This window comes from Mytilus edulis, chromosome 4, assembly GCF_963676685.1.
Source record: "Mytilus edulis chromosome 4, xbMytEdul2.2, whole genome shotgun sequence".
Taxonomy (NCBI): Eukaryota; Metazoa; Mollusca; class Bivalvia; order Mytilida; family Mytilidae; genus Mytilus; species Mytilus edulis.
In genome coordinates, this window is record NC_092347.1 from 64,075,525 (window position 1) to 64,143,681 (window position 68,157).

At 31.1% G+C, this 68,157-nt stretch overlaps 1 protein-coding gene and 1 long non-coding RNA gene across 2 annotated transcripts; one reads left to right on the forward strand and one right to left on the reverse strand.

The window, feature by feature from the left end:
* Nucleotides 1-3,069: 3,069 nt before the first annotated feature.
* LOC139520228 (uncharacterized) lies at nt 3,070-34,415 on the forward strand. Its single transcript, XM_071312712.1, has 10 exons — nt 3,070-3,246; nt 9,667-9,800; nt 10,204-10,333; nt 15,799-15,852; nt 21,738-22,715; nt 25,632-26,046; nt 27,374-28,236; nt 30,982-31,080; nt 33,573-33,662; nt 34,124-34,415. The coding sequence occupies exons 3-10, from the start codon at nt 10,246-10,248 to the stop codon at nt 34,291-34,293; spliced, it is 2,757 nt and encodes a 918-aa protein (XP_071168813.1). The 5' UTR covers nt 3,070-3,246; nt 9,667-9,800; nt 10,204-10,245; the 3' UTR covers nt 34,294-34,415.
* On the reverse strand, nt 19,074-20,319 carry LOC139520229 (uncharacterized). Its single transcript, XR_011663840.1, has 2 exons — nt 20,138-20,319; nt 19,074-19,436 (listed from the first exon to the last, which is right to left on the reverse strand). It is a non-coding gene; the product is annotated as an uncharacterized lncRNA (long non-coding RNA).
* Nucleotides 34,416-68,157: the final 33,742 nt, after the last annotated feature.

Below are 68,157 nucleotides of genomic sequence, written 5' to 3' on the forward strand. Positions count from 1 at the left end.
GGCAAATCATTACATCAGAGCAAAGACGTATGTTTATATGTCTCTGATCAGATCTATTTAAGAACAGCAGCAAAATGACCATCTAAGCTTTCTTTTCAGAAACACACTACTTCGATCAGCTTCTCATTGTAATTTCTATACCTAGCAAATATAACCAACATTTTAGAAGCAAAATGATCATCTTAGCTTTCTTTGCAGAAACACACTACTTTGATCAGCTTCTCATTGTAATTTCTATACCTAGCAAATATAACCAACATTTTAAAATAAAGTCTAGAAACAGACATCATCAAATTCCATTACATTGACAACGATGTGTGAACAAAACAAACAGACATGCATAATAGGTAAAAATGTCAAAAATAGGGGTTCATTAGACATCATTGGGTTATAATCTCAATCGCCATAAAACTAAGAAATATGTAACAAAGAAGCACAAAAAGGCATATACATGTAGACAAAACACATTAGCGAAAAATTACAATAGCAAAATAACATAATGACGGGATGTATCAGAACAGAGTCACTTCATATGTATCAAAGAAACACAAAAAAGGTATTTAGACAAAGCACATTAGCAAGCACATTAAGATTACAATACTTTATCGTTTGTACGTGTTGTGGTGTTGAATTTTTTTTTTGTTACACTTCAACTAATACCGATTGACTCGTCTCTTACTCCTTGTCTGAAATTACTCTATAAAAGGAAAAAATTTCAAGCACTTAAACAGCAAAGCACCTGCATATGTATGTAATCTATTATCTTTACTGCAAATGTTGATTTTAGTGTACCATAACTTATGAACAGAATAAAACGTAGAAGCCATTAATCCATCATACAATCAGAGACTATAAATAAATATAAAACAAAGTTATAGAGAATGGAAAAATTGCTCGCGCCTTTATATTGTTTTAAACCCAAAATAGATATTGGAAGATGTGGTATGAGTGCCAATGAGACAACTCTCCGTCCAAATAACAATTTATAAAAGTAAACCATTATAGGTCAATGTACGGCCTTCAACACGGGGCTTTGGCTCACACCAAACAACAAGCTATAAAGGGCCCAAAAATTACTATTGTCAAACCATTCAAACGGGAAAACCAACGGTCTAATCTATATAAATAAACGAAAAACGAGAAACATGTATAAATTACATAAACAAATGACAACTACTGTACATCAGATTCCTGACTTAGGACAGGTGCAAACATTTGCAGCGGGATTAAACGTATTAATGGTACCAATCCATTCCCTTTTTCTGAAACAATAATATAACATCACAACATAGAAAAACACATATAACAAAATAACGTTTTACGAAGGAAAAACGTGTTTTCTATGATATCGAACAAAAACCTTGTTAACATTTGTAAAAGTTCTGATACATTTTGGAACATAGAAAGAAACTACAAAAAAGTGGGAAATGATATAATTATTTTAAACTAAAATATGAAAATAAGGAGATGTGGTATGGTTACCAATAAGATACCTAGTATGATATCTACCAAAATTTCAAATGTAGTAGATGTAAGCAAATATTTTGGCAACCGTATGAATGGCCATCATTTATAATAAATCACCATACCGCATAGTTACGCAATTTACGAATTTAAAAAACAAATTTGACATACATGGACCAACAAGAACCACTGAGATACACGCTCTTGACGTTTTCGTAGGCACTTAAATAATGTGACGGTGTTAAACATGTTTGCCTATAACATAGGCCAGTGATGTAACTGTACAACGCAAGAATAAAGTATAAGAATCACTCATCACATCGATACAAAGCAGAAAAAAAAACATCCAACAAAAACACAAACTGGACGTGGCAGGGAATTTATACATTCCTTACAATGGAAAAATACACTTAAACTTACTAAAGAAATTGATCCTGCCTGTATCTATCTCTAAGTCATAAAACAATGGTTCACAGTCAGGACCTTAAAGGGGCGCTAGCTGTCAAATTCATGTACACCAATTTGACTCAAATTCTCATACTTGTGTTATAACAATGTAAAACATTTATCCTATTTATAAAAAGTCTAAAATAACAATTCACATGCCATTGGCTCGATAATATGTAGCAGCTTCGTTAAAATTTCGTGTCAAATGATATTTTAGTCTAGACGCCATTTAATTAACTGTCGAGTTGACCTCCCGAAAGCCACCGATGCCCATATAAGCCATATAAAGATAAATATAGATATAAATAGATATCGATTCGAATCTCGTGCATCTGGATTCTTCGAATGTAGGACAGAAAGTCACAGGACAAAAAGTCACAGACAAAAAGTCACAATTCAATTTTTCTGAATATTTTCTTTGAATAAAAAAACACTTATTTTTACAAGAATAATTTTGTATTTTATTTAACTATTGTATATAAACTAACATTGTAAACAAAATTTATCCAAAAAATATCAAAGATGATCAAATAGTTATTAAAAAAACAAAATGTCAACGTGGCTTTGCACTTAAATGGCTTCATGGTGCCAAGAAATATACCCTTTGCATGATTAAATTAAATAAATCTACATTTTTCAAGTATAATGACACATTTCCTACACTTTAATACGAATATATGTATTAAAAAGTAAATATTTCAAGATATTTTTCTTATATATTCAAATAATTGTCAACAGATTATTTGTGACTTTTTGTCCTGTGACTTTTTGTCCTACCAAATTTGTGACTTTATGTCCTGTGACTTTTTGTCCTGTGACTTTCTGTCCGTTTACCGATTCTTCTATGTCTATTTAATTTCAATATCCGTCTTATTGTACACTTTTCTAGGCTTTCTATCTAAGACTTCTATGGTGGTTTTTTTTCTATTTATACAGTCAGCTAGCCAGTCTCAGTTTTCGACTATCATATGGATCTAAATATTAAAAAGGGGCAAAATCCATATAAAATTGCCATTGATAGAATTAAAAAAATGATGGATCAAATGAAAAACTCTGTTAGAATCTCAGTCTGGACCATACATGACATACATATATATTGAGTGCCAATCGTTCAGTCGGAACCAACCAAAATTTATTTTTCGGAAAGTGATAGTCTGTCCGTTCTTGTTCCTAATTTTACACATTGCGGAAGTCCCCGAAATAGCAAAAATAGTCACAGGAGTTTTGAGGAACAACCAAAACATTTAATTACACAAAACAATGGATTTATACCTTTAAACAACTGTTTTTGAACGAAGATCGGCTTGAAAATATTGTTTGATAATCAAACACAAGGTAAAAAAGACTGACAAGTTTGAAAATTTAATACATCATTGACAAATTGACTCCGTAGTTTTTAAGTTTTGGAACTTTCTTTTTGTCATTCGAATCAGTCTTAAACAAAAAGGACGGGGGTCATCTTTTAGTCGTTTAGAAGTTAATAAAATGGTCATCCTACCAGTTTTACAAAATGTGGTTAGAATTGTCATAACTCAAGATGCTTAGTCATGTTAGTTTTTTTTATAAATATGAGGCAGGCATAATTTAATTACCTTCTTGTTCTTCTTGTCTCCGTATAAGCATCCTTTATAAGGATCACCACCATGAGTTATGGCGTATAAAGGAAGCATCTGGAGCCAGTATCGGTACAGATTAATGTGAGCATTTGCCTACCCAATTCCCCAGCCAGGTGACTGGTCTTATTACCAGAAAGTTGACCTTCCCTAAACAATACAATATAACGAAATAAAACATACCAACTCACACACTCACCTGATTCGCTCAGTCCTCAAAGTATAAAAAGTGTATTTTTTCTATGTATCAAATATCCTTTTTTAAATATCTGTTTGTTTTACCTGTAAATGGGGACGAAGTCTGTATGAATTATTTTTTTGTAACTGAAATATTTGTTAAAAAAAAAAGAGACGAAAATACTGTAACGTTTCTGATTTTGGTTCTGTTGTTAGGGATTTTAGTTGTAACGTTATTTAAGTTATGACGTCATATGCAATGTAAACAAAGAAACGCTATCATGCAGGTAACGTTTTTTCATATCAAGGAATTTTTAAAAATGAAATTGGTATTGCATTCCTTCCTATTTTATACTAGACTGATAAATATATATATATTACTCAAAGTTTCATACAAACGAGACCGGAAAAAGGAAGTACATTGTAGATTTCTACGCAGATGCAGGAATTCTAAACATATGACATCAAAAAAATTGAACGATTTTGAGTTCATTAGTACAATGAAAATTTTGGAACCTATTTTTTTTTTTATTTATTTTTTTTTATTGATTTTTCTTCTGTTATTGGGGACTTCGTTCCAATATAAATCTCAGCTTTTAACAGGTTGGGGAAAATACTTATATAAACTAAAAGAGTGCTATCTCCCATATATTATACCCAAAATCGGGTTTCAATTTATTAGATAAAATGATTGATGTTGTACATGTTGTATTTTATCATGATAGCTGTCATGCTGTCATGGTGCAGCATATAGATAAATGCATGTCAGTTGTCTCGCTAGCCCAAAATAGAAGGACACAGCGCCCTGGGTGCCCTCAGCCGCGCCCTGGGTGCCTTCATCCGCGCCCTTCTGCCCTGACGTCTTTTTCCAAAATTATCTTGTGCCGTTTTGGTAAAATTTTGTTTCATCGATTTCTGATCTCCAAGTTAATTACATATATGACACCTGTGTGATTGCCCCCAGGTTAATCATGTCATTACAATCAATTACAATGATAAAGACTTCAAAGGTGTTAATAACTAGGTAATTTAATTAGGACAATGTATCTTTTTGTCATACTTTTGATGAATGTGTCAGCGAGTGAGTTTAGCTTGGGTCGGCATTTTCGATCTCCAAGTCACAATGGAAGAGCGTATATAAATGAAGACTTTCATGACTTTAGAATTGAATTTAAGTCATCAAAATAAAACTATGCCTTTACAGAAATGCCTTCCATCTCAACTTGTTAGCGACAAGCACAGTTTTTAATTTACCCAAACGTGGTGGAAATTGATTTTGGAGTTACTTCCCCTGTTTTAGCTTATTACAAATTTGTGCTCTAAAAATATTATCTAGTACCAAAAAAAGGAATAAATGACCAATTGAATATATAATAACATAATAATCAGATAATGTTACCTCATCGCTTGGCAAAAAAGCGGTCAATACTAGTATTGACCATGCCAGTGGTAAATACCGGTAAATACCGGGAAATACTGGGAAATACCGGCAAATACTCAGGTCGATTGAATTTTGAGTGGTCATTACTATAAAAAACCACTATCTACTTGGTCATTTATAATTACTATTAATAACTAATTTATAAGGAAAGTGTTCAAATCATTTTAAATGCTTTTATTTCTAATTCTATTGTAAATTCAAACAGGAATATACATTGATTAATGTGTACATAATATTATAGTAAAAGAAAGCCTTTTTGTCCCGGGTGTGTCTAAACACTGCTAAGGAGTCCTTAGTGCACTAAGGACTGATAACATGCCACTAAGAACTAGATGGAGAGCTGTTACATGCAATTTCTTTTCATATTACGGTAGAAATTGATATTTAATGCATAAATTTCAAATTTTATAGAAAAATAATAATAAATTAAGGAGATATTCAACATTATTTAGACACGTGCCTGTTTTTCTTTGATATGCCGAAAATCCATGAACCGTTTGACACGTGTCAAATTACATATTAATTGATTACACGGGAATCCTTTTGGTAAAGTTGGATACTAATAAATGAATTGTTGTTGAAATTTTATTAACAAAAAAATCTGAATGAAGAAGTATTTTCTCAAGTGTATATATTTCTTGTAAATAATAAATTTGTCACCAGAGAAATATATCTAATGTCGGATTTTTATTTGATGTTCATATTAATAAGTGACTGAAATACAAATTTTTATAGATATTTAATTCACATTTATATATATTTTTTTTTAAAGTACGTGTTGAATTTTGGATAACCGGCAGATGCTTGTTGCGTTTTCATTAAATTCATCTTGTTATTGGGCTGTGATAAGCCCGGTAGTACCGAAAAATTAATCTAATATTTCGTAGCGTTCTTTGTCTCTTGAACCAATTTTATTTTTCAGGTGGTCGGACACATTATCTATAATGTGTTTTGTACCCGTATCTCTATTCTGTTTATTTTTTCTTGCAAGCGTGCTTTAATGTGGTGACAGGCGACGACGGACATGCGTTTGAACAATAGACTGGTTTGGAGCTGGAGCACTTTAGTTTGCACTGTTCAAAATTTATTTTCATATATGAAGACATTTTAAGAAATGTATAACTGGACAAAACGAAACCAATAAGATAATGCATTTATACTACATGCAACACACTAAGATCATATATGACCCGTTTGAGTAATATATTTCGGGCCTTCAACAGTGAGTAAAGCGCATAGCACATAGTCATTATTTCATAAATTATTTCGTACGATATGTTAAGCAGACAATTTGTTAAAAACAATACAAATCGGATTTCCTTCTGACATACTTGCCACAGGCATTTGTCTCAGAAAAAAAAATCCTATATACCTTTTCTGAGACAAGTGCCTGTGATACTTGTTCTTCTTTAAGAAAAGTAGATTTAAAGAAATTATAGTTGAAAATATTTCTGTCGGCTTTTTCTTTTTTTCGCGTGATATATTTAGGTTTAAATATTCTGATTATATTGCATTACAAACAAATAATTATTTACACATCATGTGGTAAAGGCATATTTTCAAGGCATTCATACGAAGCATTCTCTTTCTCTGTCAGAATTATATCTTTAGCTCTAAATTTACACATACTGAAAAAAAATTCGTGAATACTGTACTAAAAACTGTGGAACATTTTTAAAACATTTGTCTCTTTTATATATTTGAAAATGAAACTTAATCTGACTTAAAATCGGGAAATGATTTTTTTAACTTCTTTTACTTTTAGAAGAATAATAAAATGTCGAAATATACAAACAAATAAGTACCGTATGAAGCCTTTGTAAACAAATATCAAGCTGGTTGAAAACTAGTGGTTTGGATAAACCCCAAGAACGACACATAATTTTCTCTCTCTCAATTCCATCGTGTTGTTTTAGTGAAACCATTTGTATATATACACGCATCTTTGTCGAAATTAAAATAAAAACAAAACACTTATCAATATATATATTTATTTTGTCTTCATATCTCTTACATAACAAGCTGACCACACTCTAACTTATTAGTCATTTCGTAGGCGCACATCAAAGTCGTGCACCTGTGGCAAATAACTTTGTCGGGAAAGAAGTAAAACAAAAACAAAATTATTTGTTCTGTAATCATTTTTCATAAGAACAACACATTTAATTATAAATATTAAGCATACATTTGTTTAGATACAATTGTTTATTACCTAAAATAAAAAGATTATGATTGTTTAATGAATTGTTTTGTCATTTGGCACGTGTCAACGGTTCATTGATTTTCGGCATATCAAAGAAAAACGGGCACGTGCCTAAATAATGTTGAATATCTTGTTTATTTATGATTATTTTTCTATAAAATTTGAAATTTATGCATGAAATATCAATCTCTAACATAATATGTAAAAATAATACACACAACAGCACTCCTTCTAGTCCTTAGTGGCATTGTATAGTCCTTAGTGCACTAAGGAGTCCTTAGCAGTGTTTAGACGTACCGTTTTGTCCCTTCTTCAAATTTCCATTTCCTGCATGAAGAAGGTTTTTATCTCACAGTTAAATAGACAGGAAATAATTTATTGTTTAAGGGAGTCTTCATATATCAATTTTATTACTTTCAACCCATGCACTGTCAACTTTTATTGGAGGCTGTTGTTTTAGTAATTAAATTTTCACACCTAGCAATGCCAGGTGATAGGTAAAAAGACCCATGTAACTTCATTTACCTGTAGTTTAATTTACCTTTAATTTTAATTACCTGTAAAATCATACATTTTGAATAAAAATATATAAATTTAAAAATGTTGAAATAAAATGTAAATTTGTATATATCTTAAGTATGCAATATCATAATTCATAATAACTAAATTTTAAATCAGTAAGAATAAGTGTTATAAATGAATAAAACATATCCAATTCATTAATTTTATAAGCTGACACATGCTTAAAGATTAAAGTTTAAGTATGATTGACTTTTTATCAAGTTTTTACTTTAATTAATAGTAGAAACAACCATGAAAATTTCAATTGACCAGTATTTGCCAGTATTAACCACTTGGGGAGTATTGTCCGGGGCGGTAAATACCGGTAAATACCACTGGTAAATACCGGGGGTGGTATTTACCGCCCAACCATGCAGTCCACTGGCACCCTGCCCCTTTTGATTTCTAGCTAGAGCACTGCATGTAGCAACATATTCCTCTTTAAGCCTATAGTTCAAATGAGAACTTAAAAAACAGATAATGGCCTCCCAAAATTTTACTTTTAAAGGATTTAACTTTTCTCCAGATGATCATTATGTCTTTAGGTAAAATGTTGGCTTTTGCCTGAATATTTCAACTATAATAATTATAATAATTCTTTATTTAAAGAGGGTTACACAGTTAGCTATAAAGCTAATCTTCCCTGAGGCCCTCATGAAATACAATGAAATATAACAAACAATTACAAAATATCAAACAGACACACATACATGAATAATGAAATAAAAAATTGTTATGAAATATACAATTTTCAAAACAGGTAAAAGTTTCCAGGGATGAAAATTGAACGATGGAGGAACTTTCAGCATCATAAACCGTATCTACGCCGTACAGTGTAGCGCGATTGAAAGTATTTCGCACCTCCACATAAGGATAGGTGAACATGCTAATTCATTGCTTATTATATTTATTTGAATTTTCATTATAAATACTATATAGAAGTATATATACATGTATTTTCAATAATTGCCGTGTGTAACCCTTCAAAGGCCAAGCCCACATGCCCACTCACTTTCCCTCAGTCGAGAATGACCAATAGCTATCATGAAGGTCCCCATGTAGTTTTCTTGCTATTTTTGGTAATTCTTATGGGGGTTTAAAATCATGTGGAGCTTGTTTTTCACACAGTCAGAAGTCATGAACCCATTACCTGGCTGGTTTGCCATCTTTTTGCCATGGCTCTTGGAACTTGTAAATTTTTGCAAGAGGCATTTCTCAAACAATATCGGTTTATTTCTGGCATTTCTTTAAATTTTTCAGTGAGATATACAGGGGCTTCATTTTTAAGGCATTTATGCATGTGGTATGAGATTCTGTTCTCTACTGTCATCCATCCAAGCTGTTTTGCCTATAGGCAAAAGGACAACCTTTAACAGTGAGAGAAAAAAATATCGTATACAATTGAAGTTACATTTTGTAGCTATAAACATGATATAAGGTCCTGACATAAAAAATGTGAAACAATTCAATTTAAAAAACTATAGGCAAAAATACAACTTGTTGTTGTCTCTTTGACACATTCCCCATTTCCATTCTCAATTTAATTTTAACCTTAAACAATGAGAAAAAAAATATTGTATACAGTTGAAGACAGCTATAAACAAATGATAAAAGGTCCTGACAGAAATAAAGTGGAACAATTCTATTGAGAAAATAAATGGCCTACATGTAATATTCATAATTCACTAATGCATTTATTCAAAGTGTCCATTTTTTTTTATTCTTACATGTACACATATATTATTTCTTATATTTTTCAGATATTAAAGAATTCACCACAGAAACATTAGAATTACATGAATTAGAGATGTAGTGGAATTTTAATCTGTTATCATTTGAACCAAAGTGGTGAAAATTAAAACTACAATTACTGCATCATCAAGGTTTAACTTTGGTAAGGTATACAAGGTATTCATACTTTCCATGTGAATAGGAACAAGTAAACTTCTTATTTTACGATACATTACATGTATAAATGTTAGCAAATTCAACTTCAGAATTCATTGATTGTCTTGTCTGCAAATGAGTCGCAGAACTGAATCAAAACTAAGGGGTTCTGTATCCTGCGACATTGATATCTGCTGCATCATCAATTTGTTATATTTATGCCATAACTGTAGCGGAGTACTGAAATCACAGTATGTATTATAATGATGATATTATTTTAGTGATATTAGTAGTTTAAAATGTTAATCTGCTAATCATGCTAATTATTTTTATTGTATCTGCTTTCCCTTCAATATTAAAAATTTTAATATAATGTTCGATGTTAAAACATAATTGTCTTTAACTTTCAGAGCAATACAATTTATTATCATAGTTGGAAAAGAGAAACATGAATGATGGATAGTGATAGATTCACGTCACAAATATCAACTGATGCAGAAGCATGGACAGAAAACCCACAAGAAAACTCACAGGAATCTGGTTTGTTTTACTGTTTATCCACTACTGTAAATTCAGAAATTATTGCCACATTATTATATTTTTTTTTATGCCCCACCTACGATAGTAGAGGGGCATTATGTTTTCTGGTCTGTGCGTCCGTTCGTTTGTCCATTCGTTCGTCCGTCCGTCTGTCTGTCCCGTTTCAGGTTAAAGTTTTTGGTCAAGGTAGTTTTTGATGAATTTGAAGTCCAATAAACTTGAAACTTAGTACACATGCTCAATATGATAGGATCTTTCTAATTTTAATGCTAAATTAGAGTTTTTACCCAAATTTCATGGTCCACTGAACAAAGAAAATGATAGTGGGAGTGGGGCATCCGTGTACTGGGGACACATTCTTGTTTTCTTTAAAAAAAATTTTAGTAACATATTTATATTTGTTAATAGATACATCAAATACCTATCCATTATTCATTATTGTTATTACGGAAAAAGCGATAGAGTTATAATCGAAATAATTTAAACTCGCATTTTGATTTTTTTTTATATGAATTAAACAGGATTTTTCTCAATGTTGCAAAAAATAATATCGCCAGGGCTCACACTACTTCAGAATTATAGGGAGAAGTGACTTCTCTTTTTGAAACTGATAGGGAGAAGTGGTGAGATTTGAAAGAGAAGTGCTCATTCGCGCGGGTGCGCTACAATGTTTGGATTTTAAAATAGTATAAAGGGCCATATGTAAATAATGTTCTTTTTATGTTGTTCAATTCATATGAGTAAAAAATTACAATTAAAGTAACATTTGAAATTAAAAGTTGTTTAAGTTTTACTAAGGTTCTTGTGAGAAACTACCAACTAAATATCTAGCACTAAAAAAATAAATTTTATTTTAAAAAATGTAAAGAAATTATATCAATTACAATTTAATTAAAAATTATCTTGTGTATGAAATTCAGTGTTTCTCATAAAAAAAATATAAAAGTTATTAAGCTGGGCCATAATATATTGATATTAGTATAATAGTCTCAGAGTTAAGCAACTTTAATCAATAGTTTGAAACATTCATAAAAAATATAGGGAATTATATACACCAATCAATTAGATGTAACCAAAAGTCTCTTAATGCGTGTGGGATGCGTAATTTTTCCCTTTGGGATCAATATTCTTCTGTCAGCTGTTCCATCCGTGCGTCCGTAGTAATTATTGTAAAAGTACGGATTTCGGTCATAGCTGGTCCGGTACAGATTTGTAGTTTAGAAATCGGTCAATGGCGGACGAATGCAAGAAAATTTACAAAAATAAACGATGTTTGACAAGTTATTTGGAAAGGAACATGACGGTTTTAATGCAATAAATGGATTAAACATTTACTGGAGGCAACTTTTATCACGTTTAAATGAAGTTACAAACTTATTTTGCCGCCGAAATTTAGGTTGATGTTCGTTTTCGAGTAACAAGCACCGGAACTTGCGAAAATGCACGAAGTGATAAAGTTTTTTTTATCAAATAACCTGATACACACTGCGAAGACAATGCTTCAACCTCTTTTCTAAAGATAATGAATAGTTTATGTCTGAATTTCTTTAATTATCAGTAAAAAATTGATGTTTCATCAACTTGGTAAAAATTGAAAATGTCTGATGACGGAAGCGACTGAAAGCAACTTTCGTCAAGAACAGGGCGACTTGTTTTCGCTTTTGGGGGTCGGGGAAAGCGAAGTGACGGTCCGGAGGGCGACTTCTTCGCCCAAGTCGCCTGGTAGCGTGAGCCCTGATCGCATGTTAGTCTAAAATCTCAAAATCGCAATATTAAATGCACCCAATAACATCTGAATTTACAGTAATTATTGCAAGCGATTCACGTTTTTAACAACATTTGGCAAGTAGAAATATGATACGAATATAAATTCAAAATACTGATTGAATTCATATGTTTTTATTATACATCATTACAGTTATGTTTTTGTTTCTGAGATACTTCTTCGGAAAATATAAAAATAAGAAGAAAAACATTTTACAAGTAGAAATGTAACATGAATATAAATTCCAAATACTGATTGAATTCATATGTATTTACAGTGAGTTGCTTATAGGTGTTACTGTAAAAGTTTACCTATAGCTCAACCTGTTTTTAAAATTGACAATACAATAGGGACATTTAAATTGACCAGTTGGTATTGTTAGATTTAAATCTACCTTGATGCTACCTAACCCAAAGTTTCAGCATGCTTTTTTCCTGAACTTTTTCTTACCTAGGATTATTCTATTGAGAGATTTTTATTTTACTGTCATTCAAAATATTAGGAGTTATCAAGCCAAACAAGAATGACTATATCATATATGTTATTTTCTTGCAGTTTATTTAAAATTGCATGGCCTAAAATGCACTACATTTCATCTTAATGTTTGCATAGCCACTACTAGCAGTGTTTAATACCCTAAATAATCCAGTCGTAATATTTCACTCACTTTATGAAACATCAAAATCATATTTGAATAAACAATTTCATTTATTTTTTTTCACTGATATTTGACATCTCATCCAGAATTCCAAAGTTTTTAAATAATTCCCAATTTTATTCATTTTTCACTACTTCACTAGATTTTTTTCTAAATCCATAGTATAAATTCTGATTAACTTTCCATGATATACATCCTAATTTAACAGGTGCAGAATCTATACATAATTCAGAATCTTGTAATTTTTTTTTATCATTTCCATTACTATATTCCAAATAGTTATCCTCACTTTACAAATATTTTGTTATATTTTATTTATATTTTTACTATATATCACTTGATTTTTCTATATCCACAGTAAACATTTTATTTCATTTCCTATTATAAATTTCCAAATCAAACAATATTTGATCCAGAATTTTATAATGACTATTTCCAATTTCACATTCACTTAAAACATTTCCCCACGTTAGGAATATTTTAGAATATTTTACTTTCATTTTTCACTTTATCACTAGATTAGACTATATCCACTGCATTAATTCAATATTTTATTTCATTTCCAAGATCCCATTTAAATGGTAAATCATCTTAAGTTTGTAATAGATCCCAAATTAATAATGAATGTTTTTAAAATCACATTTAAAGCCACAGAAACATGTTGGATGAACTCACACTATATCTCCTACTTGAATTCCAGTTTTGAAATTTTTTAATCTTTAACATAACCAAATCCCATCGTATGAACATTTGAATTTCCTTGAGCGAACACAGCATTTTATGCACAAAAGTCCCACTAATATTATAATAGATTTCAAAGAAAAAACACAGCAAGGTATACTCCAAACTTATTTTCGAATTTTACATGTACAACATGTAAGCCCCACAAAACAGTTTGAATGAATTATTTCCTCCTTGATGTCCTTCATGACAATAAAATCTTGAAAAAAACACATCACATTTTAAGAAGCAAAATTGCTATAGAAAATCTAAGAAGTGAATTCAAATAAAATAAATCCAATATTGTATGCACAATGACACCAAAGGATTTCAAACATTGCAAATAATAATCCAAAATGAGAATCTTGAAGGGACATGTGAAGAAATGAACAACATATACATCTGAAAATTTAAACTGTAAACACCTGAACAGCTATTTCTTGTTTCACTGGCAGCTGGACAATACTATATATATAAGGGTTAGAATTTTAAAGAAGCATTTAGTGTGTAAAAACAGTTTAATTTTCAAACATAGTAATACATATTTAATTTAATCTTTTACTGATTTAGAATTTTAGGTAAAAAATAGATAAATTATATATATCAGGGATTTAAAACAATGAAAACCAAAACTATTTTCTTCCCTATCAATTTTTTACAGTGAGTTGACTGTTAGTGTTGCTCTCCACCAATTGCAATTCATTCAAAATTTTGACCAAATTGCAATTTGTTTTATAAAATCAAATTGTTCAACTGGTCAGAAATTTTAAACCAACTGCTGTAGAAAACCACAGCCAAGTCATGAAAGTGCAAGGTGATAAAATAAAACATACTTACAATCCTATAAGACTTTTACTCCACTTTAATGATGTTGTGACAAAATTAGTTTATCAGTTTGTATAGTTATATTATATTCATTTCCATGCTGAAGGGGAACTGTTTATTTTGAATTGCTATTAAATTGTCCAAACTAAGCTTTCATATAGTTTTTCTTTCTAAAAGTATTCTATATTTATAAGAATCAGATATCATTTTAAATAAAACATCATATATTCAGTAAAATATGTGTGAAATAACAATATGCTATTGATAAGTTTTCAGGGGAGATAACCTAAAATATTATTCTTTTGAATAAAGACTTTTTGAAAGAAAAGTTATTATATCCCCCATGGAAACTTCCTACAAACATATATTGCAATTTTACACATATTTTACTGAATATGAAATGTTTTAATTCACATAATGTCTGATTCTTATAAATATAGAATACTTTTAGAAAGAAAAACTATATGAAAGCTTAGTTTGGACAATTTAATATAGTTTTTCTTTCTAAAAGTATTCTATATTTATAAGAATCAGACATTATGTGAATTAAAACATTTCATATTCAGTAAAATATGTGTAAAATTGCAATATATGTTTGTAGGAAGTTTCCATGGGGGAGATAATAACTTTTCTTTCAAAAAGTCTTTATTCAAAAGAATAATATTTTAGGTTATCTCCCCTGAAAACTTATCAATAGCATATTGTTATTTCACACATATTTTACTGAATATATGATGTTTTATTTAAAATGATATCTGATTCTTATAAATATAGAATACTTTTAGAAAGAAAAACTATATGAAAGCTTAATTTGGACAATTTTATAGCAATTCAAAATAAACAGTTCCTCTTCAGCATGGAAATGAATATAATATAACTATACAAACTGATAAACTAAGTTTGTCACAACATCATTAAAGTGGAGTTAAAGTCTTATAGGATTGTAAGTATGTTTTATTTTATCACCTTGCACTTTCACATTTTGACTGAACAATTTGTTCAATATTCTGACCAGTTGAACAATTTGGTTTAATAAAACAAATTGCAATTTGGTCAAAATTTTGAATGAGTTGCAATTGGTGGAGAGCAACACCAACAGTCAACTCACTGTAATAGAATAATCCTAGGTAAGAAAAAGTTCAGGAAAAAAGCATGCTGAAACTTTGGGTTAGGTGAATAAAATTTTTTACAGGTAGCATCAAGGTAGATTTAAATCTAACAATACCAACTGGTCAATTTAAATGTCCCTATTGTGTTGTCAATTTTAAAAACAGGTTGAGCTATAGGTAAACTTTTACAGTAACACCTATAAGCAACTCACTGTAATACATTTTGTACATCTACTGTTGTGTTTTTAGTTCAGAGATACTTCTACTGAACATATAAAAAAAAGAAGATATTGATGATTTATATTATCCAAATATTATTTTCAAAAATTTTATTCATGTTTTTAGATTTCAACATTTTAGCATTAGAAATAAATATTTTTTTTCACAGTTTCAGATCAAAGATCAAGAAGAAATGATCCTAGTGGAGCTATACCAAGAACAAGTAATAATATTTTTAAAAATATTTATTTAACAGTCTAGAAGAAGATTATCTTTCAAGCTAATATGCATATCCTCTTTTTGACTAATTAAATCTACCAATTTGCTGTGCTGGAATCTTACAGTGATGAATGCTTTTTATCTCTACCAATTCATTATTATAAAAAAACAGTTCCACATATGTTGTCAGTGGTGTTATTATCCTGAAGTCCTTAAGATAATTGAAAAGTAAGATTAACAAAATGCTGTTTTAAACAATTTTCTTAAACATAATAAACATACAGTTTCGAGAGCTTGAAGGGCCATAACTGTGCCTTACATACTGTAAACTTAAATTAACAGGTATATGTCTAGAATAGTCTCACAATTATATACCATTATTCATAAAAAAAGAGTAGCCATTGTAGATATGTCATTTTGACATGATAGCTCTTGAAAAATGTTAAATGAAATTAATACACATTACTTCAATTTGATCCCTTCATAGAAGTTTTATTTTGAATTAATCAGCAGAAAAGCTTAGATTTTTCTTCTGTATTAGACTGTTAATTACCATAGGAACATTTGTAATTCCAAAACATGTCAACTTGGGCACTTTTTTAACGACTATAATGAAAAGATAACTGGATATTAGTTAGGTTGCTAACTTTAACTTTATATTTTGATACCATTGCTAACAGCAGCATTGGTGAAATAGTAATGAGATTTTTTATACGTCAGTTAGTTAGGAGAAATATTACCATTTTTTAAACATTTAAAATCTTGTTATTTCTTAACCAGTTTTAATTCTATTATTTATCATAGACTGAAGAAAGAAAGTAAAATTACCTTTTCCTTATTATAAATTTTTTTATGCCCCATTTGTGGGCATTATGTTTTCTGGTCTGTGCCTCTGTTCGTCCGTCTGTCCGTTCGTCCGTCTGTCAGTTTGTCCGTCTGTCCCTTCGTCCGTCTGTTTTTCCCGCTTCAGGTTAAAGTTTTTGGTCAAGGTAGTTTTTGATGAAGTAGAAGTCCAATCAACTTGAAACTTAGTAAACATGTTCCCTATAGTATGATCTTTCTAATTGTAATGCCACATTACGGTCCATGAACATAGAAAATGAGAGTGGGGATGGGGCATCCCTGTACTTGGGACACATTCTTGTTTAATTGCTCATTGATATGACAACTTTGTACTTTAAATACAAAATTATACACTTAAACAACCAAATAGAACAATAAAAGGATAATATTTCCATTAATATAATATCATATAACATTTTAGGAATCTTTTGATATGAAAAGAAATTTGTTTAATTATCCAGTTTTTGGGGAAAGACGGCTTCAAGCCGTCAATTCCCTAATGGGGTTGGCCAGAGTATCATTCCCTCACGTCAATCATTTTGTTTTGATAGTTTGGAAACCCCCTCAAAATGTCATACTGAAATTGATGACAGGGAGAACAGATTGACTTTAAATACATTTTTTACACATTTCCCTTCTGTTTTTCGTGAAATTATCGTATATTGAGCTTTCCCTTACACTATATACGTTTCTTTTACAGTCCGGAAAAATCAGTATTACGAAATATTCTAAATATATCTAACCTAGTGACGTCATTGTTGGAATGCCACACTACACAGGGATATCCTTTATTCATTATAAAAATCATTCACAGTATTTGTATACTAATTTAAAATCCCTATTTGTTAAATGTAAACCTAATGATGTTTGCTGTAGTGTAGATCATAGATGATTCACACACCAACATGCAATGCTTTAATCTGAGGCTATAATCAGATAATTTGTAGGTGAACTTTCGCGGTAAACAATGTCAATGGGGATACATGAGATTGGGGAGAGAAACGGCAGTTTTCATTGTTTCTGTAAAGTTCTGTTTTTAGAATCTTCCTCCAATTCAGGAGCACCTCAATTGATGAGTAATTATACACTAAAATCAAAGTGAATGTTTCTGAACACTTATAAATTAAACAGTGGGATTTCCAGTGACACTAGAACAATAGAAAAGTCACTCTTCTTATAAAAGAGATAGAAAAGGTCTAAGAACAGGAGAGACAATTTACGCATAAAACCCGATATGCATAGGGATGAATATCTCTTAAAACACAAAACCATTATATAACTTTTATACAACCACTATAAATAAAGTATATGTTAAAGCTAAATGTGTTAATATATGATTTTTTAATTGCCAAACATGCTGTTAATTGAACAACCTATTGTTCAACATAGGGGTGTGTAAAAAACTGCCAGATTTGACTGCATATTTTTCTTTTTTTTTGAAAAAAATATATATCAAACCTTAATAATGTAGCTTTCTGGGTATCCAATTTTTAATGTGTTCCGAAATGTAGTTTCGTCACAAGAATTTTTCAAAGTTGTGTCATTTTGTCTATATGAATGTCGGTAAATTCGTATGATCGAGCACACCGACAAGTATATCGTTGGGACAACTCGATATAATGTAATCAATATACGTGAAAGATTACCTAATGTGAAGTTTATCAAAGTCATCATAACATAATTGATCAACACATTATGTTTGAACAACATGAGTCCTACAATATAAGATTTAAAGGTGCATATCATTTACATTCAACGTTTTTATTGGATTTTTTTTTACTACAATGTAACCTCGAGGTTCAACGTTGATAGTAAAAAAAAATCCCAGAAATTTTTTGAATGATATTGTAAATGATATGAACCTTCGAATTCTTATAACATCGGAATAGAAAATATGTGATCCGAATTAACCATGCACGTGTGCTACAGAAGATTATGAACTTTTATGATGTACAGGGGGTAAGGGTTTTTCTTAAACAATATTATGATCCCAAATTTGATGAATTTTGTTGGCAATACTTTAATATACACACTACATATAGCAAAGTATATATTAAATCTCAATGTATTATAATTAGGAAAAATGTTTGACTCGGTAAAAAAAATCTTCCCCCTCCCCCCGTATTGCATGTAATGGTTTAAACCTAAAGGATTCGCACTAACTGCCTAAAAGGGGTCCGCTCCAGTCTTGAATCAGTGATTTTGTTTATCATAAACAAAATATTGTCTCACACTGAAAGGGTCAGCCGGGCAACATGCACAGCCCGGATTGTCAAAACAACCAAGATTTACAAAAACGATTACAAACAAAAACCATCAGTTGGACAATCTTACTGGAATCTGATTATCTCTACTGATAAATAATGCAACACTAATGACACATTTAAGTTTTGGAATGATTTTATTCACAAAGAATGTTTCTCATTGGTATACATTTCTATGCTCTTGTCTTTTCAGAGTTTATATTGGAAATTAAAAATTGCTGCATGAAAGACACTAGCTCCACATTCCTATGCATATGATTTTATATGTACGAGAATCATTCCATAAAATATCCGTTTGATATCCTTTCAATGCATGACACTGTCTAGTGGTTTTTCTACCACAATTACAAGGAAAACCTGGCTAAACTTGTGCTAAATCAAACACTTGAATCTTACATCGCTATTGATGTTAAGCAATTATTCAAAGGGCCATCCGGAACTGTTGGGTTTTATGACAGTCTTCCTTCCATACACACCATCGCTGCAAAATAATTTGAACATTCAATTAGATGATTATAATATTATTTGGCAATCCAAGGAGAACCTGAAAACATCAGACCACAATAAACAGAGACCCCCAAAAAAAGCCAATTTTACTTTACAATGAAATTGAAAAAGTAGTTAGTTACATGTCAAATCATCTTTTGGCTGTCGACAAAAAATAAATAAAATCTAAATTTCGTAGCATTTTACCACCCCCCCTTTTTTTTAACTGAATTTGTTCAAGGTATGGTGGTTTTACCCCTTTTCAGATTTCAGTATGTCATGTTGTATATCTTTTATAAATTAGATGAATTTCTAGCAAGTTTCTACGATATTCTTTATCATTTGACAAAATACTATGCATCTGAATTAAATTGTTTACTATTTGAAAAAGCGCGCCTTCTTTTACTTTAATTTACTTCCCTTTATTTCACATAGCAACAAATATTAAAAACTGCCACATTTGACTGCATATCAATTTTTTTTCCCAAAAAAAATATATGTCAAGCAGCATAATTAACTTTACAAATTGGGAGAAAATCAAGATGTTCCGACTATAGGTTAGTATTAAAAAAAAATAATGAAAGGTTGGCATGATTCCAGGTTTGAACCCTGACGACACTTAAAATCGAAAATTCACTTATTTACCTATCATATGAAGATACGATGATGTGATAAACTTAACAATTAATAATTTACCTGGTGCATTATCATATTCACGTTACGTTGACACGTCTCAGTTCGTCTGTGTTAGCTCATTTCAAGCTCGTAAACAATGTACACCATTTTCCGCTGTTCTTTACCGATTACCTCTAGTCAGAAGAGCCCACTGTTTACAGGGGCGATAATATTTTGTCACCGGTTCACGCACTGTAAAATGTGACATTTAGTATATGATAAGTAGTCTTCAATATAAAAAAAATTTGAGTACCAACAAAATTATTGAAATGGTTAAAAAAAAAAATGTTGCTTTTTGTAGTTTATACCTATTGAGATTGGGGAGAGCAACTGCAGTTTTCATTCTTTCTGTTAAGTTATGTTTTAGAATCTTTCTCCAATTAAGGAGCACCTCAATTGATGAGTAATTGATTACCCACTAAAATGAAAGTTAATGTATCTGAACACTAAAAATGTCACATTAAGTATATATACAATAAGTAGTCATCAATTAAAAAATAATTTTGCATACCAACATAATTATTGTAGTGGTCATTTTTTTTTTAAATATTGCTTTTTGTAGTTTAAAGCTTTTTATTCATGAATTTTACAAATATATTAAAATGTGGGATCTGGAAACAAACTTCACACAGCTTATATCAATCATATTTGATTTAATAAGTACATGTATCCCTGTGATGAGAGTTGTAACTGGGAACTTTATCAATGGAAAATTAAAACTGAATAGATTTTTCAGTCCTCACTTTCTTGAAAATACTGTCACAAAAAATTGAGAATGGTCTTAGCCTGCCGTTCAGTTGTACATAATTAAAATTCTAAAATATATTTTAGTAATTGTTAAATTCAATTGAATTTTAGATAATTAACTCCCAACTTTAATCAAATGTTTTGATTTACAAGGTGCAGATCTCATTGGTCCAAATTGTCTCTATGATGAATTCTTGACTAAGGAAATGAAAAAACAATAAACAACAATTAGTTTCATTATTGTCAGCCTTTCTATATGTTCTAGCTGTTCTTTTGCTCATTCTTTGTATGTAGACTATCAAAAGATACCCCCCTAAAAATTGAAACAATGGCCGTCTTTTCCCTCAGAGCTCTTCAGCTCTTTGATTAAAGACATTTGAATCATCACTGTAAAATCAGATTTTTCTGTGCATTTATTTTTAGCTCACCTAGTCCAAAACCAAACCTGGCCTTACTCATTATTAGGGTATCTAGTACTATTTATTATGATTTTAACCTTATTTCACATGATTTCCAAAACCACAGTAGATACAGGTGAGCGACACAGGCTCTTGAAAGCCTAAACATGTAGTTTGTTTTCGATTTTGATGACTGGACAAAAATTAAATATTAAAAATAACAATAGTAATTTCAGTAAATTCTGCAAACAAATAATGCTATCAAAATTTAAAATGCAAAAAAAATTAATTTTTTGGACACCTATTTCATGTATTCTGTTGCAATTTTTGCAATGATAAAAACATCCCTAACATTTCTGAATTAACAGTATAAGGACCACAACAGAACTAGCCAAGTGATCCCTGCCAAATACATTAGATGTATATGTTATGACTTCTTTTCTACTTTACACTGACTTATTCTGTTTGTACTGTAGGTGCTGTTAGCCAACCTTCAGCAGCTGTACCCTCTACAGAACAGTTCTACACTGGTAGAGAAGAGAGGCAAGACAGCCTCAGCAAACCTCCTCTCCACAGTACCAGTTCATCCTCTCTGCCTAAACTATCAAGAGAAGAATTTATTACGCAACACTATGATAAACTTCCTAAGGAACTTAAAGTAGGACATTACGATGTTATGGTCTTATATAGTGAAGCAGATTATCAGGAAGCTGAACTTTTTCGGGATCATTTAGAAAAAGAGATATTCCCAAATGAACCCGGTAAAATAAAAGCTGTGTTATATGATGGACCAGAATTGGAAGGCTTATCTTCTTCAAAGTTGCAGCATTTAGACCATGGTTTTCAACGTTGTACATTTACATTTGTTTACCTAACAAAACAGTTTGTAGAATGTGATTGGTGCAGCTTGTCAAGTGAGACATGCTTAATGGAAGCAATTTATAATAAGGAAAAAAAGTGGTGTGTTGTTCCTGTATATACTGTGCAAAGAAACAAAGCTGATTTTAGAGTTCCAATGGGTCTCAATTCTTTGAAAGGAATTAACTTTTACAATGCTGATGAATTTTACCGTAAAGGTGTAAGACGCTTAATTGGTGATAAAATTTACAAGCGGGTAGAAAGTGATAAAAAGCATCAAGAAGAATGCTATAACTACTTAGTAAGAAAAGTTCAAGAGGACAATGCTTATGAACGAAGGTTGTTAGCTGAACATGAATACAAACAGCGTATGATGGAAACGAACCGTATCCAGTCTGAGAGAGAATTGAAAGAATATTACCGATCACAGTCCATGAAGGAACAAACTGAAAGAAACATTGTTTATACATCAGGTGATGGCTATCCTAAAACTGCAGGAAATATGGCACACCCTCCACCATTTCCTGAAAGGTTTAAAGGGCCATCAGAAGGGGATGACACATCAAGTTTAAAATCACAGCCAGAAAAATTTGATGGTAAGAGTAAGATAGTTCCTCAAAACTTTTGTGTCTTTAAATTTTTGTCCATTCATTTAATCTACTACTCTTCATGCTCTTGCTGAACAAAATATAGTACATTGTATACAAAACTTAAAACAAAAAGTGTCCCAAATAAAACTGTACCATTGCTAATATGTATGATCTTAATGTTCCTTGAAATATATCCTATGCACACACTAAATATTTGGAAAGGGAAATACATGTAATATTTAATAATTCTTATTAAGTAATGAAAATGGAAATGAATATTTTATATTAAGATAGGTTACATGTATATTTAGTTTGAAAAGGTGTCTCCTATGTATGACCCCTATGCTTTTAATTCTGTTACATTCATTTGAGACTTGAGCCAAGTATATATTTTTTATAATTGTATTTATAATAAACCAATTGTTCAAGACGTTTATATATATTATATATATTATATATATTAGTTACTACTGCTTTAATACTGTTCAAATAACAAAAATAAATTGCTTCCAAAAAGTTTTGTGTTTTCATTTATCACCTTAATGTCTGGTGGTATATGGAACTGAGAAAACATATAGATTTACACATCATTGTCTTCTACAAAAGTTCTTGCTCGGATATTTTTAAAACTTTTTTTATACGACCGCAAAATTTGAAAAATTTTTCGTCGTATATTGCTATCACGTTGGCGTCGGCGTCGTCGGCGTCGTCGTCCGAATACTTTTAGTTTTCGCACTCTAACTTTAGTAAAACTGAATAGAAATCTATGAAATTTTAACACAAGGTTTATGACCACAAAAGGAAGGTTGGGATTGATTTTGGGAGTTTTGGTCCTAACATTTTAGGAATTAGGGGCCAAAAAGGGCCCAAATAAGCATTTTCTTGGTTTTCGCACTATAACTTTAGTTTAAGTTAATAGAAATCTATGAAATTTTGACACAAAGTTTATGACCACAAAAGAAAGGTTGGGATTGATTTTGGGAGCTTTGATTCCAACAGTTTAGGAATTAGGGGCCAAAAAGGGACCCAAATAAGCATTTTTCTTGGTTTTTGCACCATAACTTTAGTATAAGTAAATAGAAATGTATGAAATTTAAACACAAGGTTTATGACCATAAAAGGAAGGTTGGTATTGATTTTGGGAGTTTTGGTCCCAACAATTTAGGAATAAAGGGCCAAAAGGGTCCAAAATTAAACTTTGTTTGATTTTATCAAAAATTGAATAATTGGGGTTCTTTGATATGCCGAATCTAACTGTGTATGTAGATTCTTAATTTTTGGTCCCGTTTTCAAATTGGTCTACATTAAGGTCCAAAGGGTCCAAAATTAAACTTAGTTTGATTTTAACAAAAATTGAATCCTTGGGGTTCTTTGATATGCTGAATCTAAAAATGTACTTAGATTTTTGATTATGGGCCCAGTTTTCAAGTTGGTCCAAATCGGGGTCCAAAATTAAACTTTGTTTGATTTCATCAAAAATTGAATAATTGGGGTTCTTTGATATGCCAAATCTAACTGTGTATGTAGATTCTTAATTGTTGGTCCCGTTTTAAAATTGGTCTACATTAAAGTCCAAAGGGTCCAAAATTAAACTAAGTTTGATTTTAACAAAAATTGAATTCTTGGGCCTCTTTGATATGCTGAATCTAAACATGTACTTAGATTTTTGATTATGGGCCCAGTTTTCAAGTTGGTCCAAATCAGGATCCAAAATTATTATATTAAGTATTGTGCAATAGCAAGAAATCTTCAATTGCACAGTATTGTGCAATAGCAAATATTTTCAATTGCACAGTATTGCACAATAGCAAGAAATATCTAATTGCACAATATTGTGCAATAGCAAGAAATTCCAATTGGATTTCAATTGGAGTTATCTTTCTTTGTCCAGAATAGTAGTTGAATCAACTTAAATCATTGTTTTATACAATATACAATGTATATTCACTTTTACTACCAACTGATAGATTAAAACAATCTTTACCATTCAGTAATAACAAGCACTTTTTTTACATTTTAATATTTTATGATGTATTTAAACGAGTAGTTATTGTTGCAAACTTCATTAGAAATTTGAATTGAGATCAGTTTTGAAATAAGGGAAAGGGGGATGTGAAAAAAAAATTGGGGGGTCAATTTTTTTCATTTCAGATTTCATAAATAAAAAGAAAATTTCTTCAAACATTTTTTTGAGAGGATTAATATTCAACAGCATAGTGAATTGCTCAAAGGCAAAATTTTTTGTTTAAGTTCATTAGACCACATTCATTCTGTGTCAGAAACCTATGCTGTGTCAACTATTTAATCACAATCCAAATTTAGAGCTGAATCCAGCTTGAATGTTGTGTCCATACTTGCCCCAACCGTTCAGGGTTCAACCTCTGCGGTCGTATAATGCTGCGCCCTGCGAAGCAACTGGTTGTAAAATGAGATCTTTGACTTTTTTGCTAAGCCAGAGATAAGTACTAGTTGATACTTAAATGTTCATAGAACATTAAATCAAATTGTTTTGAATTTTTCTTTGAATTGGTCTACAGTTTTACTTGTAAAGAATTATTATAATTATGATACAGAGTTTTGAATACAGGATTTTTCAGAATGATAGTACATAATCATGATATAAGACAAATGATTGTATTTTCTTCCAGCTTATAAAAAAATTTCACGAACATACATCATGCAAATATTTGTAAATAGAAATGAAAGGACATTTACTTTTTTACAACTTAACTTATTCATGTTATTTATTAATCAATTAGAAGATTTGTTTATGCTAAGGATCTCTACATGAATTTAAAAAGTTAGATTAAAAAAAAATATATATAAAACCAAGAAAAAAACGCACCTCTTCCAAGCCTGTATCATGTAATTTTGTTCCAAGCCTGTGTCTGTATAATTTTGAATAAGTTGTGATTTTTTCAGAAATGAGCCTTAAGCCAGATATCCATAGCAGCCTTCCATCTAAAGATTACCAACAGAAGTATGGACCTTCAGATTCTGGGCCTTCCTCTAGAAAAAATGAATTAACTTCAATGGATGCTGGGGATCTTACCGGAGATTATCAATCTGCCCCATCACATCCCAATGCTCAATCAAGACCTGGCCATTTGCCAAAATCTGAAGTAAATTGTCCGCCAAACAATGAACCTTCAGGAATTCATATACATTATCATCAATATTACAAACCTGCACAACAAGAACCAGAATCTGTACTGCAACCTAAAACTTACAATATAACTGCTGACAATGTGATAATAGGGGACAAGGGAAAAATACTTTTTGGTGGACAACACGCTGATATGGAAGAGTTCAGAGATGACATTGGCAGTAAAGATAGGTATAGTAGTGATCTCTGATTGATTTTCAGGTTTAAATTCAATCATATATATATATTTGGCCAATAGTTAAAATTTCAGAAATTTTAGTTAAATCCACAAAGATTTAAACTTTAAGATTCTTTTTTCCCTACCAAAATCTAATTATCTTATGACAAAAATTGATCGTAAGTAATATAGAAATGTTCATGCATTAAAGGGCACTGTGAGCTATGAGATACATGACATGTATATATAAAAATAATTCAAATTTGATTTGTTTTTTGTTCGATCATGAACAAATGAAAGTGAAATAGTGAAATAATAATTTGCTTTTAGCACTCCAGATGGTTCAGTTTTGTCAAAAAAAGCTAAGAAACGTTTATAATGAATTATTCATGAATTATTCACTTGCAAGTGAATAATTTGACCTCATTAAATCCTAATTAGTCAGGTGACCTTCCATTGAACCCCTTAGCAAGAGATGAATTATGCATGAATTATGTATGTTAAGTTATGAAAAGGAAAAGAATGTCAACAGTGAAAGTTAAACAAAGGTAAATCATTTGATTGACTGATTCGATCTACAAACTCATTCTTATACAGTTAAAAACAATGATCAACATATATTTTTAACCCATTATATGAAATTAATCAGACCTAGAAAAATTCAATTGCACAAGTTTGCTATCACTTTTTGTAATAAACCTTTTAAGTGATACAGGCATACATGCTCATGTGAGCCTCTAGATGAATTTGTGTCTTTAACAAGCATATACATGTAGGCTGTTAACATCACATTGTTAAAGTAGCTAATCAAATCAGAATTAAGGTAGATGTTAACATCATATAGTTAAGGTAGCTTTTAACATCAAAGTTATGGTAGCTGTTAGCATCATAGTTAAGATTTACAGTTAGTTGTTAACATCATATAGTTAAGGTAGCTGTTAACATCAAAGTTATGGTAGCTGTTAGCATCATAGTTAAGGTTTACAGTTAGTTGTTAACATCATCTAGTTAAGGTAGCTGTTAACATCAAAGTTATGGTAGCTGTTAGCATCATAGTTAAGATTTACAGTTAGTTGTTAACATCATATAGTTATGGTAGCTGTTAACATCAAAGTTATGGTAGCTGTTAGCATCATAGTTAAGGTTTACAGTTAGTTGTTAACATCATATAGTTAGGTAGCTGTTAACATCAAAGTTTAAGTATATATATGTTATCATCAGGGTTAAAGTAGTTGTTAACATCAGAGTTAAGGTAGCTGTTAACATCATAGTTATAGCTGTACTATTATAGATATACACAACAATTCTTGCTTTTAAATTTCAAATATGCCTATATTTCAGTGTCCCTAATATGGACAGCATGCCAAGAAGAAGAAGTGATGCTTCATCTGTCTCTGCTGATGCTGGGTTTCCAACAAATCAGATTTCAGATACCAGTGCTGGGAGACTGCAAGGCAATTCCAAACCAACAGAACATGAAGATAAAGAAATAACATGTGTTCAAAATAATCCTACTGTGTTAAAAGAGACAGAAGCTAAATTGGGGTCATCTGATTCCGGGAGTACTAGTTTAAAAACAAGTGATAATGAAAGTACAAATTTGAAAGTACAAAACCAAAAACCAGAAAACAGAAAGATCTCAACAAAAGAAGAAAATTTTGAATACAATATTCCACCAAAAGAAAAAACTGATAGTAAACCAAGCAGTGACAAATATGTAGCTCCTGCTAAAAAGATTTTGAATTCAAGACCAATAAAACCATTCACATCTAATCCTGCTTCTTCACCACTTATTGCTCTAGTTCCGCCTATAAAAAGTTCTTACCCGGTAGCTAAACAAAGACACGACAATTCTGACAATGAAAGTGATGATGAAAGCACTGTTCTCAAACAACCAGTTGCATCAGAGACTACTGTACCTAAAGTAACTCCTACAAGAGTTAGTGAGCAGACATTAGAGAAAACACCGTTAGGAGGTTCTCCTTTAAGACAAAGCTCAGGGAGTAGAGTAACTCCTACAAGAGGTAGTGAGCAGACATTAGCAAAAACACCATTAGGAGTTTCTCCTTTAGGACATAGCTCCGGAAGTAATGTTGATCCAGATGATACTGAAGTACTTAAACCAGTCAGAAGGCCAAAGGATTCTATTTCTAGTCTGGAAACAGATGGTTGTACAGAAGAAACTGGGACTGTTCTCACAAAAGGTATGTATTTTTGAAAATGTTTTGGTCATATATTGGTATCACGTTGGCATCGTCGTCGTCCGTTGTTGTCGTCGTCGGCAGCGTCCGAAGACTTTTGGTTTTCGCACTATAACTTTAGTATAAGTGAATAGAAATCTATGAAATTTAAACACACGGTTTATGACCATAAAAGGAAGGTTGGGATTGATTTTGGAAGTTTTGGTCCCAACAGTTTGGGAATTAGGGGCCAAAAAGGGCCCAAATAAGCATTTTCTTGGTTTTCGCACTATAACTTTAGTTTAAGTAAATAGAAATCTATGAAATTTTAACACAAGGTTTATGACCACTAAAGGAAGGTTGGGATTGATTTTGGGAGTTTTGGTCCCAACAGTTTAGGAATTAGGGGCAAAAAAAGGGCCAAATCAGCATTATTCTTGGTTTTCGCACAATAACATAAGTAAATAGAAATCAATGAAATTTAAACACAAGGTTTATGACCATAAAAGGAAGGTTGGGATTGATTTTGGGAGTTTTGGTCCAAACAGTTTAGGAATAAGGGGCCCAAAGGGTCCAAAATTAAACTTAGTTTGAATTCATCAAAAATTGAATAATTGGGGTTCTTTGATATGCCGAATCTAACTGTGTATGTAGATTCTTAATAATTGGTCCCATTTTCAAATTGGTCTACATTAATGACCAAAGGGTCGAAAATTAAACTAAGTTTGATTGTAACAAATATTGAATTCTTGGGGTTCTTTGATATACTGAATGTAAACATGTACTTAGATTTTTGATTATTGGCCCTGTTTTCAAGTTGGTCCAAAATTAAACTTTGTTTTATTTCAACAAAAATTGAATTCTTGGTTTTTTTTGATATGCTGAATCTAAACATGCACTTATAATTTTTATTATGGGCCCAGTTTTCAAGTTGGTCAAAATTGTGGTCCAAAATCAAACTTTGTTTGATATCAACAAAAAATTAATCCTTGGGGTTCTTTGATATTCTGAATCTAAACATGCTAAACCTGTATTTAGATTTTTGATTATAGGCCCAGTTTTCAAGTTGGTCCAAATTGCTGTCCAAAATTAAACTTTGTTTGATTTCAACAAAAATTGTATATATGGGGATCTTTGATATATGCTTAATCTAACCATGTATTTAGATTTTTGATGTTTGGGCCCGGTTAGTTTAGTTTAAGTAAATAGAAATCTATGAAATTTTAACACAAGGTTTATGACCACTAAAGGAAGGTTGGGATTGATTTTGGGAGTTTTGGTCCCAACAGTTTAGGAATTAGGGGCAAAAAAAGGGCCAAATCAGCATTATTCTTGGTTTTCGCACAATAACATAAGTAAATAGAAATCAATGAAATTTAAACACAAGGTTTATGACCATAAAAGGAAGGTTGGGATTGATTTTGGGAGTTTTGGTCCAAACAGTTTAGGAATAAGGGGCCCAAAGGGTCCAAAATTAAACTTAGTTTGAATTCATCAAAAATTGAATAATTGGGGTTCTTTGATATGCCGAATCTAACTGTGTATGTAGATTCTTAATAATTGGTCCCATTTTCAAATTGGTCTACATTAATGACCAAAGGGTCGAAAATTAAACTAAGTGTGATTGTAACAAATATTGAATTCTTGGGGTTCTTTGATATACTGAATGTAAACATGTACTTAGATTTTTGATTATTGGCCCTGTTTTCAAGTTGGTCCAAAATTAAACTTTGTTTTATTTCAACAAAAATTGAATTCTTGGTTTTTTTTGATATGCTGAATCTAAACATGCACTTATAATTTTTATTATGGGCCCAGTTTTCAAGTTGGTCAAAATTGTGGTCCAAAATCAAACTTTGTTTGATATCAACAAAAAATTAATCCTTGGGGTTCTTTGATATTCTGAATCTAAACATGCTAAACCTGTATTTAGATTTTTGATTATAGGCCCAGTTTTCAAGTTGGTCCAAATTGCTGTCCAAAATTAAACTTTGTTTGATTTCAACAAAAATTGTATATATGGGGATCTTTGATATATGCTTAATCTAACCATGTATTTAGATTTTTGATGTTTGAAAATTGAACTTTATTTGATTTCATCAAAAATTGAATTCTTGGGGTTCTTTGATATGCTGAATCTAACCATATATTTAGGTTTTGGATATTGGACCATAAAAGGTGATGTCCAATTTTTAAATTTAAAGTTTTTAAGTTTAAGTTCTTAGACCACATTCATTATGTGTCAGAAACTTGTGTTGTGTCAACTATTTAATCACAATCCAAATTCAGAGCTGTATCAAGCTTGAATGTTGTGTCCATACTTGCCCCAATGTTCAGGGTTCGAACTCTGCAGTCGTATAAAGCTGTGCCCTGCGGAGCATCTGGTTACAAGTTTTGATAGGTCAAAATATGCCTAAAACTCATTTTTCTGTTTTGGTAACTTTTTTTTTAATCAGACTTCAATATTTCATCCCATGACCAAAAAAAAAAAGAATTTCTGTGCACAGAGATAACTGAAGTCTAGTAAAAAGTCAGTCATTTGAAAAGTAACAGACAATGAAGATTGGCAGAATTATTCGTGCAATATAGCATCATATTTTTCAAACCAATCACTCAACATGGGAACAGAAGTGATGATGCCCCTAAACTGACAAATGATGTTCACTAAAATCAAAGATAGACAGAAATTCATCAAACTCTAAAGTAGTTATTATATAATTTAACCCCTAACTGTATGTTGTATTGAATCTGTCTTTTATACTTGGACAGATGATTTATTAATACAAGCTGTACAACAATGTCTTGATATGGGATATACACAGGATCAAATAAGAGATGCTCTGACACTGCTGAGACAAAGAAGACCAGGTGTGTATACATGCTACTTAAAACACTATAGTAATTTATTAATCTATTGAAAAAAGCACCAATATAAAGACATAGACAATGAAAGATAAGAGATAACTAGATAATTAATAAAATTTTAAAGAAACACTTTATCAGTTTGGACTCAATTTACCCACTAAATCAACGAAAATTTGTTACCCAAGGAATGAATAATAATGAATTTATAGTCATAAAAATGTTTAAAGTAATAAAATATTTTTACTCTTATCCAAACTGAAAATTTAGTAGCTGCCTTCTAGCAATAAATTATCAATGTTATATGAAAATCTTCTCCGCTGTACCTCATGTAATGACAGCATCCGTTATGTTTGCCTCTGAATGTTAAAGACTAATCAACTAAATCAAGTAAACAGTTCAGATATGTCAATTGGCAGAAAGAAGTAAGTGCTATCGTCTACTTCATTTGGTCTTTGATGGATAGCTGTCTCTTTGGCATCCATACTACATCTCCTTATTCTTATATATAGATGATCACTATCTTTTCATGTGTGTATCCATCTTTCCATGTTTTGTTGTATTTTTCTCAACAGCAGCTATAGATCCAATCTTCTTGTGTGTTGGTACCAATATTTATAATGGATTATTTTTCGCCAAATGTTGCACCATTACTGTAGAAAGGCTTGTATAATCCGCGGTTTTATTTTTCAAAATTGGACCTTTCAGAGGGGGTGCGGACTATAGAGTACAGTAAGCAAGAAATAAGAGAACAAGTTCAATTTCGCGGGTGAGGTGATTTGTTAACATTCCGCCATCTTTGTTACTGATATTGTAGAGGGCGCTCTCATCATTTTTCAAACAAATAATTTTAATTCATCCATATTACCCGGTAATAAGTTATTTCTATTCAATATCAAATTAATACTGATAAATATAAAAACTAAACCTTACATTACAAATTTCTCATTTCTTTTCAATGCATTGGTTGAAATAGACTGGTATCTGCTTGATTGAAACGATACAAACATAGTAAAAAAGACAACCATAAACCAGCTTAGAATTTGTAAAATACAAAACATAATCAGTTATTGGTCATTCCGTTTTGGTGTTACATACTGACTAATATGGTTTTTATTAGCTTAAGACCCTTCAAACATTAATGTGATAGGTATATTAAAGACTGTTTTACAAAAGGATGGAACTGTTTTACTTTCAAAGTCGTATTATAGTGATATCTATTATGTACAGATTTCGACTCTCACCGGTTATTTTCTTCATTTACACATGCTTTTTAAACTTCTTGTTTAAACATATACAAGTTTCTAAATTGTTAAACTTATTTTAACAATCATGAAGTGTTCTAGAATCATTTTACAAGCAGTTTTAGCTTCTGTTTGATGGAAAACAGGTTTCCCAAGAAAATACTGCAAACGATCGCACAGGATTTGAAATTACTAGAGTTTCATTAGACCTTTTCTAACAGTTACAAAAAGTTTTTTTACCTAATATTTTGTGGGGAGAAGGGGGTGCGGACTATTTACCATTGGGAACTATACAAGTCTTTCTACGGTAATATGAAATATGGAAAGGTGGTATGATTGCCAATGAGACAACCACTTGCCACTGGCCAAAAAAAAAGTGAATGTAGGCAACTGTAGGTAACCAACATTGAGCAAAACTCCTATCTTATAGTCAGATATTTAAGGCTTCACCAACAGTTTAAAGGGTCAGATAAAGGACAAAACAATAAAGGAAAAAAACAGGTGCATTGCATTTGTGCCACATGGTTGTATATTATTTGCGCCAAAAAATGAAAAAAGCACTTGTGCCATTTCACAGATAACATATAATGGAAAAGTTTCATTGCTATATCGTGATTAAGATTTATTTTTGGAGTATTAAATATTCACACTGAGTAATAAGATTTATTTTTGGAGTATTAAATATTCACACTGAGTAGATAAGGGAGTACATTCTCATTGCAAGGAAAGTATAAGTGTATAGTGCTTTTATTATGAGTTTTATGACTGGTTTCTGATGAATGCATTATTATGCAATAAAAAAAAAAGTTTTTTTTTAAATTACTATAAAAAGTCGTTTGAATAAAACTGTACATTTTATATTTTTTACTTGTATTATTGGCGCAAACGAAATGAAATGAAATATGGTTTGTGGCGTAAATGAAAGATTTTTTTGGTGCAAATGAAATACAAATTAAAACAAAAGCAAAGCATCTGAAAAAACATATATATGACAGACAACAACCAATAACAACAATTCAACAACTGAATTACAAGCTCCCTTCTTTTGTAAAAATGAAATATGGCAGGGTTAAACATGTTTATGAGTACTCAGATATCCCCTAACCTGGGATGGCGGTGTCACAGCTCAACAAGAGAACAAACTGTATAAAATAATTTTAAAGACTTAAAGCTAGGGTATCTCACATGTACAAGAATTTAAAAGAGAAAAAATGTAAGTGAGGAATCTAATAAAGAATTTATTGATAATTTCAGACCATCATCACTTTAGTATAAATGATATACTGGATGCATTAACAGGAAGGACTACAAGCGAAGCTGTTAAACAGATTGATAGAAGTTCAAGTATATAATAAATTATATATATTTTCAAGTTATCATAAAATTTTAAATGATATGAGTACTGTAATTATCATATTTAATGTCATACAATGATTATAACTGAAGTTGACTTTATAGTCTCCATTTTGCTTAACTTTTTCTCAAGAAGGCTTGATCAGATCTAGTTCACAAACCTGCAAAAACAAGGATAAGTATCTACAAAATAAAAAACATCATAAAAAAAAATGTTTAAAAAGTGGTTGATATTTCATAGATATTAGGGATGCTGCAACACTGTAAATTGTATTTGTCCTCTACCTATACGATATATATATTGTATAATATATGAATATATGAAAAAACTTGTTAGAATTATGAAGTAATTATATAAAGAAAAAGTCAGATTAAAATGCTCTAGAATTGCACTACATATACACATATATGAAAATGATATCAGTTTTTAATAAAAAAATATTTATTTGCAGGTGAAGAAAATTGGGTAACAGTTGAAAAAGATAAGTCTGGAGAATGCCATGAAATGGAACCTGCCCCTCACAATAACCATGTCTCACAACCAATGTCAATCAGGACTTCTAATAGTAATCCAGAACTAGGCAAACCCAAACAAGACAAAAATAAATGTAAAATGTCTTGATATATGTTTTGTGAATATAATTGTGAGCTATGCACTTCAATGCCAATACCAAGGTGGATGCAATCAACAGTTTATAATAAAACAAATGTAAATACATTGGAAAGTAAATACACCAACATTTCTGTTGAGTTTTTCATAATTTAGAGAAAGGTTATGAATAAAACAATTTTATGGTATGAGGACACAGTTATCTCCCTTTGGTATTTGTTGTCTGCCAGTGAAGTATCTAGTATATATAGTGAACAATTTCACATCACATCAAAGAAGTCAAGGAGCTATTAGAGTACCCCTAGGAAGAATTTTGGCATTCAAATGCGAGTGTGCACATCTGCAGTCAGTTCAAAGGAACCAAAAGGAATATAGTCGCATGCTCATGCAGATGCTTCATTGTGAGACTGTTTGAAGGTCAAAGATTCTATATTTCATGGACAGGGCTGTGTCTAAGTTTCGAAATTTATATCAAACAGTAAGTTATGAGCCAGAGTTTAAATCTCAAAAAGTAGGTGACTTATCAGCACATAAATTGGTTTGAGGATGCATCTAGGAGAGTGTATTTATAGCATCTAACAGTAATTAGGTCACTCTGACTTAAGATTTTATAAACCACTTTGGAGATGAGTTTGGACTTTTAAATCCTAGATTTAAATTATGTTTTTAATTTGCATATATTGTTATAACAAATTGCTACTTCCTCAACAATTGTGTTGTGAGAATTTTATTATCAAATGTTTGTTATTTGAAAAATGGAGCATAATAATCTTAAGATAAATTTCTGACTTGATATTCATGATTAGCAAATAAAATTATCAATATTATATTAATTGAAAGATAGGTTTTGAGTGATCATATTAATCTAATTTTTGTCTTTATTATATGAATTATATAAATTATGTAATGGTCATCAAAATAAGATGAATGCGTGCTAGATTTGATAAAATCAGTTGTAGATTTCACTCTTGTAAATATCATTTTTCATCTGGTTATCATTAACTCCATGATGAAATCAGTGAGTAACATCAAATATTTTAATTTTGGATGTAACATGTCTTCTGATAGGCTGACGTTGTTTTGTTTATCAGCTCATAGACATAATTTTGTCATGTGACTGTGACGTCATTAGCGTTTTTTTACATGGTTTACTCTGGTTTAAAATGGAATTTAAAATTAAATTATAAGAAACAACTGTAAGATTTTTTTCTGTCTATTTGAAATAACATAAAAAATGTGGTGCACATTTTAAATAACTCTGCGAGTTATTCAGTGTGCACCACATTTTGATGTTATTTCTTCATAGACAGAAAAATTGTTAGAGTCATTCCTTAAATAGAATGCAGATACAGTTTCACTTTAAGATAATCTTTGGCTATACCTTTTTATACCCTTTGGTTTATAGCGCTTCATCTTTTAAATAAACTTTTGATTTTCTAATATTTTGGCCTTTGAGCACCACTGAAGGGACATTGATTGTCGAAAAATGCCCATCTGGTGCAGAAAAATTGATACTGATCATGTTATAATGATTAAAAAAGTTGTTATTATGATGGTATGCGAGTTGAAAAAAGTTCCTTAATTGTAGAAAGATAAAGAGTACTGTTAGCATTAACTATATATAAAAAATAGTTTTATTGAAAAATTATTTAAAAGTTGAGTCAATTACAGGCAGTTTTCCAATTTCGATTTTACAAACTACCTGCCCCAGCTGACCCAGGATCAAAAAGGGGGAAGGAAAAACCATGTCATTGAACATTTTGAAGTAAAGATAGATTCTTTACAACATCAAATTTTCTGGGAATAGGCACCAGTTAGAAGATCATGTATTTGCAAGTTCATCCTAAATATCTTCTTTTATTGACTTTATATGTATAGATAAATTTGTAAATTATATATACCTAAACCATTGTAAACTGTGATGTTTCATTCTAAAGTGCTTTCTATAGATATAGTTAAACATATGAGGTGTTGAAATATATAATCTTTATGAGAGCTTAAATCCATTATTGCTCAACTTAGTTTACTTGCTTGTGCCATAAATTATGATCTGAAATTATTCTTGATTTTAGTAAAAAATGATGTTGAAAGATTTCTGCAAATTTTTATCAATATATGATGTACATAATTCATTCCATGGTGCTCAAGACACTGTACACAATGCTTGTGTGACTGTTCATACACTACTAACATGTTTAACATGCTTTGATTTTCTTTTTGTGCTGAAACATGTAAGAAGTCAGTAAAAGATATAATCAGATTTGGAATATTTTAGAAATTGTTTTTTTTTATGATATTAAGTTTGAAGGGCATTAATGCTTTCATACATTATTTAAAGTCATAGATTTGAAAGAATAGCTTTACTATAGAATAAAAAGTTTTGGGGTAAAGATTGCATGAAATGCAATCAAAACTTTATTGTTTTGACATGATATCTAAATCTTTCAAGGTTTATCACTACCTTACATAGTTTCAAACAACATAGTGCTATGGAGTTATCATTCTTTAGATTTTTACCCCCTAAATATTAAGCAATTTATCAATGATATATTATACTTCGATGTTCAAGTAAAAATATGATGTGTATTTAAATAACTAAACTCTGAAGTATGAAATTGTGACAAAAATAGGTTCAACTACAAATGTACTCCCATGAATAAAGAAAGATAACTTATCACAAATTTATAATTTACATAGCTAAAATTTATACTCTTCAATGTTTTTTTTAAATTCACAAAATTGTAAAATAAAAGCAATCTTTTTCTTTGGGTGCCCAGAAGTGCTTAAATTCTCGTCTTCTTTCACACAGTAACCATGCATTAAACAATAATAATTGTTAATGATGTTTCATTGCCGTTCAGGAAAAAAATCATTTACAATTGTAATGATTCTATGGTTGTTTCTTTTTTAGCTCACCTGGCCCGAAGGGCCAAGTGAGCTTTTCCCATCACTTTGCGTCCGGCGTCCGGCGTCCGTCGTCCGTCGTCGTCCGTCGTCCGTCGTCGTTAACTTTTACAAAAATCTTCTCCTCTGAAACTACTGGGCCAAATTAAACTAAACTTGGCCACAATCATCATTGGGGTATCTAGTTTAAAAAATGTGTGGCGTGACCCGGCCAACCAACCAAGATGGCCGCCATGGCTAAAAATAGAACATAGGGGTAAAATGCAGTTTTTGGGTTATAACTCAAAAACCAAAGCATTTAGAGCAAATCTGACAGGCAGTAAAATTGTTTATCAGGTCAAGATCTATCTGCCCTGAAATTTTCAGATGAATCGGACAACCCGTTGTTGGGTTGCTGCCCCTGAATTGATAATTTTAAGGAAATTTTGCTGTTTTTGGTTATTATCTTGAATATTATTATAGATAGAGATAAACTGTAAACAGTAATAATGTTCAGCAAAGTAAGATTTACAAATAAGTCAACGTGACCGAAATGGTCAGTTGACCCCTTTAGGAGTTATTGCCCTTTTTAGTCCATTTTTAACCATTTTTCGTAAATCTTAGTTATCTTTTACAAAAATCTTCTCCTCTGAAACTACTGGGACAAATTAATCCAAACTTGGCCACAATCATCATTGGGGTATCTAGTTTAAAAAATGTGTGGCGTGACCCTGCCAACCAACCAAGATGGCCGCCATGGCTACAAATAGAACATAGGGGTAAAATGCAGTTTTTGGCTTATAACTCAAAAACCAAAGCATTTAGAGCAAATCTGACAGGCAGTAAAATTGTTCATCAGGTCAAGATCTATCTGCCCTGAAATTTTCAGATGAATCGAACAACCCGTTGTTGGGTTGCTGCCCCTGAATTGATAATTTTAAGGAAATTTTGCTGTTTTTGGTTATTATCTTGAATATTATTATAGATAGAGATAAACTGTAAACAGCAATAATGTTCAGCAAAATAGATCTACAAATAAGTCAACATGACCAAAATGGTCAGTTGACCACTTTAGGAGTAATTGCCCTTTATAGTCAATTTTTAACCATTTTTCGTAAATCTTAGTAATCTTTTAGAAAAATCTTCTCCTCTGAAACTACTGGGCCAAATTTAACCAAACTTGGCCATAATCATCATTGGGGTATCTAGTTTAAAAATGTGTGGCGTGACCCGGCCAACCAACCAAGATGGCCACCATGGCTAAAAATAGAACATAGGGGTAAAATGCAGTTTTTGGGTTATAACTCAAAAACCAAAGCATTTAGAGCAAATCTGACATGAGGTAAAATTGTTTATCAGGTCAAGATCTATCAGCCCTAAAATTTTCAGATGAATCGGACAACCCGTTGTTGGGTTGCTGCCCCTGAATTGATAATTTTAAGGAAATTTTGCTGTTTTTGGTTATTATCTTGAATATTATTATAGATAGAGATAAACTGTAAACAGCAATAATGTTCAGCAAAGTAAGATTTACAAATAAGTCAACGTGACCGAAATGGTCAGTTGACCCCTTTAGGAGTTATTGCCCTTTTTAGTCCATTTTTAACCATTTTTCGTAAATCTTAGTTATCTTTTACAAAAATCTTCTCCTCTGAAACTACTGGGACAAATTAATCCAAACTTGGCCACAATCATCATTGGGGTATCTAGTTTAAAAAATGTGTGGCGTGACCCGGCCAACCAACCAAGATGGCCGCCATGGCTACAAATAGAACATAGGGGTAAAATGCAGTTTTTGGCTTATAACTCAAAAACCAAAGCATTTAGAGCAAATCTGACAGGCAGTAAAATTGTTCATCAGGTCAAGATCTATCTGCCCTGAAATTTTCAGATGAATCGAACAACCCGTTGTTGGGTTGCTGCCCCTGAATTGATAATTTTAAGGAAATTTTGCTGTTTTTGGTTATTATCTTGAATATTATTATAGATAGAGATAAACTGTAAACAGCAATAATGTTCAGCAAAATAGATCTACAAATAAGTCAACATGACCAAAATGGTCAGTTGACCACTTTAGGAGTAATTGCCCTTTATAGTCAATTTTTAACCATTTTTCGTAAATCTTAGTAATCTTTTAGAAAAATCTTCTCCTCTGAAACTACTGGGCCAAATTTAACCAAACTTGGCCATAATCATCATTGGGGTATCTAGTTTAAAAATGTGTGGCGTGACCCGGCCAACCAACCAAGATGGCCACCATGGCTAAAAATAGAACATAGGGGTAAAATGCAGTTTTTGGGTTATAACTCAAAAACCAAAGCATTTAGAGCAAATCTGACATGAGGTAAAATTGTTTATCAGGTCAAGATCTATCAGCCCTAAAATTTTCAGATGAATCGGACAACCCGTTGTTGGGTTGCTGCCCCTGAATTGATAATTTTAAGGAAATTTTGCTGTTTTTGGTTATTATCTTGAATATTATTATAGATAGAGATAAACTGTAAACAGCAATAATGTTCAGCAAAGTAAGATTTACAAATAAGTCAACGTGACCGAAATGGTCAGTTGACCCCTTTAGGAGTTATTGCCCTTTTTAGTCCATTTTTAACCATTTTTCGTAAATCTTAGTTATCTTTTACAAAAATCTTCTCCTCTGAAACTACTGGGACAAATTAATCCAAACTTGGCCACAATCATCATTGGGGTATCTAGTTTAAAAAATGTGTGGCGTGACCCGGCCAACCAACCAAGATGGCCGCCATGGCTACAAATAGAACATAGGGGTAAAATGCAGTTTTTGGCTTATAACTCAAAAACCAAAGCATTTAGAGCAAATCTGACATGAGGTAAAATTGTTTATCAGGTCAAGATCTATCAGCCCTAAAATTTTCAGATGAATCGGACAACCCGTTGTTGGGTTGCTGCCCCTGAATTGATAATTTTAAGGAAATTTTGCTGTTTTTGGTTATTATCTTGAATATTATTATAGATAGAGATAAACTGTAAACAGCAATAATGTTCAGCAAAATAGATCTACAAATAAGTCAACATGACCAAAATGGTCAGTTGACCACTTTAGGAGTAATTGCCCTTTATAGTCAATTTTTAACCATTTTTCGTAAATCTTAGTAATCTTTTAGAAAAATCTTCTCCTCTGAAACTACTGGGCCAAATTTAACCAAACTTGGCCATAATCATCATTGGGGTATCTAGTTTAAAAATGTGTGGCGTGACCCGGCCAACCAACCAAGATGGCCACCATGGCTAAAAATAGAACATAGGGGTAAAATGCAGTTTTTGGGTTATAACTCAAAAACCAAAGCATTTAGAGCAAATCTGACAGAGGTAAAATTGTTTATCAGGTCAAGATCTATCAGCCCTAAAATTTTCAGATGAATCGGACAACCCGTTGTTGGGTTGCTGCCCCTGAATTGATAATTTTAAGGAAATTTTGCTGTTTTTGGTTATTATCTTGAATATTATTATAGATAGAGATAAACTGTAAACAGCAATAATGTTCAGCAAAGTAAGATTTACAAATAAGTCAACGTGACCGAAATGGTCAGTTGACCCCTTTAGGAGTTATTGCCCTTTTTAGTCCATTTTTAACCATTTTTCGTAAATCTTAGTTATCTTTTACAAAAATCTTCTCCTCTAAAACTACTGGGACAAATTAATCCAAACTTGGCCACAATCATCATTGGGGTATCTAGTTTAAAAAATGTGTGGCGTGACCCGGCCAACCAACCAAGATGGCCGCCATGGCTACAAATAGAACATAGGGGTAAAATGCAGTTTTTGGCTTATAACTCAAAAACCAAAGCATTTAGAGCAAATCTGACAGGCAGTAAAATTGTTCATCAGGTCAAGATCTATCTGCCCTGAAATTTTTAGATGAATCGAACAACCCGTTGTTGGGTTGCTGCCCCTGAATTGATAATTTTAAGGAAATTTTGCTGTTTTTGGTTATTATCTTGAATATTATTATAGATAGAGATAAACTGTAAACAGCAATAATGTTCAGCAAAATAGATCTACAAATAAGTCAACATGACCAAAATGGTCAGTTGACCACTTTAGGAGTAATTGCCCTTTATAGTCAATTTTTAACCATTTTTCGTAAATCTTAGTAATCTTTTAGAAAAATCTTCTCCTCTGAAACTACTGGGCCAAATTTAACCAAACTTGGCCATAATCATCATTGGGGTATCTAGTTTAAAAATGTGTGGCGTGACCCGGCCAACCAACCAAGATGGCCACCATGGCTAAAAATAGAACATAGGGGTAAAATGCAGTTTTTGGGTTATAACTCAAAAACCAAAGCATTTAGAGCAAATCTGACATGAGGTAAAATTGTTTATCAGGTCAAGATCTATCAGCCCTAAAATTTTCAGATGAATCGGACAACCCGTTGTTGGGTTGCTGCCCCTGAATTGATAATTTTAAGGAAATTTTGCTGTTTTTGGTTATTATCTTGAATATTATTATAGATAGAGATAAACTGTAAACAGCAATAATGTTCAGCAAAGTAAGATTTACAAATAAGTCAACGTGACCGAAATGGTCAGTTGACCCCTTTAGGAGTTATTGCCCTTTTTAGTCCATTTTTAACCATTTTTCGTAAATCTTAGTTATCTTTTACAAAAATCTTCTCCTCTGAAACTACTGGGACAAATTAATCCAAACTTGGCCACAATCATCATTGGGGTATCTAGTTTAAAAAATGTGTGGCGTGACCCGGCCAACCAACCAAGATGGCCGCCATGGCTACAAATAGAACATAGGGGTAAAATGCAGTTTTTGGCTTATAACTCAAAAACCAAAGCATTTAGAGCAAATCTGACAGGAAGTAAAATTGTTCATCAGGTCAAGATCTATCTGCCCTGAAATTTTCAGATGAATCGAACAACCCGTTGTTGGGTTGCTGCCCCTGAATTGATAATTTTAAGGAAATTTTGCTGTTTTTGGTTATTATCTTGAATATTATTATAGATAGAGATAAACTGTAAACAGCAATAATGTTCAGCAAAATAAGATCTACAAATAAGTCAACATGACCAAAATGGTCAGTTGACCACTTAAGGAGTAATTGCCCTTTATAGTCAATTTTTAACCATTTTTCGTAAATCTTAGTAATCTTTTAGAAAAATCTTCTCCTCTGAAACTACTGGGCCAAATTTAACAAAACTTGGCCATAATCATCATTGGGTTAACTAGTTTAAAAAATGTGTCCGGTGACCCGGCGAACCAACCAAGATGGCCGCCATGGCTAAAAATAGAACATAGGGGTAAAATGCAGTTTTTGGCTTATAACTCAAAAACCAAAGCATTAAGAGCAAATCTGACAGGGTAAAATTGTTCATCAGGTCAAGATCTATCTGCCCTGAAATTTTCAGATGAATCGGACATTCCGTTGTTGGGTTACTGCCCCTGAAATGGTAATTTTAAGGAAATTTTGCTGTTTTTGGTTATTATCGTGAATATTATTATAGATAGAGATAAACTGTAAGCAGCAATAATGTTCAGCAAAGTAAGATCTACAAATAAGTCAACATGACCAAAATGGTCAGTTGACCACTTTAGGAGTTATTGCCCTTTATAGTCAATTTTTAACCATTTTTCGTAAATCTTAGTAATCTTTTAGAAAAATGTTCTCCTCTGAAACTACTGGGCCAAATTTAACCAAACTTAGCCATAATTGGGGTATCTAGTTAAAAAAAATGTGTCCGGTAACTCGGCCAACAAACCAAGATGGCCGCCATGGCTAAAAATAGAACATGGGGGTAAAATGCAGTTTTTGGCTTATAACTCAAAAACCAAAGCATTAATAGCAAATCTGACAGGAAGTAAAATTGTTGATCAGGTCACGATCTATCTGCCCTGGAATTTCAGATGAATCGGATAATCGGTTGTTAGGTTGCTGCCCCTGAATTGGTAATTTTGAGGAAATTTTGCTGTTTTTTTTGTTATCTTGAATATTATTATAGATAGAGATAAACTGTAAACAGCAATAATGTACAGCAAAGTAAGAACTAAAAATAAGTCACTATGACCAAAATAGTCAATTGACCCCCTAAGGAGTTATTGCCCTTCATAGTCAATTTTTAACAATTTTTCTTAAAATTTGAAGATTTTCAATAACATTTTCCACAGAAAGTACTGTTATAGATAGAGATAATTGTAAGCAGCAAGAATGTTTAGTAAAGTAAGATTTACAAACACATCACCATCACCAAGACACAATTTTGTCATGAATCCATCTGTGTCCATTGTTTAATATTCACATAGACCAAGGTGAGCGACACAGGCTCTTTAGAACCTCTAGTTTAAGATTCAGTATCACATTTATTCAATCTAACAGAAATGAATACCACTAACATCTCATACTCATTTGTTTATTTTTTATGTCAAGAGTGAAAATTAGGAGCCAGGGAAGAGAGTAATTTAAAATAATTTCATTACATGTATATTTCATATTTCATTATGATAAGATATTATGATTGGCTAACAGGATTCTCGTGTAATTCTGAAATCAACATTCATTGCAAAATGAATTGTAAAATTCATGGTGACATGTTTTTCCACATTAAAGTGCACAGGTTAAAAAGAAAAACTTGATAGAAATCTTGTTTTCATGATCCTACCAAAAAATGTTATTATCAGTATTGAATGCTTCTTTTAGTAATTTCATAGGGTGGTAAAAGTTTTGACCATGCATACATTTTTAGAAATTAAGTGCTTCATACAAAATTTGCTTCTGTCAAATAGAAGCATTCAATTCAATTAAACTGACCCTTATTTAGACAGCAGATATACTATTTCTTGTTATATTATATATGTGTTTGTTGATTGCTATTGATGCAAGTTTATATGATTTTTATTGGTTTTCTGTTGTTTAAAATGATACAGTCTATTTTAAATAAAAGTGCTTATTTATAAAGCAAATGTTTTAAATGACATAGATCATAAAATAATCATGTTTAAATTTTGAATGCAGGAGTGTATTGTTAATAAATATTTTCAATATTGCTTTTGATATATTTATTTGATTTATTCAATATAGCTATATTAAAGGCTCTTTTCCCATCTCCTTTTAAATATTGAAATGTGAGGTGTAAAGTGACCAATGTGTACATTAGTCTAGACAGTATTTTCAATGTTGAAATTTAGGAAAATAAAGTAATGGCTTTGTGAAAATTCTATTTTATTTGTCAACCAGACTTTCACATGATTTTTCAAAACTACCAGAACGTTTAATCATGAACAAGGGTTGAATATACATTGAAAATAGTTGAGAAAAAGTAAGTTTGTTCTTATTATGCCCCACCTACGCCCCACCTACGATAGTAGAGGGGCATTATGTTTTCTGGTCTGTGCGTCCGTCCGTCCGTCTGTTCGTTCGTCCGTCCGTCTGTCCGTTCGTCCGTCCGTCTGTCCCGCTTCAGGTTAAAGTTTTTGGTCAAGGTAGTTTTTGATGAAGTTTAAGTCCAATCGACTTCAAACTTAGTACACATGTCCCCTATGATATGATCTTTCTAATTTTAATGCCAAATTAGAGTTTTTACCCCAATTTCACGGTCCACTGAACATGGAAAATGATAGTGCGAGTGGGGCATTCGTGTACTGAGGACACATTCTTGTTTTGATATGTTTTTGCTCTTCTCCATGTTAGAAGGCACAGTTTAGCACTGACAAAAATATTAACTACAACACACTCTATATCCCTGGTAAAGACAAGTCCTGTAATTCACTGGTTGTCATTGGTTGCTGTCTGCCATATTTGGTTTTCTTTTATTGTTTTTAGCATAATTCAGACTGATGGATTTTCTCTTATGAATTGTATACATTGTGTCACGCCTTTTATTGCTCACTATAGAGTATGATGTTTTCTCATGGTTTATATGTAGGGCCCCTGGGGTTAACATCCTTGTTTTATGGTCTCTGATGGTTGATAGTTGTCTCATTGACAATCATAATCCATCCACATTTCTTTATTAATTCAACCTTGCAATCCTTGGGCATATGTTCAAAAATCTTTGCCACTCTAAAAACCCTCTGAGTTCGTTAATGGAACTTGACATGAATATTCACCATGTTGTATCATGTACAAGGGAGAAAAAGGTAAATTGAAGGTCTTCATCAAAAACTTAGTACAACCTAGCTATCCGTGTACACATAAACCAAACAAGTTTCTGCACTAACTTTATAACCCCTTGGAATATGAAAGTGAATTAGTGTTTCACCATAAAAATGTTGCCTTAAAACTTGATGTTTGAGTGAAATAACACTGATTTGTTCTAAAATTTCATCACAATTTATTTTTATACATAAGTGAAACACTTTGTGTGATGTCTTCAAGCACTACTATCTACAAAGGGAAATTCAAACTTGAAAATAAAACTGGCATAAGAAAACTGAAGACTAAGCAACATGAGCCCCATCAAAAATCCGGTTTGATCTAAGGTGCTCCAGAATAATAAGCAGATTGTGCTCCGAATGTAACATCCTTGGTGTTGATCATGTTAGAAAACATTTGGTGATAAGTCACGTTCGGTAATCACACATTCAAGGAAGAGTGGAGTGATAGTAGTTTCGATAATGGTCATCTGTGAAACAGACATTCAACTGTTCAAACACTTACCATTTGATTTATAGCTAACATGAAAGCTACCCTCTGTCAAGGAAAACGGAAATGAAAAGATAAGCTCGGAAATATCGAGTTAGAAAAATCTTTATTTCATTAAACCTACATTAAGATAATTATTGAATTCATTTCGTTAAACCACATAAAATATATTCTATACCTCTCTTCAAAAATGCTTTTATTTTAGAAATAATATCTTCACTTTTTCAAAAATAGGCACGCCGGAATGCTTTATTGAAATATTAGTTATTAAGTACGAGGTTCGATTGCTATATTATAGTTCGTTTCTGTGTGTTACATTTTAATGTTGTGTTCAAGTTCTGTTGAGTCATAGTTTTCTAAAATTTGATGTGTTTCCCTCAGTTTTAGTTTGTAACCCAGATTTGTTTTTCTCAATCGATTTATGAATTTCGAACAGCGGTATACTACTGTTTCCTTTATTTCAAAAACTTTGTGAATCTTATAAATACTTAAAGAGAGTCAAAAGATACCAATTTGAAAGGTACATTCAAACTCATAAATCGATAATACAATGCAAACGACATTGCAAAAGACAAAAAGACAACCCGCTGTACACAAAACACCGGAGTGTAAGTTAATTTTTGTTGATTTTTTGGAAAGATTAGAACTTGTTCTAAATCTTTACTTAGGCACCAGCCTTCCTAACAACAGGACAGGTTAGCTACTGTTACTAAATGTATTCACACTGAAATATAGTTCCCTATGGTTCTCATGTATGTGCACATAATACACATGTAAACTGAAAAAAACTGGGTATATTATTGGAGCAGTTCATTCAAGAATGTATGTCATTAAGGTGTGTTGATGTGCAGGTTTTTAAAAAAAAAAGTTTGATTAGGTAACTGGGTATTGATTCAACTAGTATGATTGACAACTGTCATTATCCCTAAACAATCAAAGACAAGGTGGACCTTTAATTACAATGCCCCACCTCCTAAACTGCCAATCAAATTGACCACATTACCTATCAACCTCAGTCTTACATAATTAATCAGACCACTCAATATACATATAATTCTTAATACACCAGCATTTGACCTCATAATTGAATACACAAATGTGTATATTAGATGTTTGATATTTATAAGGATGATAGATTTATTTATTGCCAATTACTTTTGATCTACATTACATAAAGTGATTCTGTAAATTGTATCTGAAAGATAAATGATAAATGGATTAACAAGATCTTAAAAAAATGAAATATGAATATAAATATGAATGAATAAAAGGTATTCAAGTAAGGCCTATAATTTACTTGATAAATTTCCAATAATCATCTGTAATTAATCAACAATTAGATTAATTTTAGTACACTTTTTTTTATCAGGAATTGGCTTGAAACAGTTTAAAAATTTTAAAATTAAAAGCAAACCATTGTTTATTAGTTTATTTCCCATCAATCATTATGTCTATTTAAGTAATTTGAATTTTTATTAGAAGTGAATATATATTTTTGCAATCAAGAAAGAATCCACATTTCAATAAGATAAGTTATTTAATTGGTTTACTGAAAAAGTACATTTTCAATGCCCTGTGTTGAAAAATACTTTAAAATTTATCAAAAGGCACTCTTTAATCTTCAATGCCATATAACCTCTGTTTCAACTTGCTTGGTAATATTTACTAGAAGAATTTTTGCATTTTTTTGATTTTTTGAAACATGTTCAGAACTGGCAACATAATTTTGATAAGATATAAACTACAGTTTAAATAAAATTGTGCAAATTAAGAGACCCATATTATTTAATTTGAGCTCATTTTATCCTCATACTAGAAAAGCAAGTTTCCTTCTAAGGACCAGCTGTAAATGCAATTTTCAGCAATCGTGCTTTATAAATGTTCATTTCCCCCACCATACCTTAATAGAAATAATTCAAACTTCTCTTCTAATCTTTCCATGAGTGATTTCCATCACTTTGATTTTAAAAAGATATTTCCAGATCTTAAAATTATGCATTTCATTCTACTATTTCTAAGCATGTGGATATGAATTCAACTCATGGTATACAAATATCACGCAGCCATAACTTTCAAAATTTATATCATCAAAATATATTTTTTCAAAATATATATTATCCTTTTAAATAACATAAAGAACGCAATAATATGTTCTTAAAACGTCGTTAATTTATATGGTGTAAGTGTTACTAGTATCATAATTGATTATCCTAATTGATGACCTATTATCATACATGCACTCGGATAATTTTAAATCTTCGAATCAATAGTTAACAACGAGCCGTCAACACGTAAGTTATTATCATTCGTCGACATTATAAAAAGGTTTGATCTACTAAAATTTGATAACTCAATGAACGATATACTTGACTCCATAACATTGAACAAGTTAATTTTCTTGTTGTAACGTACAACAATCAGGATAAACATTTTTTTAACATTCTCGTTTTTTGTTTGTTTGTTTATTTGTTATAAAGAAAATAAGTACACAATCCTCGAGACACAATCGAAAGTAAAGATTGTCTTATACATGTTATATATCTGATATGTGTACAAAACGATTGTTTAATTTCAATAATTAAAGAATCCTATCACTCCTTATTCATTAATAGGAAATATGAATATGAATATGCACTAACTACAACCCCCATTGTAGCACAAACAACAGAATATTTCGATCGGTGTGCCTAAATTCAGTGCGCATGCAATCTTTTTATAAATAGTAATGTAAACCCCATATTTAAATATATAACATACGATATGCTCATTTTTCTATTCATTTTTAAAACGTTATCCATAGTTACCCGTACTGGGTATAATTTATGTTTTTGTAAATTTGGGGAAGGGATGATTTGTAAATTGTTAATCTCCGTTTACCTCCTCCCATATTTATAATCAGTTTTAAGTTTTCCGGTGCTTACTAGCACTAGTTTCAGTATTTGAATTGAGGTTTACTAATACGTAATTTATAATCAAGGAAGTTTGTAATTTTCAAGATCATTTTGAAAGGTTTATTTGAATTTTAATTGTAGAATTGGTAATTCTAACCAAGAGTTCCAAATGGTGAAGTTGAAATCATCCCTTCGTAAATTTTACGGACGCCATCACGAGTTGGTTGACCGTTATGGAATAACCGTTTAACAAATGATATCGGATATGTTCCTTACGTCGTAACAACAATCCCCTTCCCTTTCATGAATATGACCTACCGAATTAGACAATTTACCGGATTTGTAATCACATAAGCAACACGACGGGTGCCACATGTGGAGCAGGATCTGCTTACCCTTCCGGAGCACCTGAGATCACCCCTAGTTTTTGGTGGGGTTCGTGTTGTTTATTCTTTAGTTTTCTATGTTGTGTCGTGTGTACTATTGTTTTTCTGTTTGTCTTTTTCATTTTTAGCCATGGCGTTGTCAGTTTGTTTTAGATTTATGAGTTTGACTGTCCCTTTGGTATCTTTCGTACCTCTTTTGGTAACATAGGACATATTGCATTTTTCAAAAAAGTAATATCTTCTGGTAATGTAGCATTTATATAGATAGTATCCTGTATGTTGTCTTGTATTGAATTCCTTCGTGTTTGTTCATATGAGTAAAATAAGAAAGATAAATGTCTATGAGCCAGCAGGCAAATTACTGGCCAAAAAACTGTTTGTTTTACTTCACTTCTCATAAGCAAAACGACGAGAACTAATACATAATAGAGGAGTTCAGTTCTCTTTATATGGAAAATGTTATAATCATTATTCTTTGATAAATAATACAGTACCTACGATTCTTTAGTACTGCTGGTTATAAGCTGTATTTGGCCTAACTTTTTTTGAAATTAGGGTCTTTGAACAAAATAGTGTATTTCTTGGACAGTTGGTTGTTACTAAAATATGCAAATTTACAAAAATACAATAACCACAAAAACACTTCTATTTACGACTTATTATATGCTGTTATTTTTCAGACAAATGTTTGTCTTTCGTCGTTTTTCATTTGTTGTCACAGTTTTGTCGATTTTTCTTCGATTTATGACTACTATTTTCACTCATCTTCTCTCTGTCTCTTATCAAGACAACATTTACCTGACTCATTAAGGCTCATGTCGTACTAACAGTTTAGAAAAAATCTACAAATTGATGTGTTTCCCTCAGTTTTAGTTTGTAACCCAGATTTGTTTTTCTCAATCGATTTATGAATTTCGAACAGCGGTATACTACTGTTTCCTTTATTTCAAAAAACTTTGTGAATCTTATAAATACTTAAAAAGAGTCGAAAGATACCAATTTGAAAGGTACATTCAAACTCATAAATCGATAATACAATGCAAACGACATTGCAAAAGACAAAAAGACAACCCGCTGTACACAAAACACCGGAGTGTAAGTAAATTTTTGTTGATTTTTTTTAAACAGATATTTCCAGATCTTAAAATTATGCATTTCATTCTACTATTTCTAAGCATGTGGATATGAATTCAACTCATGGTATACAAATATCACGCAGCCATAACTTTCAAAATTTATATCATCAAAATATATTTTTTCAAAATATATATTATCCTTTTAAATAACATAAAGAACGAAATAATATGTTCTTAAAACGTCGTTAATTTATATGGTGTAAGTGTTACTAGTATCATAATTGATTATCCTAATTGATGACCTATTATCATACATGCACTCGGATAATTTTAAATCTTCGAATCAATAGTTAACAACGAGCCGTCAACACGTAAGTTATTATCATTCGTCGACATTATAAAAAGGTTTGATCTACTAAAATTTGATAACTCAATGAACGATATACTTGACTCCATAACATTGAACAAGTTAATTTTCTTGTTGTAACGTACAACAATCAGGATAAACATTTTTTTAACATTCTCGCTTTTTGTTTGTTTGTTTATTTGTTATAAAGAAAATATGTACACAATCGAAAGTAAAGATTGTCTTATACATGTTATATATCTGATATGTGTACAAAACGATTGTTTAATTTCAATAATTAAAGAATCCTATCACTCCTTATTCATTAATATGAAATATGAATATGAATATGCACTAACTACAACCCCCATTGTAGCACAAACAACAGAATATTTCGATCGGTGTGCCTTAATTCAGTGCGCATGCAATCTTTTTATAAATAGTAATGTAAACCCCATATTTAAATATATAACATACGATATGCTCATTTTTCTATTCATTTTATAAAACGTTATCCATAGTTACCCGTACTGGGTATAATTTATGTTTTTGTAAATTTGGGGAAGGGATGATTTGTAAATTGTTAATCTCCGTTTACCTCCTCCCATATTTATAATCAGTTTTAAGTTTTCCGGTGCTTACTAGCACTAGTTTCAGTATTTGAATTGAGGTTTACTAATACATAATTTATAATCAAGGAAGTTTGTAATTTTGAAGATCATTTTGAAAGGTTTATTTGAATTTTAATTGTAGAATTGGTAATTCTAACCAAGAGTTCCAAATGGTGAAGTTGAAATCATCCCTTCGTAAATTTTACGGACGCCATCACGAGTTGGTTGACCGTTATGGAATAACCGTTTCACAAATGACATCAGATATGTTCCTTACGTCGTAACAACAATCCCCTTCCCTTTCATGAATATGACCTACCGAATTAGACAATTTACCGGATTTGTAATCACATAAGCAACACGACGGGTGCCACATGTGGAGCAGGATCTGCTTACCCTTCCGGAGCACCTGAGATCACCCCTAGTTTTTGGTGGGGTTCGTGTTGTTTATTCTTTAGTTTTCTATGTTGTGTCGTGTGTACTATTGTTTTTCTGTTTGTCTTTTTCATTTTTAGCCATGGCGTTGTCAGTTTGTTTTAGATTTATGAGTTTGACTGTCCCTTTGGTATCTTTCGTACCTCTTTTGGTAACATAGGACATATTGCATTTTTCAAAAAAGTAATATCTTCTGGTAATGTAGCATTTATATAGATAGTATCCTGTATGTTGTCTTGTATTGAATTCCTTCGTGTTTGTTCATATGAGTAAAATAAGAAAGATAAATGTCTATGAGCCAGCAGGCAAATTACTGGCCAAAAAACTGTTTGTTTTACTTCACTTCTCATAAGCAAAACGACGAGAACTAATACATAATAGAGGAGTTCAGTTCTCTTTATATGGAAAATGTTATAATCATTATTCTTTGATAAATAATACAGTACCTACGATTCTTTAGTACTGCTGGTTATAAGCTGTATTTGGCCTAACTTTTTTTGAAATTAGGGTCTTTGAACAAAATAGTGTATTTCTTGGACAGTTGGTTGTTACTAAAATATGCAAATTTACAAAAATACAATAACCACAAAAACACTTCAATTTACGACTTAATATATGCTGTTATTTTTCAGACAAATGTTTGTCTTTCGTCGTTTTTCATTTGTTGTCACAGTTTTGTCGATTTTTCTTCGATTTATGACTACTATTTTCACTCATCTTCTCTCTGTCTCTTATCAAGACAACATTTACCTGACTCATTAAGGCTCATGTCGTACTAACAGTTTAGAAAAAATCTACAAATTGATGTGTTTCCCTCAGTTTTAGTTTGTAACCCAGATTTGTTTTTCTCAATCGATTTATGAATTTCGAACAGCGGTATACTACTGTTTCCTTTATTTCAAAAAACTTTGTGAATCTTATAAATACTTAAAAAGAGTCGAAAGATACCAATTTGAAAGGTACATTCAAACTCATAAATCGATAATACAATGCAAACGACATTGCAAAAGACAAAAAGACAACCCGCTGTACACAAAACACCGGAGTGTAAGTAAATTTTTGTTGATTTTTTTTAAACAGATATTTCCAGATCTTAAAATTATGCATTTCATTCTACTATTTCTAAGCATGTGGATATGAATTCAACTCATGGTATACAAATATCACGCAGCCATAACTTTCAAAATTTATATCATCAAAATATATTTTTTCAAAATATATATTATCCTTTTAAATAACATAAAGAACGAAATAATATGTTCTTAAAACGTCGTTAATTTATATGGTGTAAGTGTTACTAGTATCATAATTGATTATCCTAATTGATGACCTATTATCATACATGCACTCGGATAATTTTAAATCTTCGAATCAATAGTTAACAACGAGCCGTCAACACGTAAGTTATTATCATTCGTCGACATTATGAAAAGGTTTGATCTACTAAAATTTGATAACTCAATGAACGATATACTTGACTCCATAACATTGAACAAGTTAATTTTCTTGTTGTAACGTACAACAATCAGGATAAACATTTTTTTAACATTCTCGTTTTTTGTTTGTTTATTTGTTATAAAGAAAATAAGTACACAATCGAAAGTAAAGATTGTCTTATACATGTTATATATCTGATATGTGTACAAAACGATTGTTTAATTTCAATAATTAAAGAATCCTATCACTCCTTATTCATTAATATGAAATATGAATATGAATATGCACTAACTACAACCCCCATTGTAGCACAAACAACAGAATATTTCGATCGGTGTGCCTAAATTCAGTGCGCATGCAATCTTTTTATAAATAGTAATGTAAACCCCATATTTAAATATATAACATACGATATGCTCATTTTTCTATTCGTTTTTAAAACGTTATCCATAGTTACCCGTACTGGGTATAATTTATGTTTTTGTAAATTTGGGGAAGGGATGATTTGTAAATTGTTAATCTCCGTTTACCTCCTCCCATATTTATAATCAGTTTTAAGTTTTCCGGTGCTTACTAGCACTAGTTTCAGTATTTGAATTGAGGTTTACTAATACGTAATTTATAATCAAGGAAGTTTGTAATTTTGAAGATCATTTTGAAAGGTTTATTTGAATTTTAATTGTAGAATTGGTAATTCTAACCAAGAGTTCCAAATGGTGAAGTTGAAATCATCCCTTCGTAAATTTTACGGACGCCATCACGAGTTGGTTGACCGTTATGGAATAACCGTTTAACAAATGATATCGGATATGTTCCTTACGTCGTAACAACAATCCCCTTCCCTTTCATGAATATGACCTACCGAATTAGACAATTTACCGGATTTGTAATCACATAAGCAACACGACGGGTGCCACATGTGGAGCAGGATCTGCTTACCCTTCCGGAGCACCTGAGATCACCCCTAGTTTTTGGTGGGGTTCGTGTTGTTTATTCTTTAGTTTTCTATGTTGTGTCGTGTGTACTATTGTTTTTCTGTTTGTCTTTTTCATTTTTAGCCATGGCGTTGTCAGTTTGTTTTGGATTTATGAGTTTGACTGTCCCTTTGGTATCTTTCGTACCTCTTTTGGTAACATAGGACATATTGCATTTTTCAAAAAAGTAATATCTTCTGGTAATGTAGCATTTATATAGATAGTATCCTGTATGTTGTCTTGTATTGAATTCCTTCGTGTTTGTTCATATGAGTAAAATAAGAAAGATAAATGTCTATGAGCCAGCAGGCAAATTACTGGCCAAAAAACTGTTTGTTTTACTTCACTTCTCATAAGCAAAACGACGAGAACTAATACATAATAGAGGAGTTCAGTTCTCTTTATATGGAAAATGTTATAATCATTATTCTTTGATAAATAATACAGTACCTACGATTCTTTAGTACTGCTGGTTATAAGCTGTATTTGGCCTAACTTTTTTTGAAATTAGGGTCTTTGAACAAAATAGTGTATTTCTTGGACAGTTGGTTGTTACTAAAATATGCAAATTTACAAAAATACAATAACCACAAAAACACTTCAATTTACGACTTAATATATGCTGTTATTTTTCAGACAAATGTTTGTCTTTCGTCGTTTTTCATTTGTTGTCACAGTTTTGTCGATTTTTTTTCGATTTATGACTACTATTTTCACTCATCTTCTCTCTGTCTCTTATCAAGACAACATTTACATGACTCATTAAGGCTCATGTCGTACTAACAGTTTAGAAAAAATCTACAACAGAAATGTGTTTCAGCATTTTATAAAATTTATTTAAGCATGATAAATCTTTTAAAAATTCCACAAGAATCTGTTTCATAAACCAAAAGAATGATTACTAGTAATTGACCTAAACAAAAAGATGGGTTTAGCGTATCATGTAAATATCAAGTACGTCATGGCGATAATAGTTTATCGATGTTCAAATCTTGTAAACCAATTAAGAAGAGACAACAAAATCAAGGTAACAAACGAAAACTTGAGAGACTCGAACTTAGTGATTTATAGAAGTCTCACTGATGAGTCTTGTAAAGACTAAACGAGCGTCTGGCGCATTAAATTGTAAGCCTGGTACCTTTGATAACTATTTAAACCAGTGGGTCGAGGACACTGCTGATGGACGTTTCGTTTCCGAGGGTATCACCAGCCCAGTAGTCAGCACTTCGGTGTTGACATTTAAATCCACTACTAGTATATGGTTATTTTACTTTTATTTTCTGTTTACAAAAGTCAAAATATTTCGAAAAATTCTAAAGATTTTCTTATCCCAGGTTTAGATTACCTTAGCCGTATTAGGCACAACTGTTTTTGAAATTTTGGGTTCTCAATGTACTCAACTTTGTACTTTTTTGGCTTTATAACTATTTCTATCTGAGCGTCACTGATGAGTTTTATGTAGACGAAATGCGCGTCTGGCGTATTAAATAAAAAGCCGGGTACCGTTGATAGCTATTTTCAAATTTTGTAAAATAGGTGAATCTGTTTACCTGATAATAAGGGAAAACGTTAGAATGAACCAAGAGCATGAAATAGCAAGCAAAAAAAAAAGTACAAGAGCTCCTACACCTGCACAAACATAACTGAACAAAATATCACCGATCTAACCACCGACAACACCATGGTAAAAATATATATATATTATAAAAATAAAAATGCTGATTAACAGTAAAAAAAACCCCAAAAAACCCCCAAAACACCCTGATCCATTTGTATTCTTATAGCATGAAACAATTTTTTCGCACAATTGTTGGAGTTATTAATCTTATATGACGATTTAATTCAGGATATGTATAGTTTTACTGTTTACATTTTTGATTTTATCATTAAATACTTTTTTGGTTATAATCATGAAAACATCCAAAAGTTTAGATGATCAATAAAAGAAGATCTACAAATTAGTCAACATCGCCAAAGTTCAAGGGTGTCATTCGGTTTATCGAGAGAAATTATCGTGAACGAATAACTAACGATGGTCTATGGCACGCCGTTTTTATATTTATTCAAATTTGAAGATATCTTATTTATTTTACAAGATATCTTATTAAGTATTAAGATATCTTTAATTTTTATAAGATATCTTATTTAATTTGAAAGTAAATAAGATATCTCTATTAGTTTATAAGATATCTCTATTAGTTTATAAGATATCTCTATAAGTTAATAAGATATCTCTATTAATTAATAAGATATCTTATAACGTATATAAGATATCTTACTTCTTTACAAAGATATCTTTTAAATACATACTTTATAAGATATCTTATTAATTAATAGAGATATCTTATAAACTAATAGAGATATCTTATTAATTAATAGAGATATCTTATAAACTAATAGAGATTTCTTTATAACCAATTAAATAAGATATCTCTATAAGTTAATAAGATATCTCTAAAAGTTTATAAGATATCTCTATTAGTTTATAAGATATCTCTATAAGTTAATAAGATATCTCTATAAGTTAATAAGATATCTCTAAAAGTTTATAAGATATCTCTATTAGTTTATAAGATATCTCTAATAGTTTATAAGATATCTCTATAAGTTTATAAGATATCTCTATTAATTAATAAGATATCTTATAAAGTATATAAGATATCTTACTTCTTTATAAAGATATCTTTTAAATACATACTTTATAAGATATCTTATTAATTAATAGAGATAACTTATAAACTAATAGAGATATCTTATTAATTAATAGAGATATCTTATAAACTAATAGAGATATCTTATTAACTTATGGAGATATCTTATTAAGTAAATAAGATATCTCTATTATAAACTATATAAAAGATATCTTATATAGTTAATAAGATATCTTATAAATTAATAGAGATATCTTATATTTTAAATAAGATATCTTATATATTTAATAAGATATCTTTATAAACATTTTAATAAGATATCTTATTTAATATATAAGATATCTTATTTAATAAATCAGATATCTCAGTTAATATATAAGATATCTCAATTAATATATAAGATATCTCTAAAAGTTTATAAGATATCTCAATTAGTTTATAAGATATCTTATTTAACTAAATAAGATATCTCGAAATTGAATAAATATAATAACGGCGTGCCATAATGGTCTAGCATGGCGATCAGATCGTGAATGAAATATTATGGCGAAGACACGTGCTCCGTTTTTTTTATTTTTAAATCATACCAATTTCATTGGGCAAGTATTAGATCATATCAGATTATTTAAATGGTAAACATTTTGAATATGTTCTGTCAAAACAATGATTACAGAGAAGTTACACACAACACCGTTTGAGTCATGATTTTTCCTCAGTACATGGATTACATTGGTCTAAGCAGTTTCTGTAAGATGATATTTCTTTGTTTTTCTTTTTCTCATTCGTATAACCCTTGAAAAATATTCGGCACTAAGCAGATAGTTTTTAAATGCATGTTCGGCGGAATTCTCAGTACAACGTATGGATCCCTGTAGTTGTATGTGTTTCACACATGAATAACTTTAATATAAAATAATGATACTAATATTAACAGTAATACTTATGATAAAATCATTACTAATTATAGAAATAATAATAATCAATCAATCAATCAGTCAATCAGGTTATTTTTTTTATATACCATGATGATTTAAAAAATAAAAAAAATAAAAAAAATAAAAAAAGGTTAGAATACAAATGATCGAATATTTTAAGTAATTAACATAGGCACAGGGCATAAGTGTGTTTCAAGCTAAATGGATGTGAAAGTCTATTTCATATATATGTATATAATTATGTAAAATAATGTGCAAAATGTCATGTGAGTTGATTTTTTAAAAGTTATATGGCATGATCCCTTTTTGATATGTGCATTTCATGATTCTTGTTCTTACCAAATCTGAATAAATAAAAAAAATTCCTGCAGTATATACAAATATAGCTCAAATGAACGTAGCAAATTGAAAAAAGCACGTTTAATAATTTCAATGCGTCCGAAGCACTTTTCTGGATTTACCTTCATCAGGAACGCTCAAAGCCAAACATTTGAAATCCGAGGATGTATAATTACCGAAATCGTCGAAGAGCTATATGACAGAAATACCTCAAATTGATAGCCAAATTCATTTAAAGTCAACTTTGCCTGAGGGAGTTGAAACCTTAGTTGCTTAATAATTTCAAAATTTATAAACATACAACTTTAGAAAAGTTACCTATGAGTAACCAAATATATACTCTCACATTAAATAACATGAAGAACAAAACATATACTCGAGCTATATTATTACAGGGCAGGTAGGTATAAACAAATAAACCGTGCGCACGTAAGTTTATCTGGAGGCAACATTATTATGTTGATTTGATTTACATTAATTGTAAAATGAACAAATGGTCATTGTTGAAAGCCGTTAGCTAGGTGACCTTCAGTTGTTTACTTCTATGTTATTTGTTATAAGTGGTGTAACTTTAGTTGTTTACTTCTATGTCATATTTTCTCTGGTGGAGAGTTGTCTCATTGGTAATCATACCACATATAAAAAAAATTTCTATAAATGATTTACTTTAATGCTTCAGCAATGTCTATCTTGTTACGTTCAGCAATTAGATAGATAAAAAGTGATTAACATTTTTGGTTATTAGTGTAATAATAATAATATTACAAAATCGAAAGTAAACTTTTTTTTAAAGATAATCTTATATGTATACAAAACAAATAATTATTTACAATATAAACATACCCTATCACACATCATTCGGTTCCTTATTAATTTTACTCCATGAATATGAAACTTTAAGAACCCCCCCCCCCCCCTGTAATAAAATTAAAAACCCAAAGCTTTGTTTCCACGAATTTGGCTAAAATTGCATTTAGGGAAAACCCAGATATAAATAATTCACATAGTGATTACAATTTTCAAGATCACATTGAAAAAAGATTAGGTAGTTATTTATTTTTATTTTAGTTGTAAAGGTAGTAACGTAAGACATTTTGCATTTTAAAAAGAAGCAACAGTTGTGATAGTGTCAATGAATAGTACTGAGTTAAACCTGGTATTTTTTCTTAATATGAGTAAAACTAGAAAGATCGATGTCAAGGAGAGAGCAGTTAAAAACTGATTATTTGCCTTTCGTGGTTTATCCAGTAACACAATTCACACTGACATTGATCTTTCAATTTAACAAAGGATTTACATAAGGGTTAATATTTTGTACTGTTTGTTAAAAGATAATCTTTGAAGTTCAAGACATTATGGAACACTCTTGCTCCATTTTTGAGTGTATGAAACAGAACACTGATAATACTCATTGCTTTATTACAAAGTCTTCTGCGCATCTTGGATACTATTTTCCTATCAATACGATGAGAACAACTAAAGAAGCAATATTTTCGTAATCTTCCAAAGAACAGTTTTTAATCTTAATTTTCTGTGTATCGTAAAAGTTGGTCCCTTCATCTTAATTGACCTTCTTTACATTTACCAGGTATATCACGGCATAATGACACTATGATTGTACTGTATAGACTAAGTACTATGATCATAGTGTCATAATTAATATTTCATTATCAATACAGTACGATTATTTTGTAATATTGGTTGTTAAGACAAAATGAAGATATACCGGTATGTTAACAGGACATTGAGAAATAAATAAAAAATTGTTGGGTGTGACCTCAGCTTTCAGTCGAAATTTAACTTAAGTTTGTGCAATTCGACCGATTTATGAAAGAATTAAAGATGGAAGATCAACAGCCATTCTTTATTTTTTAAAGGATGCCTCTAAAAACGTTTGCCTAACTTTTGAACAGATTAAGTTCTCGAATTTAGACGATTTACACCTGATTCAGAAAGTCACTAAATCCCAGTCTGAAAATTGCTATTAACTAAAGACACTTAGCATCTCGCGATATATATTCGACCTTTCAGTAAGATTTCAGAGTCGCACGAACTAATATAAATACTTTTATATATCCCTGAGTTTTGCCAGCCAATTGTACAGGAATATAAAAATGACGATGAAAATGAATGGCGAGCTATTGCCGAGAATTTCAAATAAGGTTGAACCTGTCACACTTTTGTGGTGCACTCGATGGCAAGCGTGTTGCTTATAATAACGCCTGTTAGTGGGTCCTTGTTTTATTACTATAAAGGTATTTTAATTCATTAGAGCTCCTTACCTTGGCGAATGCAGACTACATTTTTTATGGATATATGTAGGAGGACAACGGTCCATATCGGATGCCCATATTTACAACGCATCAGAATCAAAGGACCTTTCAAAGATATTACTATTGGATTTCCAGAGAAAAAAACATTACCTTATGACGACCTGAACATGCCATACTTCATCTTGCCTGACAAAAAATTTTGGTTGGAAACTTATTTAATGAATCCATGTCCTAACGCGCAGTGGCCACTAAATTGGTAACGTAGTTGAGGTGTTGTTCATTCATAGTTTACTCGTATCAAGATCGTAATGCGATCTGGAATGTCTTGATAGAAAAATAAAGAGATCGTGTAAGTCGAGGTAAGGTCTTATAAGACATACCATGAGCGCCACAAGATCGTAACTAGAACGTGTTACTATCGTAGCGGAATCTTAGTAGTGTCTGAAATATCGAAGACTCAAGTCGACAATTTCACGATCTCAACCGATCTTATTATTTTATAAATAGTGAAAGGATATTCATGTGACGGGGCTTATGGTAAACTCAGACTACATTTTCTGCTTATTTCCTCCACATTAAAATAGTTATATATTTCATTATTAAACATAATTTCTTTGAAACTGACTTTTCCTATTTTGAAACCTAAACCATTAAGCCTAAATTATTGCGCTGAATCAGCCGTATTTAAAACAGTTGAGCTAAAATCAAATTAATACTGATGAACCAACTGTAAATTTATCCCATTGAAATATAAAAAAACAACATTCTAAAAAAGTAGCGTAGAAACCGGATTTAAAAACAAAAATGTATTTTATACTTGAAGTTCAAAACCATGTAACCTAATGGTACAATTTTCATTCGAAAAAAAAGTAATCTATGTCAACATATGACTACTTTAAGTTTTTCTTTTGGGTATCTGATTAAGTAAGGTATAGATGTTATTACAGGGGAAGTACTGCCAAAAAGTAAACAATATTTGCGATGGATGTTTTGTTTAATTTATCTGTAATTGTATCGACTTGATTTTGATTAATCAAGCAAGATCGCTTCTTTCAATGTGTCAGGTATTTTAAAATATTGAAACATTTTATTCGTTTGAAATAAAAAAGATGTTAGAAATACATATCAATTAGGTAGAAACATATAGATTCCTACACTGCAACAAGTGTATTACGATATTTCTCCACTCGAGACAGTTAAATTTTATTATTTAAAGCGCGAGGCTTACCGAGCTCTTTAAATAACTAAAATTTAACTATCAAGAGTGGAGAAATATCGTAATTCACGAGTTATAGTGTCGGAATCTGTTTCTCTTATGATTTTTATCCTTCTTTTTCAAATATTTTCTGAAACTTGTGTTCTTTCTATGCGACGTCATCAGGCATGGTCGCCTTTTTTCATGACTTCACAATAGGAAAATTCAGAAGAAAACAAAACATTTAGACGTCATAATCAAATTCCGACTAATCATTTGCCGAGAACAGATTTTTCACTAGTGAGGAGAAATATTTTTCTCACACGGGTCAGGAAATGTGAAAATAGCATAAAAATTAGAGAAATATTTTTCTCACACCGGTCAGGAAATGTGAAAATAGCACAACAATTAGAGAAAAAACGTTTCATTTAAATATTTTGTCTTTTAAGATTTTAAGTTGCATTTATACTTAAAACAAGGTATTAAATAAAACTGGAAATCAACATCAAGTTTAGAAAACATCAATCTCTTTCTACCGCTTAATTTCATGATGTTAGTTCAATTATTTTTTAATTTGATGTAACTATCTTTTTTTTTCTTTTTAGTTGATTTTCATTTTCCACCTATTTATTATGATTTAAAGACATATTGTGAATTATAACTTATCTTACGAAATAAATTGCAAACATTTGATAGTATGACTAAACCTTTTCATGTTATGTAAACATGAAAGCTTTGGAACTAAGCTTACTCCATGCATGCATGGACGAAGGCAACTAACGTTAACTTAGTGCATACTTACATGGACTAACACACTATACTTAGTTATGTTCTTTTTCACGGGTTAAACCGAACATAAAGCATTTCTTTTCTATACAAGGCTTAATAACACAAAACACAAATATACTATGGGATGTAGGTTTGCAGCATCCAGTCTTTTAATAATACATTCGGAACATAATAACATGTGGAAAAAAAAATTAGAATGGCAGGTGTTACGCCAAAAAACGGTCCTTATCACATTCTCTTCACTAGAAGTATGATCAACAGCCTGAACAATCTACAAAATATAATTACAAAAATTAGAAAAACAATTCGCAACTACATTTAAATGAATGAAAAGAGAAATTGATTAAATACTGTAACTTTGGACAGTATACAAGTGCATCTATTGAATTGTACAATTCTATAAGAATAATCTTAATATACGTGTGAAAGACAGTACCTATAGAACAACAAGTGTTTTTTAAACAAAAACAAAATTAAAGTCAAAAAGACCTTAACAGCAATTGAATTAAACGTGTAGACTGATTGAATGCAAACCTTCGAATGATTTAATTCCCGCTTAGGTATGCACGGGTGAATCCACCCGTGCAAATTACTACGCATAACGGTATTCGTTAAGCCTTATAACGAAAAGAAATTTATTCCATGCTAGTCCATGCATGTATGGACGAAGGCAACTAACGTTAACTTAGTTCATGTGTGCATGGACTAACACAATAGACTTTGTCCATGCATGCACGAACGAAGGCAACTAACGTTAACTTAGTCCATGCTTGCAGGGACTAACACAACAGACTTAGTCCATGTATGCATGGACAAAGGCAACTAACGTTAACTTAGTCCATGCATGGACGATGGCAACTAACGTTAACTTCATCCATACTTGCACAAAACACCATTTAAATATGCAAGCAGACTTAGTCCATGCACGCATGGCCTATGTTAACGTTAGTTGCCTTCGTCCATGTAAGCATGGACTAAGTTAACGTTAGCTGCCTTCGTCCATGCATGCATGGAGTAAGCTTAGTTCCTAAGTTTTCATGTTAACATAACACGAAAAGGTTTAGTCATACAATGAAGGGTTTGCAATTTATTTCTTAAGATAAGTTATATTGCACCATATGTCTATAAAAGTTTATATCCTTTATACTGAATATTTCCTTCTTCCGGGCAAGTTTCAGGTCAATTGTACTTACGCAATTATGCGATTAATATACTTAAAACTCTTATAAATAATATTTGTTTTATCGCAACCGATAAACATTTTTTTCTTCGAAAGTCAAGTGTCATTTCCTTTAAATTTTGTGTAATATTAATCTTGAAAACACTATCATTTATTAATCAACATTTTATTTATAGTATATAATACATATTGCAATTACTATTTATTTGAAGGAGTATTTCATAGAAGTTTTAGAAAACTACTGCACTTTATTTACGTAAGTCTTTAATTTTTCTTTAACTTTTTTGGATTCGAGAGTCACTGATGAGTCTTTTGTAGACGAAACGCGCGTCTGGCGTATATACAAAATTTAGTCCTGGTATCTATGATGAGTTTATTTACAACCACTTGGTCGATGCTACTGCTGGTGGAGATTTATTTCCCCGAGGGTATCACATGCCCAGGAGTCAGCACTTTTTGTGCTGACATGAATTATCATTGATATTGTTATATTTATAAATTAACTGTTTACAAAATTTCGAATTTTTTGAAATAATAAGGCTTTTCTACCTCAGGCATAGATTACTTTAGCTGTATTTGGCAACACTTTTAGGAATTTTGGATCTCAATGCTCTTCAACTTTTTTTTTTTTTTTTTTTTTTTTTGATTCGAGCGTCACTGATGAGTCTTTTGTAGACGAAACGCGCGTCTGGCGTATATACAAAATTTAGTCCTGGTATCTATGATGAGTTTATTTAAAAGGCAAACCGATATTAAATGTATAATAGATACTTGGAATACTAAATATTTTTCACCATTCTATAACATTTTACATTTCTATATATAACATATGGAAAAACTAATCAAGTATTTATTTTGGAAACTATCCAGGGATTTCGTTGTTATTAATAATATAAGGAAACTGTATTCATTTTCATTATATTTTTTTTAAGGCGTTAAATTATACCAAAAAAATGCTCCATGGAAACATGGATATAATACGAAAAATATAAGATAAAATTCGAAGAATATTTTATGCGAAATAAACATTTCACTGCCGGCAGCGTAATTAAACTTATATGGGACAATTATTTGATCGAGTGGGTCACGTGCATTTTCAATTCTTATTAAGAAATAGTCAAATTGGTACTGAAGGTGTGCTTGTGAATTACTATGATCAGAATATGCAGATGTGTTCAATAGCTACCAGCTCTACACAATCCATAAGGACTCAATACCACCGGGGACAAGATACATTTTCTAGTTATCATCTATGGCCAAGGACTATATATTCCTAAGAAATTGTTCAACCAGAACAAACTTCAAACTTGATCTGTAACATGAAATCAAGTAATTTCCTCTCGAAGAACAATAGCATACGCTAAAAATGTTCAGCCAAAAAATATCTAAAATTTAATCTTAACTTCTTATGACTCTAAAACAGTCTTGTTATTCCTAAAATTATTGTTGAGTCAACTTCATCTAAAAATAGCTTAGTAAAACCCAGATAAAAAAAAAGAGACACTTTTCGAGTTTTTTTTCACAACACATCACGGAAACATCAATTAGAGTACACAACATGACAATAAAAGCCGATAAGTACTATCATATGGATATTTTTGGCGTAAACCTGGTGTATGAAAACGACCATAGTTCAGGTTTGTTTTTCGAAAAAGTAAATACAACCAAGACCTCAATAGTTTCTTTATTCATTACCACTGTGACATTTAGCGACACAATGAAAATTTGTAAGACAATAACAATCAAAACCAAGGAGTAAACAAAGACATAAGAAAACCAAAGGACATTTACATCAACAGTTATAAATAATAAATACGAAACAACACGAACTCCACTAAAAACCGGGAGTAAAATCAGGTGCTCCGGAAGAAAAGCATTTCCTGCACCGTATACGGCACCCGTCGTGTTATTTCTTTGTTCAGTTCGGTAACGATGGAAGGTTATTATGACTGAGGAAGAATATCAGATATGATTTCTGACACACTTTTGTCATAATGGCCAATCAGCTCATGATGGCGACCGTAAAATGTCTTGAGTGATGACATTATTTTCATTGATTCATAGCCTTGTCTTAGCAACTTTTAAGAAAGCAGTATTCCTCGTTCAACAAAATCAACGTATTTTGAGCTAGCTGTAGAGTAACCTAACTAAATTACCTAACTTGGGATTTTACGAATTTTACACCACAGTTTTGTTAAGAGTATAAAGCATTTTCAAAATTTCAAAATTAAGAAAAGAATACTCATGTGTTGCATAGGCGCATTTTAATGTTAAAGTAAAGGCAACAATAGTATACCTCTGTTCGATAATTTTCATTCCAAAATAAGCAAAACATGTAAAAGCACTTTCGAGAAGATATTTTAAATAAATCTTCAAATAAAATCTTTTTGAAATCATAGTTTTAATATTTGCATATACTGTCGATGACTTTGTAACAAAAAATAGCCATACTCAAAGTTGTGTTGTTGTCTTTATAAATGTAATAAGCGATTATCTAGATTTTGCTCACAAAAAAGGTATAAATAAAGGCAACAGTAGTATACCGGTGTTCAAAAGTCATAAATCGATTGAGAGAAAACAAATAAACAAGAATATCGAACTTATAAAGTAGATTAAAAAAACTGTTGGTAAAAACTGTCAAAATCAAACATTAGACTTTATAAATCCACGGAACGAGAGAAAAACAACTTTCATAATCCAGACTTTGAACAGGCATTTTTGAAAATGGAGGGTTGAACCGTTTCCACTATTTGACTTCGAAAGTTCCGAATGTTAACTTTGGATCATGACCGTAACAAAAAATTTAAGTGACAAAATACGATTGATATGTTTTGCTTGTCGATGTAACACAAAAGTAAAATCACAAAAATACTGAACTACTAGGAAATTACAAAACGGAAAGTCCCTAATCAAATGGAAAAATTAAAAGCTCAAACACATCAAACAAATGGATAACAACTGTCATATATCTGACTTGGTACAGGTATTTTATTATTTAGAAAATGCTTTGTTACATGTAAATTTTACAGAACCTACATAAAACGGCAAAAATGGCTTACTCTCATGTTTTCCTCACTGACTCAATCTTAAGCTTTTTGTGTGATTTTTAAAAAAAACTTCCAATAAGTTTTCAGAGTATAATTGATAATAATTGGCATTCGTATCTTATGATTAAACTTTTGCTATGTTCTAAAAAAAAGTTAAAAAAAAACTCACGAACGATACCAGATACTTAGAAACTAAATTTATTTTAATAGATTGCTTGCCTTTGTTTATTTTTTTGTTATTGAAGGTTACTCAATCTTGAGTAAATTTGTTGTCATTGTTTTTTCGATTTATTCGGGTGTGTCTATTTTTTGTGTTGGATTTTGTCGCTTTATGTAATGTATTCGGTTGTTTTCTGTAATTAGTTAATACTTCAGTTTTTTCATATATATCTTTTATCTAGTCATTTTATAAAATTTACTGTTTGCAAAAGTATAAATATTTCTAAATAATAGGGATGTTCTGATCCCAAACAAAAAACCCTGGCCGTTTTTGGCACAACTTTTTTGAACTTTTAGTCCTCGATGCTGTTAAACTTAATACTGGTTTTGGCTTTCAAACTTTTGTATCTGGGCGTCACTAGTAAGTCTTGTGTGGACGAAACGCTCTTCTGGCGTATTAAATTTTAAACCTGGTGCCTTTTGTTAGCTATTATTCGTGTGTTTCTTTGTCAAATATGTTCTCCTATTTATTTGTATTGCAGTCCTGTAATGTTGTGTTGTCATTTTAATGTTATATTTAACATGGCCATTAAAGCGGGAGGTTTGGCATGCCTCAAAACCAGATTCAAACCATAATTTTTGTCTTTAAAAAATGTCATGTACCAATAAATAAAGGCAACAGTAGTATACCGCTGTTCAAAACTCATAAATCCATGGACAAAAAACAAAATCGGGATAACAAACTAAAACCGAGGGAAACGCATTAAATATAAGAGGAGAACAACGACATAACACTAAAATGTAACACACATAGACAAAATCCCACGAGAATAACAAATATAACATATATATATAACATCAAAACCTGCCAAGTCAGGAATATGGTCATTGTTATATTATAGTTCGTTTCTGTGTGTGTTACATTTTAACGTTGTGTTTCTTTTGTGTCGTTTGTTTCCTCTTATATTTGAGAGTGAATTCACATTATTATAAGACGTGTCATGGTACTTTTCTATCCCAAATTCATGTATTTAGTTTTGATGTTATATTTGTTATTTTCATCGGATTTTGTCTAATGCCTAGTTCGTTTCTGTGTGTGTAACATTTTAATGTTGAATCGTCATTCTCCTCTAATATTTAATGCATTTCCCTCGGTTTTGGTTTGTGACCCGGAATTGTTTTTTTCTATCGATTTATGAGTTTCGAACAGCGGTATACTACTGTTGCCTTTATTTATTTTTTCTTCAATTTTTAACAAGTTTTTTTTTATTACTTTTCAATTTTATTTTAAATGTATTAGTACATCATAATTTCGAGTCTCTTTTGTTACGACCATCATGCATATCAAAAGCTTGTTTATCGTATTCGTTTATGTTACCGTTAATTTTTCGTGTTTAACGAAACATTTGACAGATACGTTAACAGATACGTTTAATATACCAGAATTAAAACTTTGTACGCAAGAAGGGATTTTTGGCAAAGACGGATCAATGACACGCGCATTAAAAAAAGGCCATATAAAGTACAAAGTTACAGAGCATTGCGTAATCAAAATTCCGGAAGGTTTGGTTGAATAAAGCAAAGGTAATTTACTCCTGGAGTAGAAAATACTTAGTATTTCGACAACAATCAAAGCTTTGTAA

Coding starts and splice junctions, on each gene's coding strand:
- LOC139520228 (XM_071312712.1), top strand. CDS start 10,246: ATGATGGATAGTGATAGATTCACGTCACAAATATCAACTGATGCAGAA. Junction 15,853..21,737: donor TGGAGCTATACCAAGAACAA/GTAATAATATTT, acceptor TTTGTACTGTAG/GTGCTGTTAGCCAACCTTCA. Junction 33,663..34,123: donor ACAGATTGATAGAAGTTCAA/GTATATAATAAA, acceptor ATTTATTTGCAG/GTGAAGAAAATTGGGTAACA.